The sequence below is a fragment of the Pleurodeles waltl genome, chromosome 9 (assembly GCF_031143425.1).
Source record: "Pleurodeles waltl isolate 20211129_DDA chromosome 9, aPleWal1.hap1.20221129, whole genome shotgun sequence".
NCBI classification, from domain to species: Eukaryota; Metazoa; Chordata; class Amphibia; order Caudata; family Salamandridae; genus Pleurodeles; species Pleurodeles waltl.
This window is the reverse complement of record NC_090448.1, coordinates 348,467,380-348,539,468: the sequence shown is the minus strand read 5'-3', so window position 1 is coordinate 348,539,468 and position 72,089 is coordinate 348,467,380.

The following is a 72,089-nucleotide window of genomic DNA, read 5'->3' as shown; positions in this document are numbered from 1 at the left end:
CATGGTCCAGAGTTCTGTTTTTGGATCATTATTTAAACTCCCTTATACTTCTACAGTCCAGATCAGATTGCTATTTATGTTGTGTAGCCAACTTTTAGCACAGGACAAACAATGGTACTCTGAAAAATTTAATATGGCTAGAAATCTCATCAGTGACCAACTTTTCATCCCAAAACCCCTGGAAGCTTGGCTTTTCAGATGTAATGGAGCTTAAAAGTGCAGCAACTCTCTGGAACCAAAATCTCTATTATTTGCATTTTAAACTTGCTGACAGCAAAGCGCTCCATAAAGAATCCTTTGAACTGGACTGTCAGACTTTCAAGAGCAAAAAGCATGCAGCCCTTGTATCAGGGAGCTATGATACAAGAGGTTTACAAAAATCAGTCTCAGATATGTTCTCTTTGTATTACAAAACCAAGTTTTGTGTCATTTGAATGGGCATTTATTCCTTGCTAGATTTGCTTCTATCTTGGTCAACCCGTCCCCTCAGCAATGAGTGCCGCCTTTGTGGGCAGCTACAATAGTCCTTATCTCATCTGCTGTGCATTTGCTTGGCACTAATGGATGATTGCATACGTCTCCTCTGCCATCTCCTTGTCAAACAAGGGATTTGAACAGTTCAGGCAGCGCTGAATTGTTTTCTGATTGAAACACCGGCTCAAGGAATCGCAGGAGTAATAAAGTTTTTGGACAAAGGACATGAAATTATAAGAATTCTAAATTCACGTACAATCATTTTCGAACTGTGGGGCACAGCACTAAGAATGCAAGAAGAAGGAATGTGACCTATAAGCCAGAGTGTGCAATATTTACATCATGAGAAATACAGTAATACATTCTCTGGTACTTTGACGTGTGTTAGGCCAGTAGACAGGTGTTTAGGGCCCCGAGTCTGCAACCAAACCTGGCCCTTGCAGATTGTTTAATTTGTATTGTCAGAATAGCTGGATACGTTTCAGTCTTTTACCTGTACTATCATGCTATTGTGCCTAGTGGTCTCATTCTAATCACAGCTCAAATTTATTTTATGAATCGTCTGCATCAACTTGAAGATTTTAATGATCTTTTAATGTTCGCTGTGAGAACAGCCAGGTATCTTTTATATTTGCTTGCATATATCGTTATTTGTTATATTTTAGCCTAAAAATTATCTACAAACCGTATTATTTATTGAGGTCTTTTATCCCTTCTATTTGTTGTATCAATTGTGATTATATTGCTATTGCATGGTTCTCACTTTGATGGACTTAATTGTCTAAATAAAGTATTATTAAACTAGAAAAAAACTTGTATTGAATAAACTTTGAAAAATTCTTCTGAAATGTGTGATGCACACTAATATTCCTCTTCAAGATAACAACATAAGTACTGGCAATGCCTTGGAGAGTGTTAAGCTAAGCTCAGTCACTTCAGATGAAGGTTGCAACTACAGCAGTTAATAGAGCTCTTCCCTAAATGCCATTACCTTAGTTATTATGTTTGTTAGAGTACCACAAGGATGATGAAGCAACAGAACGGATAATTCTGGCTGAAAACAGCTTTCAATCTAGTTAAAAATGGATACAAATGCTGGCTCACCTTAATAAACAGGTAAAAAAACAGTTCAATCTTTTACCTTTCAAAATGTTTTGTTTCTGACAAGTGTGACTACAATAGTGTGCTTCTTCATGCTCACTTGATCCTTTCCCAAAGCAAATGATTGAGAGATTCTATCTGACTCACTGTATGATGTCACATTCAGGTGAGCGCTTTCGCACATAAACAAGAGACAGTTGCCAGTGGAATACAGAACTTGTGTATCAGACCTCCTGTGGATGTTGATGAGTTTTGCCTTGAAGACTGTGATTATGACATTCCAGCGGTGAAAGTTGACATTGAGACACAAAGGCATGCGTTCCAACACTCCTTTTAACCCACTAAAATTGGTTGGGATATTTTCATACAAAGTAATTTTTGGATTTGAAAAGATGTGACTAACTTTCAATATTTCTTTGAAAGGGACACCCTGCAGAGCAGGCCAAGATGGCGGACGTGTTCTAGTAATGCTCCTTGACGTCCTCTGCCATCAATAATCATCTTACTGCCAATGTCCGCTAAAACACATCAAGGATTCTTTGGTGTGCCAACCTGACATGCCCTAACATCGGAAGGGAGCTGGAGTGGCTCCTCACATCAAAGAAGTGGGCAGTTCTGCCGCTGTACTGGACAAAATGGTGGCCTCCTGCTTGAATGACTGAGGTCTTGCTTGTGCAGGCCCAGAGCTGCGATACCTGCATGGATGTGATACCAAGCCTTGAGGGGAGGACGTGGGCCCGCATTAGTACGCATGTCAATATTGTTAATAAAGATGCAAAATTGGATATTGTGGCTGTGACAGGAAATAATCATACTAAATTGTTAATACATTGTCTATGTAAAAATAACAGAGGTGTTGTGGTATTTGACAAAATTGAGTTGATTTCCTTAATAACATGTCGCTGGAGAGTACTTCCAACATGGCGCCCAAAAGTTGGCGAAGTGGTGAGACAAGCCACAGACACATTTTTCAGAAAGTTAGATTTGTCTTATGAGATGCTGGAGGGAGTAGTCAGTTTGAAAGTTTTATGTTAAGAGAATAATTTAGCAGCTGCTTGCTTCCCTTACCAGTTAATCTCTTTCCTCGGATGCCACCACTGCCTATGTGCTTCAAAAGAACCTTCAAGTATAAAATATAATTTTGTGTTATCTTGGTTTGTAACCTTGACACCGAGATGCATGGTAGGATTGCTTTGAATTCTTCTTGGCACAGAGTTAAATGTGCGAACCTTCGACATTTGGGTCAAGACATTTAAATTGAAGATTTCAGATTTTTATGAAGCCTTTGTTTGAAATACAAATTGTTTGAACTAAGCTGTCCCAAAGTGAAAGAAGCTGAACAAAACATTCCTAAGGCCCCTAAAACTTAATTTATGTTATAAGTAACTTTGTAAAGGAACTGCAAGTGCATATTTGTTTTGTGAACATTATTTAGTTTAGAGTTTTGTGTCATGAGGTACTGAAGTAAATCATGACATCTGGAGAAAGACTGTGGGCCTGATTACGATCTTAGCAGAGGGGAATACTTCATCCCAAATGTGACGGATATCCCGTCTGCCGTATTACAAGTTCCATAGGATATAATGGACACAGCGGGGGATATCTGTCACATTTGGGACGGAGTAATCCCCTCTGCTAAGGTCGTAATCAGGACCTGTATGAACTTGCAGATGAAGGTAGTTTAATTTGTGATTAGTTTTTGTGAAGGATTGCAAGCCTTAAATCATGGTATTTGGATGGACACTAAATGAACTTAAAGTCATCTGAAGTTTACTTAGAAATGTTCTATGCTTACTCTTAGCAGTTTTATTGTGAGGAAAGGAATAATTTGTTTAATAGATTTTGTGTTAAGAACCTTTCTTTTCTAATCCTTAGAATAGAACACTTATTGACAATTTAAATATATTAATTTCTGTTCACATATTACAAGAATATGTTTATTTAGCAAATTGCTATATTTAATGAATACAATAGAAAAGAGATAGCTGCCAAAATATATGTAAGGTAATTTTCCAAGTGAGAGAATGTTACAATTTACAGTCATATGGATATTAAAATACTGTTCTTTAATTTTAGATTACCAGTGAAGAGAGATTAGAAACTCAGCACTCCAGTTAACGGGTTGTCTTTTTTCTCTTCCCCAAATCGCCTTTTGCCCTGGGACTCCACCGTGCAAGTAGTGAATTCTTTTTGGGTGGTAGATTCTGGCAGGGCAAGTTGGAAAGTACTGCACAGATTGTGGCGTCCCTGCAAGACAGGTATATCTGAATGTGTGACAGTTTGGGAAGCCTATGGAGACTCTCTTGCCTGGATGCCATGAATCCCCAAACCTTTTTATTAGATGACATAGGGCAAGCAATAGTAAAATTGAAGAAGGAGACAGTAAAAGTTTGCAATGAAAGTCAATAGTTTAAACAGCAAGTTATACAAATGTTTCAAAGAATTGACTAAATATGTGCTTTATAAGCACCACTTCCTCATTGGGCTTCAGCAAGTGCAACTCCCAGAATCTCAATCGATCTCAGTTCTGTGTCGGGTCCACAATTTGTGTTGCCTATACAAACTCCTCGTGCAGCCCCAGAGCAGTATTCTGGTGATGCTCAAATGTTAAATATTTTTTATTAATCAATGCAGGTTACGTTTTCTTTATAAATTGTCTGCCTTTCCCACACCAGAATCTAGGACAGCATTTATGCTGTTTTATTTGATGGGAGACACAGCACCTTGATCTATGGTATTGGTGGTGCAAAATAGTGTATTACTGTATAATGTGGATAACTTTAAGGATGAGCTTCATTGTGTATTTGATCTAACATTATCACAAAGTGTAAATTCAGAATTATTAGATTTAAAACAGTGGACGAAGGATTTAGGGCCAGATGTATCAAAGGGTTTTACCCATTCTGTGTCAATTGGAAAATGCTTTGGTACATATGGCGCTTAGTAACATACCTTACCCAATGTAAATGATTAGGTCTAAAACTCTCTTGGCCTACAGAGAAACATGCTGCATTATTTTATTGAGGGTTAAATAATGAATTTAAAGATATGCTACTTGAAGTTCCAGACAGACAAAGAGATTGGGCCAGATTAGTTGAATTAACTCTAAAGATTGATCACAGATCGAGAGAAGAGGTGAAAGGAGAAGGTAGAAGTAGATTTTTTGAGAAGGCTAACAGGGGATAGACCACGACAACCCTCTCCTGAACTCATGCAGATAGCGTCTATTCACCCACCTCTATCCAAGGAAGGGAGAGAATCACTTAGAACAAAGAATCTATGTCTTTACTGTGGTCGAGAGAGACCTTGCAGAGGGTGGTCAGGAAGCGGGTAAGCTGAACGGGAGGATGGAGCATTCAGCATCATTCAACCCTATCAAGGACAGTTTTCTTGGACACAGTGCAACTTGGAACACCTCATATTAATACTGAACTATCCTTGTTGGAATCCAAACATTAAATCTCTGAAGTTCTACCAGTAATTGATTCTGGGGCAATAGAAATGTTTGTGATTGGGCTTGAGTTCACAAACGGGGGTTTACCCAGATTAAGAAAAAAAGACTGGAATTGGTAAGAGAGGTAGATGGGACTCCTTTGACCTCTGGACCTATTTCTCATTGTACTTTGCATTTATAGTTGATTAGTTTATCAAATCCAAGAGAAGAAATTACATTTTACATTTTTGATGCCCTACAGTTTCAAGTAATTTTGGGTGTTCCATGGCTCATTAAACATAATTCTACCACAGAGTGGGCAAGTGGTACAGACCTCCAGAAGTGGGCCAGGCTTCCGCTAAATGTTGTGGTAAGGATGTCCCTCTTCAAAATGATGGTCCCTCACACCTTCCTATAGATCGTGCAGAACGTCCCACTCTTAATTCCCAAAACTTGGTTCACTGGTGTTACAGCCCTGATCCGTTCTTTAATATGAAAGGGCTAGCTCCCTCATATTGGCCTAGACAAGTGCCATCAGTGGGTCTATGATGGTGGGTTGATGGCAGCTGACATTGTCATCTATTACTGGGCGTTCCAGCTCCTGGTTATTAACTAATGGCTGAATAGGGGTTGGAGCTAGCCAGCTTATCAATTTGGAATTTACCCTATTGGGACTAGACAGTGAAAAGTGGCTGATTTCCTCAACATGGTGTGCCACTACCCAAGTATTGCCAAGTACTGGAAACCGAGTGCCAAAGCCCTTATTCGGGTACTGGAAAGTCCAATTGAGTTGTCAACCAAGATGGCTTTACTGGGTCTCCTGGAGGACCTGGGAGGTACCCGAGGGGGCTGAATGATTGTGGGTATGGCAACGATTATAGCTAAGAGTGACACTGCATGCAAATTTAAATCTTCTAGCCCACCTATACTGTTCAAATGGTGATCAGTGATGGACTGATGTGTGAAACAGGAGGAACCTATGTACATCCACAGGTTGTCCCAAGAAATATCAGAAGATATGGGGTTGATGGTAGGGATTCTGTGGCTTGACAGATGTTCCAAGATATACACTCCGAAATGATGAGGTTCTTAAAAGGGTTTATGAGAAAGATGGTGTGGGATGAATGTGATGTTACAATGTTGTGTTGATGTATATGCTCATATTAAAATCAATAAAATGTGGTTATAACTAAGTTATTTCTTTGAAAGAATCAGCCCCAAGTAGGTAGGAGATAAGAGGGTTGATCCAGCAGTCCGGTGTATTACAAGAATGTGAACAAATAACACTGTGGTGAAGCAGTCGCTGGTCACCAAAAATCAAGCAGTGAACTGTAGATTATCTCTGTCGTGTTGAGGCTGCATACAATTCAGAATTTCCATCATGATCATTGTGACATGCAGACACACAGATTAGAGTAAACCCTTTAATGAAACCTCAGCCACACCATTTCTTAGCTAACTGTCACTCATTTAACCATAACAACCTCGCCTGTCATTGTGACATCACTGGTTCCAAGGACATTAAAGGATGTCATAGGAACAACATACAGCAGTTTGCTTTTTCGAGGATGTTGTGTTTCTGTATTTTTCGTGCAGGGTTTAACTCTTTTATATTGTGTACTGAGAACTGAGTCTCCTCTAGAGTGTATGTGAGTGGAGGAGTTGGGACAGAGAAGTCCTCTGCATGGTAATGGACGTGTACCCCAACTCTGAGTTCCCAAGTATACTGTTGTCTGAATCCCTAGTACTGATGAGTGTATGTGTGCCGAGTGTATGTGTGCCTGTGGTGGCACTTTACATGGAGGTAATAGTGCTGGACAATGTGTGTGCTGTGTACATACAAAAGTGCAAGTGTGCCTGTAGTGGTACGTTAGATGGAAGACCCTGAGTTCTATTTGGTAGGCCCAGTCATGCCTGGTGAAGACATGAGGAGGTAGAGGAATTCCCCCAGACAGATTTGTGTAATTCTGCACTCCTGTGTACTGGTTGGGTCACCCTGGTGGAGGACGAGCAAGGCTCTCCTTGTAAATTTCAAAGGGTGCTCTTTGATTCAGTGAGAGATCACAAAGAAGGGGCCTGCACACGTCTTAAGTAGAAGATGGGATTGATAAGGGAAACATAAAGAGTGGGGCTGGGAGCCTGAAATTGATCTTTTGATGCACGTACCACTGAGGCTGATATCCAGATGTGAACTCTAGTCATTCCCATGGCTGTGGCAGATGGTTTCTCAAGGGAAAGAGAGAGAAGTATGTGCTTAAAAAGTAGCATAGCCCAAACTTAAAACATAAAAAGGCCCAGACTCTAAATCACATTTGGTATCTGGACTATAAGAACAGGAGATTGTCATCTACCAAGCAGCCATGCGGGCTGTACGAGGGGGAAAACTCAGCAAGACCTCTGCCTGTGTCCAGGGGACTGGGCACCAAGGCCTGCTAGTCTCCCTGCTGGGTGAGTGGATTTCACCCAGGGAAACCAAGACTACCTGATCTGGAGCCTAGAGCACTTGTGCCTGTCTGCTTGCCAAGACCTGTGTGCCCTGTGAGGAAGAGGACAGCGTTGGAGGGAGCAAGGTCATCTGGGAGCCCTGTCAAGTAGACTCCCGGAGCGAGACTGCTGCACTGATCGGGCCGTTGGCGGTGTTCAGAACTGAGTCGGTGACCCATGTATGCCAGGAGAGCGCTGTCATGAAGATAGCTGTGTAAAAAAATTGCTGTGGGGTAAGGGCGGAAGGCTGTGCAGCACAACTGCAGCGACCCCGTGAGTCAGGAGGTGCCACTGTGGAAAAGACTGCCTTGGGATCAGGGCCAAAGCCTGTGCAACACTGTAGCGGCGACCCTATATGCCCAGAGAGGCAGCTGTAATAAGGACTGTTGTGCAGTAGGGGACGAATCCTTGGGTGGTAGTGGTAGGGAAACCCTGTATTCCTGGAAGGGACGCTGGTAATAACTGTGCCATGTGGATCGGACAGGATCCCATGAACTATGAGGAGCTGTGAGCTGTACGTCCCTAGGAGCAACAATAACTGTAACTGACCCGACCCCGTGGACAAAGTGAGGATACCTTGGGAGCATTGCCACCTCAGCAGGATTTTAATAGGAACACTGGAAACAACCCCCCTTGGGAGCATGGAAACTTAGTGTGCAGGAAGAGTGTGGAAGCATCTCTGCTAGAGCATGACTGCATAGGCTCCCTTCCTGCAGGTAGAACATTTTACAGGCCTGCTGGGCCTGGGGGACTTGCTGATAAAAGAATTGTGGCAATAAGATATTCTTTAATGTATTTGAAGAGTCAAAGCAGACTCTTAAATAAGGCCTGCTAGTGAGCATTCCCTGGATGTGGACACAAATGAGTAGATTGTAACCTTGATCAAATTTTGAGGAATAAGTGAAACGGGGGTTTGCCAATGGAACACTAGAGCCCTGATCTCAAGGGGCAAATGTGTTGTTGTCTGTGAATGCTGTAACCTTCCTTTGAATGAGTAGAGTTCGAAATGAAATACTCCTTTTGGTTATAAAAGTAGTATTTGACTGGACATTGATTTATTGCTGCTGCTGCCTGCTTTTTCAGTTATGAGCTGTGCCCACAAATCCGTATCCACACCTCCGCCATAAGGGAGCCTTAGACAGCTCTCTCATGTTTACCACCGAGAGTCAAGTGCAAAAGGGGTACCTGGCCCAGTTGCTTAGGATCCATAGTACTTTTGGCCCTAGGACTTCAGGAGTGAAAAGCCTCAACCCCCATGATTGGACCCAGTAACATCTGTGTTCCATTGTTAGAGCACTCTGTAAGCTCTACAGTGTGCATCTTCCAAGCATGTTCTATGTTCTGTGTTCCTGGCAGCCAAAACAGTCCCGCTTATGAGTGCAAATCACCTGGGGTATATTTTCTATTCCTGATACATCTAGTCAAAAAGTGTTTTTTGAGTGGATTTTCTTCTCCAGTGGACCCTTCAAGTTGGTTTTTAGTTTGAGAAGCCTTTTTTTTCCAAACAAGAGGAAAGTGCCCCAGAGACTCATACCTGCTGTTCCTTGTCCATCTCCACTTTTCACTTGGATTTCGAGGTGGAAGGATCGCTTTCTTTGTCTCCTGGACATACATTTGGATTTAAGGACCTTGTTTTTGTGAAATTACACTAGCAAGTTAAAAAACTATTGACTACAGGTGTTTGTTTTTGCATGGGCCAGCACCAGTATTTCTTTTATAGTGATGAGTGGCATTGAGTTTAAGTATGGGCCTAGTCGTTATTTATTTAGCATTTCATTGATTTTTCATCCTTTGTAAAGGAAAATTGTTGCACAGCTCAGTACTTGTCGGTTTCTCCATGTTTGTAACATTTTCAATATTATTTTACTATGTGCTCTAGATTTCCAAAGAGCCATCTAGCCAGTAGGGCCAGTACTAGTAGTCATCCGTGCACTAAATAAATATTTCAGTGGTATATGTTTTTAAAACTTAATTTAGGGCAGGGATGGCATTGAATTAGATCTAAAATGTTGGCAATTTATTACATATCATTTGTTGTGTGGTAAATAATATTTAATGGCATAGGAGGATGTGTGTGCTGGTGTTGTGAAATCTTTGTAGAATTTATGTTAGTGTTTTCTTCAGTTCTGCCACCATGCCTTCTTATGACCAGTATGTGTGTTGTGGGAGGGGGTCTGGGGAAGGGTGTTTTTGTGTTTGTCATCATCCACCATTGTCTTTCTTCTCCATGCTGTGTGGCCAGGGGCCATTTTGTGTAGTCTCATCATCCACCATTTGTCTTTGTTCTCTATGCTATGTGACCAGCGGCCATTTTGTGTAGTCTATGTACATAGGCTTGCATGTGTTTTTTGTTCTCCATGCCTCCTTGTTTGCAGTTGTAGTTTGACCATGTCACTGGTGGACATTTTCTGCATCCAGCAAGTGTGTCTTTGTCATAGGCTTTCATGTGTTCTTCTTTGTTCTCCTTGCTCCTTGTTGTTGTTGTTTGACACTGTGGCTGGCAGCCATTTTGTGCATGTAGCCAGTGTTCATTTGCTATAGGCTTGCATGTGCTCTTTCTTTGTTCACCATGGCTTCTTGCTCCTTGTTGTTGTTTGACCATGTGGCTGGTGGCCATTTTCTTCATACAGCCAGTGTTCCTTTGCCATAGGCTTGCATTTCTTCTTTCTTTATTCCCCATGCCTCCATGCTCCTTGTTGTTGTTGTTTGGCCATGTGGCTAGCAGACATTTTGTGCATGCAGCCAGTGATCCTTTGCCATGGGCTTGCACGTGTTCTTTCTTTGTTCCCAATGCCTCCTTGTTCTTTGTTGTTGTTTCACCATGTGACTGGCATGTGTTCTTTATTTGCCATGCCTCCTTGCTTCTTGTTGTTGTTTCACCATGTGGACCACCTTGCCACCATATATTTTTTTAAGGATTATTCCATTTACCTATGCACCTCTGTCTGACTTCGCCAGGTATACCTTTAAAATAAGATAGATAGAGAGCTATATCTGAATGTTGTACTGCCTGATTTGAAATTCAATTTTATGGTGTGTTGGTGTGACTTGACTTTACAAAGCTTGAGCAAATTGGTATTTATTACATAAGTAACCAACCACACTAAGATTCCATTTGTTTGTACTATTTTAACCTGCAACAATGCCACGTTTCACTAACTACATGTTTTTCTTGCTTGGTTGCGTTTAGATGCACAAGAGAAGAGACCTCACATCACCGGCAGTACTGCCAAAGAGAAGGCCTTACCGTTACTTCCGTAGTCCAAACTCTTCCGCTTGTGCATCTTAGTTTCACTGCCAACTTAGAGCCTAAGATGGCTCCAAAGAAAGTTACTCCCAAGAAAGTAGCCAGTGAGAAGAAGCAGCTTTCCACCAGTGGCATGCCAACCACAGTCTTTTTCGGGAGATATGTGCCTGCCACACCGGCCTCCGGGGCGGAACCTGGGAGTAGCAGTCCCTCATCAACAGCACCACCCCAACCTAAGCCAAAGAGCATGTTTGTGAGGCAAGCCATTGCAATCGTGATGACAACCATGAGCAGTGACTTTGAATCGAATTTCTCCCTTTCGCAAAATAGTACCCAGTCATTTCAGGAAACTGAGCAAAGTGGATAGCAGCTGCGGCCAGCAATAGTAGATCTTCCCAAAGTTGGAGCAGAACAAGAGATTGAACTTCCTGCCAAGCAAGAACCTCCACTTTTAAAATCAATGGCTCCCATGTCTCTAGAAATGAAAAGAAGGGTATTACTCCACCATCTTCTCCAAGCACCACTTCTGATGAAGATGAAAGGGACATGGAGTGTACCCCAGCACAGTCTGGGAGACGCCAGAAGAGGCAAGTGAAAAGAAAAGTTCCAGAAGCCTTAGAATCATGGAAGAGGATGATGATGATGATAAGGATGATGACGATAAGCCAGTCATTTGACAGCTGGCACAGAGGAGTCTGACATTACTATCCTACCTGCTTTGAGGGATGTGGCACAGGCAGCACTGCCAACTCCCATATTTGTAAGGCCCCAGCAGAGATCTGCACCAACCCGTACCTCAGAAGTATGCTCTGCTGCGAGGCAATCAACACATCCACCTGCCTCCAGTTCTTCTTCAGGCATTGGCTGTGGCCCAATAAGAAAGTACTTCTCCCCAGTTTGGGACTTTTTTTTACAGTTAGCAAACAGAAGAAAAATATTGGGATGTTCTCCATTTGCCATGCGAGTGTTCATTGAGGTAAGCCTGGTTCACATTATGGTACTGAAGGCCAGACAGCCCCTATGAAAAAACATCATGCAAACCAGTGGGAGGAGCACCCTAAAATAAATGCTCACTGTGGTTGTGAAGGTGATGAGAGCCAGAAACATCAGCTACAACTGGTCAAGTCACGGTGGAAGGTGAGGAAGAAGAGGATGGTATACTCACGCAAAGCAGCCCTGTCACCAGCATTGTGCCAGAATCACAATCACACAGTAAGAGTCAGATGGAGACATCACGGGATACGGTGACTGCACCACAACGCACATTGAGTCTACTACCACCTACATCTCAAAAGTCACCTGTGTCAGTGGCCCCCAAAAATAGAAAATCCAGGCTACTGTTACCGGCATGTTTAGGCAGGATGGGCCCTACGACCGCAACCACACAATGGCACGTTTGTAGATTGGGAAGCTGGCAAAATATTAGCGCTGAACCTTCTCCCTTTTTCTTTTGTTGAAGGAGTGGGATTCTTAGAAGTTGTGGCAACCATCTACCTGCAATAGAAGGTTCCAAGTTAGACCTATGCAAAATGACACTATCTCATCCAAAAAGTACATCTGTGCCACCCTACTTGATCCACGCTGCAAAAAATGTCTTTCCTCTTTCATTCTTTTTTCTGAAATAGTTGTTTCACTTACAAGAGGTGGATTGTTGACCAAGCCAGAGAACTGGAAGAAGAATGGCTGGAACTTAATGTCCCTCTCTGCAATTCTGGGGTTCCGCCTTCAACTTCCAGAGAGGACAGTCTTGTCTCACAGCAGCCAACACCAACAACAAGAACACCGGCATCAATAGCATCAGAAGAATAGGACCCAACCTCTGCATTGGCTTGGTTTCAAGTGGCAGTTCTTAAGTCCAGTGCAGAGGTCAAGGCAAAGAGGTCAAGCAAGTGGCAGCACCACTTCAGGGGACATTTCAGGGGTATCTGGATGACCCAAAAGAGGTGTATGTGGATCAAAATCTATTTGTATATTGGTTTGGGAAGTTCTGCCAAGGGCCAGAGCTCACAGTCTGGCAATAAAGTAAATGGCTTTCCCTGTAGCCAGCATGTCTGCTGAATGTGTTTTCAGTTCAGCTGGTGCATTTGTTACAGTAAGAATGACCAGGATCAAGTGTGTTGCTGTCCAACTTCTGGGTGAACCACCAGAGTTTGAGGACGAACTCTACTCCCTGGACTGAGTATGTAAGTGCCACATTTTAATTATTTCTCATTGAAATTCTTTCTTTCTCTCTTTCCCAAAAAATTGCTAGTGGAACATTATGTTTGTGTCAGATTTATGCAGCACACCATTTTCTAGTGACATATTATTATATGGCCGGATTGGAGTTGCACCCGTGTGTATTGAAGAAGCCCCCACATTCCCTTCAAGAAATTGGAGACGATGCCTGCTTCCTTCACATGCTATTGCCTATCCTTTTTCTTCACATCAGCTAGCAGGGCTGCTTCAGAAGATCATTGATTAAAAGACTGCCAATGCCAAATCCGAATTGTTGCTACTGTTTGTTCTTCAACAGCAGTGCACTTGACTACACAGGTCTACCTCGCTCGGTTTGGGACTGGGACGGATGATGGCGAAGACTCTGAGGCCTAGTACTCACTCAGCTCTGTGGACTGGAGAGAGGTGCAAGGATTTGGGAAATGTTGCTGAGTGCATGTTTGCTGCATTGCTGGCTCAAATGTGAAACTCCTCTTTATGTTCTTGCTCTGCCTCAGAGTCTTCTTGGTACACTTCTGACTCCTCACAGAGCTTACCTTGCTTCCTTTTGTCTTTCTCATTTTCCTATATTACAATTCATGTTTTCTTTCAGTATATAGGCCTTCTTCTAGTCCTCTCCTGCACGAACAAAACTTGGTGAAAGCTCAAGGCTCTAGCTTACCTACTGGACAGGTTCAGCCAAACACTCAAGAATGACAGACATTGAGAGAAGAATGGAGATGCTCCACCCAATTTGGCAAGACAGTATAATTTTCCTTTAAACAATAATAATTTTTAGAACGGGTGGGTTAATTTCAATCCTCCATAATATGTATTTTGCAAACCTAAAAGAGATAACTTTTAGAAATATACTATCTTGTGTCTCTCTGGGGCAGAAGGACTGTTTGCAATGCATTTAACTGAACTGTGTCATACTTATCCCTTCACTGTTTCTTTCCACAACAGATTGATGACGGTGTGCTGCTCGGCGCTTCAATGAATATTGTCATGGTTTCTTTTGTGCAGTGTTTCTCTTTATCACACCTTTCTCCAAATCCCCTTCCCGATCCATTTATTGAGCGCCCTAACCCTTTTCCCCCAGGGTGTGTGATTTATTGAGGTGTGACTTAATTTTACACCATAAATGTATCACACATTTGCCCAAGCAGATGTGGTGGAAGCGACAGCAACTCACTGCATGACATTCTATTACCTGAGCAATATTCCACACCGGCCTCATCAACATCATCATTAAGGCCTGTTGTGTTGTGTGTTACGTAAATGCTTAACCTGGTCCAACCACTCTTGACTCTGAGCCAACTTCTTCTGACTCCATGACTTCAATTTTTTATTATCATAGCAGGTCTTCTTTGTTGTGTGTCAAATACTGTCATTGTTGTAGTCTGGTCTCAGTATTCTTAACGTTATGCTATAATATGACTGACTAAAACTCTGCTTTCTTTCAATCTAGTTGACAGTGATGGATAACCATTTGATTAATCTTGCAGTTGGAGTTTGCCTAGGTGGGAATGGCACCTTCTTTCTTCCCTGTTAGTACGCTAGCCTGCTACTACTATTACCTACCACCCCCTTAAGATGCCACCTTGGGAAAAAACCTAACCTAATAAGCTCACTCACTTCATCTATTCAGCTAAGAGACGAATTTTGTATTGAAGTTAGTTAACTTGTTTAGTTAGAAATTAACTCCTACTGAAGAATATATCAACGTGTATCTATGTTTTTGTTGCCAAAATAGGAAATAGCAATGATCCCCCTAATGGTCAATATAGCTCCAGAGGGTAGTAGTTCAAGGGTATAAGTAAATGACTTACACTTTTTTTTAGCAGATTTAGAAAACAGACTACACTAAAAGACAGCAGTGCAAACTAAAACACCAAAATAAACATTTGAGGCATAAATCCAGTAAAATAAACTATCCCCTTTTTATTTTTAACAAATACAACAACCCACCCTTTCCACTCACAACAGGTCCACCCCTCTCCACAAACAAATAGCACCCACCAAAACAAAAAATTTAAAAAAGGGCTTAGAAGAGGACATTGTCCATATGGGCCTGGAACTGGTCCAGGCTCTGCTCTATGCTCCCTAGCTGGCTTTCAATGCGGTTGAGGTGCTGCAGGGCACAAATCTAGAATATCCTGCCTGAAGGGAAGGGGGTGCAAGCAGTGGCAGGCTGGGACCCTGACAGCTGGCGGAAGCACTGGCGATGTAGTGGCTGGAGGCTGGCGCTGGTGTGCTACTGAGCTTGGTCCTGGGTCCGAGGCAGCTATTTCACCCTCTTCAAAGGACCCTGCACAAGAAGCCAACTCGACCAGCCATCAATAAAGACTCAAGTCTCCTGTAGGCAGCGGACAAGTACTGCAATAATAAACTCCAAGGAAAAGACTCTGCAGCTGCTGGACCCTGGAAACCCGACACCAGAAGTGACCCAACGTCCACAACGTTCCCAACGTCCACAGCCTGGGGTGAAGCCAACCAATGGGGCCAGCGCGGGTTCCCAGCTGCCCCAGAGACTGAGTCCAGTGTGATCTCACCCATCTTGAACTCTCCGGAGACACCTGCAGCCTCTGCACGCAGGCCCCATCTCCCACAGGCAGTGGAGAGAGAAAATCCAACATCTCCAGCAAACACTGCGCCCATGACGCCTGACCCAAGCTGAGGTGGGCCACTGGTGCCAATTACGTCCCCCAGCTCCTAAGAGCTCAAGTCCACCCTGGGTCCACCACTGCCGGACTCCCCACGATGCCTGCAGCCTCAACACGCCTGACCTTCTGACTGCAAGTGCTCCCAGATGAGAAAACTCAATGCCCAAACACACCCCTGCATCTATCACCTCTGGGCACAGGAGAAGGGGACCAAAGGTGCACCCATGTCCCAAAGCACCCCAAGTATACTACTTACCTGCTTGTTGTCCCTGATTGGCTTCCTAGCCAGAGCCTGCAGCCTGTTTGTCATGAGGTCCAACTCCAATAGAGAACCAATGGGCACCGGACTCCTTGCTGCACCTCAGCACCCGACCACCCCAGTGCCGCCCGGTGTGACCTGTTGAAGTGGTTCTAATCAGTGTCCAGTACTTACCTTTGGTCCCTGAGCTCAGCCCTGTAAGTCGTTGTTAACCATGTGTTTGACGAACATTGCTTTTCCTCCATAGGATAACATTGAGAGAACTCTGAAAATTGCACTGTGTGGATTTCTGAAACTGCAAAGTATTGTTTTTTGTATAAATCTATTGTTTATTGATTTTAATACATCAATATAAAGACATGCCAAAACAAAGGCAATGACAAAGAAAAACATATATCATTCAATACAGTTGAACAATGCTGCCAAGGTGAGATTGCTGTGGTGAGAGAGCATAGCATCGTCAGGGGGTTATCGCATAAGTATAGGAGTATGTGTCCGGGGAGAAATGAGTGTGTTTAATCAGGAGCATATTAAAAGCTGTATGGCCTCGTACTCAACTGTAGGCACCTTCAGGAGGGGCGCCCTGTGTTACTATTCTCAGGCAGTGTGTGCAAAAGTGTACAGAGGATTTAACTCTCACACAGTTGGTATCATGCTAGCAGCCGGGGCACTTGGGATAGCAGGGCAAGGACTCATGTGTGCGTGACCAGCCGACTCACTATAATATATAGTGGATATAGAGTAATTGGGCGTGTGTGCTCAGGGAGGGCGCATGTCATTTTTGGCTTCCAATTTTACAACAAACATGTCCCGCGTTGCACAGTTCCCTCCGGTCAAGCCTTTAGATTGCAATTGTCGCAACGTCTGTGCTTCCGCTTGAGACCACTGCAACAAGTCTCAAAGCCATTTAGCATGGGCTGGGGTGTGTGGCGCCTTCCAATGTCTGGCTATCAGGTGCTTAAATGTGACAAAGGCAATGTCAATAATTCTGTGAGTTTGCTTGTCGCCCTTAGTACATTGGTGCAGTCCTAATAAACAGGACTCCGGGTTGAGCACTAGGGCATGATCGGTTATATAGGACGTACATTCAATTATTTGTTGCCAATCTGCGCTCAGTGGTGGGCAATCCCATACCATGTGATTAAAATTTACTACTGGAGCTGTACATTGGGGACATGTAGGATCACTCATGGGAAATATGCGCTTAATTCTCAGCGGGGAGCGGTAGGATTGATGCATATATTTGAATCGGGTGTAACGCAGCCTAGGGTTGCGTGAAACATGTTTAACTGTGGAGAGCGCTGCAGCCCAAGCCTTCTGTGACAAGGGTGTGGTGAGTACACTCTCCCATTGAACACGAGCTGGCTCTAAGCTCAGACAAGCTGCAGGTAACAGAGCACTGTAAAGCTGAGATATCACTCATTTGGTTTCAGTCATGGAGAGCATCAGTGTGAGTAGCTGGGAGGATTGTGGTTCCGTGTCCCCCATGTTCCATGTATTCTGTATGAGGTGTCTGATAGCGCAGTATGTCAAAAAAGCACCTGTGTGTAAGTCCAAATTGTCCTTCAGCTCATCAAACGTCAGTATTATGTTTGCAGAGAAGAAGTCCCCTGCCCTTTTCAGATTGGCTGTCCTCCACGGAACCATACTGTGATGTTCTAGCACAACGCGGGCTGTAGGTAAGTGGGATATTATGGTCAGCAGTGAGTAAGGTATGTAGGGCTGATTACAGTGTACGTATATCTGCCAGCATGCTTTAGCAGCATCCATTAGGATGTTTCCATTAATGTGGGGCCATTTCTTATCAGTTAACCAAGTATATATCAGTATCTGCACCAGGGAGTTGTGTACAACACTTTGTTCAGCTGTGCGACAGCTTGTAACCAATGGAGCAGCCATTGTAACTGCGCGGCTGCATAATAGAGTTCAAAATTGGGCATACTCAGGCCTCTACCATCCTGTGTGCACTGCGTTGTGGCTAGCGCCACGCATCATCTGTCCTTCCCCCATAGGAGATCAGTTAATAAGCTCTGTAATGTTTCAATAAATGAACGAGGGAGTACTATGGGCAGTGCCGTGAAATAGTATAATAATCTAGGTAGGATCAGCATTTTGGCTATGGCTACTCTTCCCATTGGTGACAACCATAGCGAGCCCCAGAACATGACCGAGCCCCGTATAGAGCGGGTGGCACGATCAATGTTGCCCTCCTTGAGGTCTTTAATAGAGTGATATATTTGTATCACTAAGTATTTAAAGGTGGTGTGACACCACTGTAGGTTATAGTCCGGCAAGATAGATTGTCTATCAATTGGGATGGGTGATAAAGGGAATATGGAAATTGCAGCAAAGGAATCCAACAAGGACATAACTGTCGGGACTGAGTCTGCATGATCCCGCAAATATATTAAGGCATCACCCGCATATAAGGAGACAACATGGAACGTTTGTAGCTCCAATATTCCCCATTAAAGCGCACTCTGCTGCAACAGGGCTGCCAGGGGCTCCATCGCTATTGCGAACAGCAAGGGAGAGAGCGGGCACCCCTGTCTAGTGCACCGATGTATAGTAAATCTATCTGTTATAATTTGAGCAATCGGGTTAGAGTATAGAGTAGTGATCCAGGATATGTACCCTGAGCCGAAGCCCATCTTGTGCAAAATTGTGGTGAGGAAGCTCCAGTTTAGGGTATCGAATGCTTTTTCGATATCTAGTGATATGGCCACACCGTGTTAGTTCATCTTTGCGGAGCCATGGATAAGACGAAGCAGTCTATGATATTCAGGAAGGTGTTCCGTCCAGGAATGAAGCCAGATTGGTCCTCATGTATCAGGTGAGGAAATAATGGGGCAAGTCTGTTAGCCAGTATTTTCCCCAGAATTTTGCAATCTATGTTAAGTACGGAGAGAGGGTGATAAGAGCGCACATTCAGAGGATCGCGGCCAGCCTTGGGCAAGACTACTTTAAGAGCCTTGCACATCAACTCCGGTAGGCGGCCCAGTGTGTGTGCCTCCCTGAACATATCAAGCAGGGGCTGTAGAAGGTGGTTTGCATTTGCTGCATAATATTAAATTGGCAGGCCGTCTGTTCACGGGGCTTTGTTACGGGCCATGCTAATGGGTTTGTCCAGGGCATGTGCCTGCCCTCGTTGTATACGTTGTACAGGTAGCGTACCTTTGAAGGCAGACAATTGCCCCTGTGTGGCTCCTGTGGTAGCTGCATATAACGATTGGTAATAAGTGTACAAGGCAGTGTTTATGGCCACCTGTGTATTAACCATTGTGCCTGAGTCTAGCCTGAGCACTGTGGCGTGTACCACAGCAGCCATGGCAGTAGGCAGCCAGATCTATCTCCCTCTGCATACTGTCTTGTCATATAGTGTCTGTAATCATATGCGCCCAATCGAGTATCTGCTTCCCTGTATGCAGTCCGTATATCACAAAGACCCGTAGGATCATCTTTCCCACTGGCTACTTCCACCTCTTTGTCACGCAGTTTAACCTCCAATGCAGACACCTCGCAGAGCAATACTTGTCTGACTCCCATGGAGGGAGCCATGCAGTGTCCACGTACCACTACCTTATGTGCATCCCATTCAATGGCACAGTGAGGCATTGAGTTATTATTCTGTGCAAAGTACGTGGAGTTGAATTTGGCTAGTTCCAAGCGGAAGGGAAGGTCCACCAGCATCTCCACACGCAAGTGGCAAGTAGGTATTTTCGAAATCGTCCGGCCCCAGCAGAAAGTCACCCTTAAGGGACAGTGATCAGACAGGGTGCGAGCCAGATAAGCAGAGCTGTGTACCATCTGAATCATGGGTGCCGGAGCCAGCAAAAAATCTAGTGTGAAGGTCGTGGACCGGGGAGTAGAAGGAATATTCACGTCTCATTGGGTATCCCTGTCTCCATAAGTCGTACAATCCACTTTCGGACCTCCAGACTGTGAGCTCTTGAGTGGTATATCTACTAAGCGCGTTCAGTAGCGGGGGAAGGAACGAACCAGCATAACATCAGGTACACAGTTGAAGTCCCCTACCCATAGACTGTCCCCACCAGGAGTCAGTGTTTTTAGGAAGCTCCCCTGACTGATATTGAGCACGTATAGTCCTACAAGTGCCAGGGCAGCACCATCTAGATGGCCTGCAATTACGACGTACTGACCATTAGAATCTACTTGAGTGTGGTCCGCCACATACGGTTCTCCAGATTCCACCCATATTTTCACACCCCGTGCAAAGGAGGAAGTCATGTTACCAAATATTTGCCCCTTCCAGCTGGAGCGCAGCTTCTTGAGGGTGGATTATGATGTGTGTGTTTCCTGCAGCATGGCCATATGTACCTGGTGGAGTTTCAGATATGTGTGAATGGGATGCCTTTTACGTGGTGTTGCCATCCCCCGCACATTCCATGTCAACATATTATAATGTGACGTGATCGGTTGTGCTGGTGTAGCCATGAGTGTAAAATAGTCCAATGGGGCCCTGATCCTGCCGGCCCCCTCCCCTGCTCGATTCTAACAGTAATAGAGTGCACTCCACATGATGCGTCACCCCTCAGCGTGTGCACACCGTTTATCCCCTCTTTTAATTCACGTACAATGTATGGCTGCAGTAACAGAGTAAAAGCAATAATGTGAAATAAGTATAGATGACAGCCGAACAATGGCCCCAATAAGAACTTCAAATACAACTTTATACTATAACATTGTGGCCTGGAAGCAGGCATAAGGGTCAACTGGACAATATGGAACTGCAAAGTATTTATGCTTACAAATCTACTCACCTAATTACAAAGTTCTTGTGTTTGAAACATATGCAAAAATAATTGTTATTTTTCTAAATTGGTCTCGGATTTATTATTTGAGTGTGTCTCAATTATTGCCTTTGTGAGTACAACAAATGCTTAGCACTACCGTCTGATAAGCCTGACTGTTGGCCCACACTACCACAAATAGAGCATTAGTCCTATCTACTTTTGCCTCTGCAATATCAATTGGGGATCCACTAGACTCTCTGCACCATGTATTTAATTTTAGTGCACTGAATAGAGAGCCAGCTTCCTACACCAGGGCTTCAGGTACTTTGCTACTGGCTGCAGCTATGGCAACTGTAGTTAAAAATTATCTATCTTTAATTCCAGTGGTCCTGCTCTTTCCCCAAGTGCATTTCACTTAGTTCCTACCCTGACTCCAAAGTTGCAGATGAATAAATAAGATATATCACACATGCCATGTATAAAATGCTGATATATTATTGACCCTATCTGCTGTAGGTAGATGGTGGGGAAAACGATGCACTGCACTACAGCAAAAGGAACAGGCTATATAGATTATATTTGGCATGTTCGTCACAGAGTATCCCTTACACCAAACTTGATATCAAATCGGGCAGTTACTAGTCCACTATACTCACTGGCCTCGCCTACCACCACAAATTCTTTCCAACTAATTAATTTGCTAATCAGTAAGGAAAGCAAACTTGACTTACTCTACTGCAAAGTGAGGCAGAGGGATTAGGTGGGTAGACAGAGATTTTGCTATAGAATAGAGGGATGTGAGCGATCATCGATTCATCATGTGCCTGAGCTTTGGCTTTTCCAGTCACTTCACAGATGAAAGTTTAAAGAGAATAATCTGAACAGGTGTAAAATAAATCTGTTACGGGAAACGAAAGTAGATTTTGGAAACAATTCACATAGCCATAAAAATGTGGCACATACCAAGAATGGATTTTTCAATTCGTTTGGTAGGCTGGGAGGAAAGAATGAAGGAGTGAAGTACAAAGAGGTGACTGAGTGAGCAAAGGGAAAAGAGCACACCTTGTGTGTTTGGTTTGCAATGCATTGAAAAGTTTTGCACTTCTTCAGTCATGGGTGATGAAATGCCATGGGCAGGAGGGGGTTGATGAATGATGATGATGATGAGTGGGATAAATATCTGCCTCGTTTAACAAATACAGTGAGTCAAGGGATTAAAACACAAATTAAAATACCCCATACTTTAAACCTTAGCTTTGATAACCATAAAATATAAAGTAAGCGAAGTAGGTGAACAGCATTCCCCTCTAAAGACATCCCTTTTTTACTCATCCAAGCAATTAGTCAATCATACTTTCATTCTACCCACCATATTATTCATACATAACCACCATAATTTAAACTTTACTTTCTCTCATCCAGTCTTTCAACAAAATTCACAATCCATTATCCATCAATTCAGTATTCACTATCCTGCCGTTCTTTCTGTCATCCTTTCACCCATCCATCCATTTAACCAAAACTCACCCACGCATCCTTTCACTCACCCATGCATCCTTTCCTTTCACTCATTTCACCCATCTTTTCTTTTATCCTTCTGTTGTTTCCTGTTTCCATGAAAGCCATAACTTTTAGCACACATTATGTATGTTTGTGCTGAGTTGCAGATAAACGAGGCCATAAGTAACCCAACCACCACTGTAGCTGTAACGCAGGGGGTTCACGATCACGACGACCCCCTTGTAGCTAATGAATAATAGTAATTATCAATAAGCAAGCAATGTGACATACCACCTCCTGTCCCTGCCACCGCTTCTCCCCTGCTGCATCTGGTTCTGCAGCAGAACTTGACCTGGCTCCACTGGTGGTCGGTGGCTAGGAATAAACATTATACAGTTTTTAGATGCGAGGTACACCTCCCCTTAATCTTTTTAATAAAAAAAATGCAACTGCAACTCCCCCAGTGCAGCTGACGCTCCAGCAGGTGGTAACCGCTACCAGGCCTGCCAGCTGCCGCCAGCATGGAGGGGAGGTGGTGCTGCACGTAAAAGAACAATGCTGCTACGTCCTCCTCACTAAAGATGGGCCAAGGCTGCGCCCCTTGGCGGCGCCACCACCCACAAGGTAGGTGGCTGCTGCTGTCTGTCCAGGGGGATCTGGCGCTGCTGCTTCCCTGTTCGCCGGTGCCTCCCTGCTCTGCCATGATGCTGGGTGGTGGGCCGAAAAAGAAAAAAAAGGAGAAGGAAGGACAAATAAACAGAAATACAAAAAGCACAAAAGAAATAAAAACCATATAAATGGTCGGGCACAAAAAGACACACTAATACAATAATAAAAATGAGGGGTAGATTAATTAGAAGGGTGGAGGATTGAAAAGATTAATGAGGGATAAAAAAAAGCCCAGGACCATAAACAGAGTGAAAACAAGATGGCCGCATCCATGCAAACCGTGTAGTACGTTTGTGCGTGATTTTGAACGCAAGAACGTACTTCACGCTGTGTGTGGCGTAAAGCGCGATGCGAATGGGCACAATGGGGAATTCTGCCCGCTAGCAGAACTTTTTTTTTTTTGCTACTTGGCGGAGTTCCAAGTAGTGCAACTCCTTGCACTCTACCCACACGCACAAAATACCAGTTTAGTGTTACATTATGGGAAGTAGAGAACTTTAGTTTGCATGTTTTAAGCCACATCTTCAGTAAATTGGCTACTCCCAGTTATGCATCTTAGGCCACACCCCTTTTAGAGACCCTCACCTTTTTCATCTCACTTAAAGTTCTGCCATTGAGCGATGGTAGCCTTTTGTTTAGGGCTGCCACTTGACTAATCTTTTATTAGCCTGTATTTTTAAGTCAAGGCCAGTTGAAAATTTGGAAAAAAGTAGTAAAATATGGTATGTTTTCCTTTTGAAACCTAAAACATCAAACATATAAATCAGTTCAAAAGTGTTTGAGGACTGTCTAAATCATTTCTGTATGATTATTAGAGCAATCAGGGGAATAATTACCATGTTACAAAATTATCCTGGCAATTTTACATTGATTTGGTTTCATCTACCAGCTGTTGACTGTTCCAAAGTAGTAAAACATAAATAGGTGGCTAGCATTTTTTTTGTGTTTTAGAAAGCTTAAACCCCTATTTTTATTGGGCGTGACAGCCATGCAAATTGTAGTGGAGACCCTGTAGGGTACGAAACAATTGCTATTTAAGACACACATGACATTTCTAACATTTTTTGACGCTGGTTTTGTGCAGACCCTGTTGCTCTTTTTAGAACTACCTGGCATATCTGACAAGCTTTTGTGGGTGACTGAGTAGGTGCGTCCAATTTCTCATGGCACACATACACCTTTTCTTACTCTGTAACAACTAAATTTATTTGTGCTAGCGAAATCTTTTGTGTTTAAAAAAAAATCTTAAAGGGGGCTTAGAGCCCACCCATTCCTTACATTGACTTACTATTGGCTGGCTCCCACGTGCCTCCTACTCCACATTACTGTATAGTGTAAAGTGACAGTTTTTTTTATTTTTTCCTAAAAGTGAACAGCAATGGCTGGGAGTATAGTGGAAATGGAAAGGAATGGAATTAATTACAAGGTCTGTGTAATGACAGAGAAAAAGCCGCACGTTTTCTTGGCCTTAACTTCAGCAGTTGAGGACTATTATATTTAGCAAAAATCAATTGAGTGATTGGACATTTCATATATGTGGATATCATTTGAATTTTGCAGCTATGAAAGGCAGGGAGGATATGTAGATCACCTTATGTATGATTGTAAGAGATTGAAACATAGTTCATCTGCATACAGCTAACCAGTGAAGATGATGGAGAATCGTGGAAATATGCTCCCAGTTTTTCTGTCAATTAATTGGTCTGTCAGCTGCATTTTGAATGTGTTGGAGATGAGTTATTAACCCTTTTTGTTGTACCTCAGTAGACACACTTACTGAAACCAAATATGGATTGAATTCTTGGATTGACCACGGAATAAGACATTTCAATTTAATAAATTGTGAGATGCTATGCAGTCTTCAGATGGACAGAGCAGGAGCTCATAACTGTGGCTACTTGGAAATCTAATGGAAGATCTTTGGCTATGAAAATATCTACATTTAAAACTGTTTTAGAAGGTACTAGATAAATACCATTGGAGAGAGGCCACTGAGTGTGTTTCCAGGTTGAGGAAGTGCTGTCTGTCAGCATGTAGTACTTCACCTCCTCCCTATGTGGGATTTATCTTCAGATGGTTTGTTGGTATACACCACCAAACTGTGGCAAGGGATGAAATGATCTCAGTAGCCTAAAATAGAGTCCTTTAAGTGTCAGCACTTCAAGAGAAAAAAGATGGGTGAAGTGAAAGTGTTTGATTATTCAGGATTAATATTACTCTGCCCCTCAGTAGTCAAATGCAATTATGACACTTTAAATCAATGTACTCATGTTGTCCCAATTACTTATACTGGCAATTACATTTGGCAAAATATGTAAGAATGGGTTTTGTATGAAAAATATGTTACCTATCTTGTAGGCCCTTTTGGGGTGGGGGTCTCAGCTGTCTTTTGACAGACCTATTGTCTTATCCAGCTGTGTTGCCCCCATATCTCACTCCCCTGCCTCCCTTTAATTTCCCCCATACCCTTTCTCTGTAGACTTGCATAACTTGCAACTATCTGTGTTTACAGAAACAAAGCCCCCACACACCAGTCTCAGAGCAGGGGTGCATCTGTTGAAATCCTCTTCTGTCCTTTCCCTGTGCTATAAGCTTGAGAGAGTGGTCGCAGGATTTGTCCTTTTTTAGGTGCACTCTAGCTTTCCCTAATGGTTTTGCTAGTATTCCGATTTGTGCCCTCAACGCCTCAATAACTCTGCAGTTTGGCTGACCTTCTAATCCTCTGTGCTTTGCTGTTGTTCTTTGAAATCCTTTTGTGAGCATTTGCTGAGTATGGCAGTCCCCTGGTGCATATTTAGTGCCTCCGTCCATCAATGTACAGTAATAATTTCCTTTATTGCATGCACACTATATTTATTATCTGCCTGCACACTACATTTATTATCGTGTTGCAGAATTTCTCTAGATACATCTGCAGTCTTGTGCTGTTTGGCATCAGGCAGCCAATGTAATGCTTTCCTGGGATATTAAGTTTTACTCTTTTGCAGATGTGTTCATAATGGACCAAGTGTCTTTGATGCTTCTGTTGACGGTATAATATTGACCACAGCAGAAGGGTTGAGGATGATGGGGCCTTAATCATGTTTTTATCCTTTGTTGCTGTGGTATAAGTGCATTGTTTATTTCCTTCTTACCAATAGTAGCTGATGTTTAGTTTCAACTGCTATATGCTACAGTAACAGTCTGTGTTGCACTTCTATTTTCGATCTCCAGGTGCTGAATTCATGACTTTCCTACAGTCTGTTCACTTTTTCTGGTCTTCAGTTTGCTTACAATGCTCATTGTTTGAAGAGCCACATAAATAAATAGATTTGTTTTATATTCTTCTTTTTAAGTTAAGTTAATTGCTAAAAGCAAGACTGTTTTCTATCTGCAATGTCTTATATAATCATATTTTTGGCTAGTACAGTGTCACAATAGATCATTGTTACATCGGGTTAATATTTATAATCTTGTGATGGCTGTAAAGGTGTAAAGGAGTTTATTTTACTGTGACGGTAGAAATGTCCATTTGTCCTTTTGTTGTTGCAATTCATATTGTGTTGGTTTCTTTCTAATTTCAGTGGCGTTGCCATATATTGTTTTATCATTTGGCATACTTTAGTACCTTAATAGATGTTGAGTCCCCAGGTCCGTACAACACCTTTGTCTGGTGTATTGTGCCTAGACGTTAATGTTGTCAGCCCACACTTGGCTATGGGTACGCTATGCTAATTCTATAATGGTTGGTGTGGGTTTTTAATTGGAATTTCCAACAGTTATGCTTCATCCCCTATCTAGAACTGCTTTTCGTAGGTATTATATTGACGAGGCTGTGGCTTCCTTTGTGTGCAGAAAGTGGGCTGAGCCGTTGGTGAATGAGAAGGCAGACTAGGTGGCAGATGTCTGATCTATTCTACTGCTGGCATCATCAATTGAGAGCCAGCCTAGTCAGCAGTGATGGCTGCAGATATCGGAGCATCAACTCTGCTGATGGAGACAAGAGCAATGATTTTCTATATGTGAAGCACGAACCCCTTCACTGGAAGCCCTTCTGCAAATGGAAGACTGTTAACACTCTGGTCTGGTCTCATGTACCTGCAGAGATACCCATCAAGGAACTTTCTACCAAGTCCCGAACCTCCCCAAGTTCCCCCACTGAGGTCACTGTCAAAGATGTTGTACTGTAAATACAATCGCTGTCTACTCTAATCAAACAATTTGTTGACCTCTTTTAGAGGTGAAATATGTCCACATGCAGTTTCACAAAAGTCGGATTATTTTTAATGGCATAAATAGCACTCAGTGATCGGCACTCTTCCAGCAGTCCATCTCCAGTTTACATCATTGACACACTCTAATATTGAATTACCATATCCGTGATTTAATGCCACTAGAACTGATGATAAAAGCCCAACGGCATACCCGACAGCTAATGATAGGTGTATAATTATCTTTAATAAACCCAGTTGTGACACGCTGCTCCTCTTTTCTGGACACTGCAGACACAGGCTCCCAGCCTGCCCTGCAGCCAATCCTGATGCTGCTCATACCAGCGTTACGATTGGCTGGAGCGCCCAGCCAGAGCACTACCAGGCAGACTGAGAGCCTGTGCCTGCTCTCTCCAGCGTGGCAACACAGCCCGAGATGGCCGACCAAACACACATGTATACTAAGGGGAGTGCACAGTGCACTCCCCTCGTCCCCGTTATCCCCAATGCCCCACCCGTTTAACAACAAAACTATAATAAACACAGTTTATTATAATTTCATTGTTAATGGCTTGCAGCTGCTGCTGCTCGGGGGGGGGGCGCGACGGTTCTCCGCCATAACGGAGGAGCCGCTGCTGAATAAACCCACTCTCATAATAAGAATACATTATAATACATCTTCTTTTGTACCAGTTAATGACAATTCTGTCTGAAAATATAAAAAGCATGGAAATAAATTAAAAGCGTTTAGGTAAATAAAGCAAAATTAATAAGAATCAAATAAGTGAAGAACATGATCCCATTCACTCATGACCTTTACTCACCTGTGCCTCACTCTCACTTTTCTCACTCTACAAAAAGTCACCAGTTATGTCTGTGGCTTTAACCATACTTAGTGTGCTCTAAATTCCCCTTTATTTTATACCACTACGTGCCCCTTTACTTCCTGAATCTTCTTTGGACATGAGAATTGTGATTGTTCTTTCCTATCCAGCCTTGGTTTCATCACACACCCCTGGTCTCTACAGTGCTACTTCTTATCATCATACTTTGTTTTACATTTTTGCTACTGCCATGGAATCTTACCATTCAACTCCTGATCTCCATTGGATCTACCCTCCATCCTCCCATTAAACCTTAGAGAAGAATTTTTTACCTTGCCACCCTTCCTTTCAAATACTCAAAAGGCAGTATGACAGTACAGATTTGAAACAGTTCAATGAGCTCCAAGCGTTTTGTGTTGAGCATACTTCACGTTCCCTCTTTGCATTAAAGCCATTTGTATATAAGCCTCGAGCATTTGATTTTATATAAGTCTTCAGCATTTGATATATTCTCTCTCCTAATCTGTTTGTATGTGGAGAATACAGTGCTATTTTAGGATGCTCTACTGCCATACTTTTTAAACATTCATATCTTCAGAAAAACAGTTGTACCCCACTATTTGTTTTACAAATGCCCGTTTTTCCTGCCCACATGAACTTCTCCTCTGACTCCTTGATTTGATCCTCACCATCTTCACTCCTTAAGTGCAATCTCAAGAAGTCTGCATCTCTTTGACATACTATACCTAGAAATAACATTCTAATAACCCCTCAATCCACATAGAAATCTTTACTGTAGCCTCAAACAAAACTTTTAGATTGGAACATTTACACCAGTAGTTTGACTTTACCACAAAAGGTAGACCGCATAAAAATAACTGGAATTGCCGAATCTCCCAGCTGTAATCAACTACCCCTTTCTCTGTCACTGAATAGTTCACCTAACATTTAACATCAAAGTCGTATTGATATTCCTAAATCCATTCAAACCCAACCACTTTCTTCATCAATCTTAGCAGAGGACTAAGGGACAAGATTTGGAGGCGAGAGGAACCCCTTTTAAACAAGTTGGTTGTTATAGATTTTTTATCACTGGGTCGGTTTGTTCTTTGTCTACAGTGTATTAAGAATTTTTTTGAGAGACTTTGTAGACTAGAAATACTTGCAGCTCCTGTGAGAAAGTAGCCTCTTTCTAGCCTTGTTACCCCCACTTTTGGCCTGTTTGTGAGTGTATGTCAGGGTGTTTGTCACTGTCTCACTGGGATCCTGATAACCAGGCCTCAGTGCTCAGAGTGAAAACACTATGTTTTCAGTATGTGTGTTATGTGTCACTGGGATCCTGCTGGTCAGGACCCCAGTGCTCATAGGGTTGTGGCCTATATGTATGTGTCACTGGGACCCTGTCACACAGGGCCCCAGTGCTCATAGGTGTGCATGTATATGTTCCCTGTGTGGTGCCTAACTGTCTCACTGAGGCTCTGCTAACCAGAACCTCAGTGGTTATGCTCTCTCATTACTTTCAAATTGTCACTAACAGGCTAGTGACCAATTTTACCAATTCACATTGGCTTACTGGAACACCCTTATAATTCCCTAGTATATGGTCCTGAGGTACCCAGGGTATTGGGGTTCCAGGAGATCCCTATGGGCTGCAGCATTTCTTTTGCCACCCATAGGGAGCTCTGACAATTCTTACACAGGCCTGCCACTGCAGCCTGAGTGAAATAACGTCCACGTTATTTCACAGCCATTTTACACTGCACTTAAGTAACTTATAAGTCACCTATATGTCTAACCTTTACCTGGTAAAGGTTAGGTGCAAAGTTACTTAGTGTGAGGGCACCCTGGCACTAGCCATGGTGCCCCCACATTGTTCAGAGCCAATTCCCTGAACTTTGTGAGTGCGGGGACACCATTACACGCGTGCACTACATATAGGTCACTACCTATATGTAGCTTCACAATGGAAACTCCGAATATGGCCATGTAACATGTCTATGATCATGGAATTGCCCCCTCTATGCCATCCTGGCATAGTTGGCACAATCCCATGATCACAGTGGTCTGTAGCACAGACCCTGGTACTGCCAAACTGCCCTTCCTGGGGTTTCACTGCAGCTGCTGCTGCTGCTGCTGCCAACCCCTCAGACAGGCATCTGCCCTCCTGGGGTCCAGCCAGGCCTGGCCCAGGATGGCAGAACAAAGAACTTCCTCTGAGAGAGGGTGTGACACCCTCTCCCTTTGGAAAATGGTGTGAAGGCAGGGGAGGAGTAGCCTCCCCCAGCCTCTGGAAATGCTTTGTTGGGCACAGAGGTGCCCAATTCTGCATAAGCCAGTCTACACCGGTTCAGGGGACCCCTTAGCCCTGCTCTGGCGCGAAACTGGACAAAGGAAAGGGGAGTGACCACTCCCCTGACCTGCACCTCCCCTGGGAGGTGTCCAGAGCTCCTCCAGTGTGCTCCAGACCTCTGCCATCTTGGAAACAGAGGTGCTGCTGGCACACTGGACTGCTCTGAGTGGCCAGTGCCACCAGGTGACGTCAGAGACTCCTGCTGATAGGCTCCTTCAGGTGTTAGTAGCCTATCCTCTCTCCTAGGTAGCCAAACCCTCTTTTCTGGCTATTTAGGGTCTCTGTCTCTGGGGAAACTGCAGATAACGAATGCAAGAGCTCATCCGAGTTCCTCTGCATCTCTCTCTTCACCTTCTGATAAGGAATCGACTGCTGACCGCGCTGGAAGCCTGCAAACCTGCAACATAGTAGCAAAGACGACTACTGCAACTCTGTAACGCTGATCCTGCCGCCTTCTCGACTGTTTTCCTGCTTGTGCATGCTGTGGGGGTAGTCTGCCTCCTCTCTGCACCAGAAGCTCCGAAGAAATCTCCCGTGGGTCGACGGAATCTTCCCCCTGCAACCGCAGGCACCAAAAAGCTGCATTACCGGTCCCTTGGGTCTCCTCTCAGCACGACGAGCGAGGTCCCTCGAATCCAGCGACTCTGTCCAAGTGACCCCCACAGTCCAGTGACTCTTCAGCCCAAGTTTGGTGGAGGTAAGTCCTTGTCTCACCTCGCTGGGCTGCATTGCTGGGAACCGCGACTTTGCAGCTACTCCGGCCCCTGTGCACTTCCGGCGGAAATCCTTTGTGCACAGCCAAGCCTGGGTCCACGGCACTCTAACCTGCATTGCACGACTTTCTAAGTTGGTCTCCGGCGACGTGGGACTCCTTTGTGCAACTTCGGCGAGCACCGTTTCACGCATCCTCGTAGTGCCTGTTTCTGGCACTTCTCCGGGTGCTACCTGCTTCAGTGAGGGCTCTTTGTCTTGCTCGACGTCCCCTCTCTCTTCAGGTCCAATTTGCGACCTCCTGGTCCCTCCTGGGCCCCAGCAGCGTCCAAAAACGCCAAACGCACGATTTGCGCCTAGCAAGGCTTGTTGGCGTCCTTCCGGCGGGAAAACACTTCTGCACGACTCTCCAAGGGGAGAGGGATCCGTCCACCAAAGGGAAAGTCTCTAGCCCTTTTCGTTCCTGCAGAAACCTCAGCTTCTTCTGTCCAGTCGAAGCTTCTTTGCACCCGCAGCTGGCATTTCCTGGGCATCTGCCCATCTCCGACTTGCTTGTGACTTTTGGACTTGGTCCCCTTGTTCCACAGGTACCCTAGATTGGAAATCCACAGTTGTTGCATTGCTGGTTTGTGTCTTTCCTGCATTATTCCTCTAACACGACTATTTTGTCCTTAGGGGAACTTTAGTGCACTTTGCACTCACTTTTCAGGGTCTTGGGGAGGGTTATTTTTCTAACTCTCACTATTTTCTAATAGTCCCAGCGACCCTCTACAAGGTCACATAGGTTTGGGGTCCATTCGTGGTTCGCATTCCACTTTTGGAGTATATGGTGTGTGTTGCCCCTATCCCTATGTTTCCCCATTGCATCCTATTGTAACTATACATTGTTTGCACTGTTTTCTAAGACTATACTGCATATTTTTGCTATTGTGTATATATATCTTGTGTATATTTCCTATCCTCTCACTGAGGGTACACTCTAAGATACTTTGGCATATTGTCATAAAAATAAAGTACCTTTATTTTTAGTATAACTGTGTATTGTGTTTTCTTATGATATTGTGCATATGACACTGAGTGGTACTGTAGTAGCTTCACACGTCTCCTAGTTCAGCCTAAGCTGCTCTGCTAAGCTACCATTATCTATCAGCCTAAGCTGCTAGACACCCTATACACTAATAAGGGATAACTGGGCCTGGTGCAAGGTGCAAGTACCCCTTGGTACTCACTACAAGCCAGTCCAGCCTCCTACAGCTCCAGAATCCTTAAATGGAATTAGCAAAGCTGAGTTAAAAGGTTTTTTGTATTAACATTCTAGAGAAAGAACTGTTCAGTAGAGAATGTGGTAGGTCTAACGTCATATACAATCAATTACTGTTAACTCGTGAAGGCCTCCAACCCAACCTGGAACATGTATATAAGGGCCATATGTACGACCACATTTTCCCATAGACACAGAATGGGCAAAACTGCTTGGTACATCTGGCCCTAAGTCTCAACACAGATTTGCCTTACCTAGGTTTAGGTGCAACACTGTTCAATGACTCGTTTTATTTCCTAGAGTAAATGACTGGTCTATCTCAGTTACAAAACACTGCTGGTTATGGTAATGGTAATGGGAATATTATGTTTTATGTAAATCTAACTCCTGGCGAGGCTGTCACCTGTAATCTGCTGTATGAACTAAAGGGTAGAAACTTGTCTGGATCTGCTAGATTCCTGTGTCATTTGGCAACCTTGATTACAATGCTGGTGACGAGTTTGAATAAGCTGTGCGTGCAAGGAAAGAAAATATAGAAATTGCAAATAGAAAATAAATAAAAGATAAAATAATATGTTGCACCAGTGGCCCTAACCAGCAGGCAATATAACAGGAAAAATAAACATGCTCCCAAATACATGGTAATCTTGGCTTAACATGATGAGAACTTAACAGTGAGGAAGGCATGGTCAATAAACCAAGACAAAGGGTCTGAGGATGTGGCTGGCTTGATGTAACCCATCAATATCCAGTGATTATGTGGCACACATGACCTTATGGTAAAGTGAAATGCTGCTCTTCAAGCTTGATGATGAACAAAGATGTGAATTTATTGCGGTGCAAGGAGAAGCTGTGGGGAGCACATAAGTTTTTCGAAAGCACATTCGGAAAACAGTGCTGCTTTTCATTGTGTCCACCAGTGAAAAGAAAAGGACTTGGCATGGTTTGTGGCAGATTTGCACTAAATGTGGTTAAAAAGTAGTGCTTAACATTAGCGACCTGCCGCTACGACCTGCCCCTTCATTCAGAACTGACTGAAGCACATGTTGTCATTGCTAACCTGTCAGCCTTCAATACAGCAGGCCAATGACCTGGCCCTGAAGTTTATAAAGAAGTGATACTGTGCTTGTTATAGGGGCATACTTTATGTTGTGTGGAACATTTTTATGAGAAGCTGTTCAGTACTGGCCTTTGAATTTTCTAGGTGCGCTTAGGATGCTTGAGACTTGCTATTATGGGCTTCCTCGAGTCCTAAGATACTTAACGCCAGTCTCCTGAAGTTGCAAGCAGAAACTATGCAGTACAAGTCTTGCTTTCAAAGCATTTGTAGAAGTAGAGGCTCAAGACTGGCAACTGAGACAGAGCAAATAGATTCTTGGAGTACAGTGTGGATGTCAAATCATGTCTGGGGCATGTCTTGGAGCCAGTGCTACCTGTAGGATTAAGTGGTGTCCAGTCAAGTGTAGTAGAGTGGAATAGCATAGATTGCAGTGGTGTAGCATGGAATAGTGTAGAGTGGTGTACAGCGAAGTGGCATAGAGTGGAATAGCGCAGAGAGGAGTGTGTAGAGTAGAGTAGAGTTGAGTGGTGTAGAGTTGAGTGGTGTTAACTAGAGTGGTGTACAGTGGAGTTGCATAGAGTGCAGTAGTGTAGAGTGGAATAGCATAGAATGCTACAGTGGTATAGAGTAGAATGGCATATAGTTGAGTGGCTTGAAGTGCTGTACAGTAGAGTGACATATAGAGGATTAGCATAGACTGGAGTTGCATAAAGTGGAGTGTAGAGTGGCACAGAATGGAGTGGCGTAGAGTTTAATAGAGTACAGTGGAGCGGCATAAATTGGTGTGCCGTATAGTGGAGTGGCATAGAGGGGAGTGATGTAGATTGGAATGGCATAGAGTGGAGTGGGATAGAGTGGAATAGGGTATCCTGGAGTGGCATACAGTGGAGTAGTGCAGAGTGGAATAGTGTAGAGTGGAACGGCATAGAGTAGAGTGACATAAAGTGGAGTGGCGTAGAGTGGAATGGCCTATAGTGGAATAGTGTAATATAATTTATACTGTTTGCGCTGGATTTTGCGTCATTTTTTTTCTTCACGCAAATCTAGCGCAGACTTAACTCCATATTTATATTTTGATGCTAGACCCATCTAGCATCAAAAATATGGAGTCAGCGTCATTTTAAGAATGCGTGAAACCGCCTTGCGTCAATGAGATGCAAGGTAGGCGTTCCCGTCCAAAAAATTACTCAAACACCTTAGCGCCATATTTATCCAACAGGGCAAAAATGACGCACGTGTGGGAGGCACACCTGAAAAATGACGCTAAACCCAATTTGCGTCAAAATGTAATGCTTGGGTCAGGGTAGGAGTTAAAATGAGGCTAACACACCACTACTTAAGGAAAACACACACAAGCAACATCATAGCGTAACAGGACAATATGGAGGTGCTACTGATGCAGCTTGCATGATGACGCAGAGCACAGCACCAACAGCAGCATCCACCACCACCTCAACGTGGCCCCCAAGGGCAATGCAGAAGGCAGGAGAGGGCCTTCAGGAACAGGACAACCCTCCATGGCCTCAGGGAACAGGACATCATCCGGAGGTATAGACTCAACTGGGAAGCCATACAGCAGCTGCTGGGCCAAATTGAGCCACAAATAACAGCTAGCCTGCAGACACCACACAATATACCACCGGCGACTAAGCTGCTAGCTGTCATGCATATGTTGGCAAGTGGCTCCTTCACAACAACGGGTGACCTGGTCGCTGGGGTATCACAGCCCCCATTCTCCGCCTTCCTGCCCAAGGTCTTAGATGCCATCATCTCCCTCACACCCTGCCACATCTGCTTCCCCAACACCCAGCAGAAGCAGCAGGAGATAAAAACAAGGATTTTATCAAATCCATGGCTTCCTGCATGTGCTTGGTGCAATTGACTGCACCCATATCCGGATTGTACCACCTGCGGCAACAGAATCTATTCTGGAACAGAAAGCACACGCACTCCATCAATGTGCAGGCCTATTTGATTTCCAGGGATTGTTCACCAACATCTTGGCCAAGTATTCTGTGAGTGTACATGATTCCTTCATATTCCGCCACAGCACGCTCAATCAGCACTTCTAGGATAGACAATATGGCAATTGCCTTCTTGTTGGTAAGTCCATAAACCTATCAATATATACACACAGCACATCAACCCTGTAGGACACACAAAACATACACCAATACATTGACACGTGGGCAGGATGACACTGAGGTGTGACACAGGTATTTATGTAGTACAACCTGACACAATGGGATACACACCTATGGACAAATGACGGCTGCCATAAACATTGCTGCCACTCTAGAGCTACAAGGGATCAATGTCAATGCACACAGTGACAATTACATGGACTGCACTGGAAGTACAACTTGGAAGAAGAACCATTTACAATTACATTAGGCCACATAGTTGATCCGACACCCTCCCAGCAGTATGTAGCTTGGAAGGGGTGTGCAATGTGTGTTGCTGCAGGTCTAACACCATGTGACACACACCATGATGATGTTGACTCACATATATGTGGCACAGAAATACTGAGACAGTCCCAAAATCATACATCACTCCTGGGGTGCCGTTGCCAGGTCGCAATAAGGAAGTGGACTGTGCTATGAACACATATTGATGTGCCACTAAGGCAAACTGCACACTGTTGCGCACACTGAAAGAGCCAATTGTCCATCAAAATAACATATGTACAGGGAGATGGCCCTTCCTGCACAGATACATCCACCTCCACAAGGCAGTTAGCCAGGTTACCTGGAGCAAGTTTGGTAGTGTAGGTGCACGGTTGCACATGAGCCACTGGCCGTGGGAACAACAAAGGTTTGCCTAGAACCAAGTCACACATGGGACAATTGTGCATTGCCAATACAGAACACCTCAGTGCTGCCAACTTTTGGAGATGTGTTGTGCATTGTCACCAAGCCAAATCAAAGGGCCTCACTGTTGCATTTCATCTACAATGACATATGTCTCATTGGATGGGATGTCCAGGCCATGTAGTGCAACCATGTTACCACCACATCGGAATCTATTGTGTGTGTGGAAGTATCATGTCCCCTCCAGTGAAAGCACACTAAAACATGTAGGACACTACACAACACATGGTACCTACATACTGATCAGCAGTTTGGAAACAAAATTATAGATCCTAGGTCAAATACACAAACACAAGTTGTCAAGTCAAACAACCCACTGCAGAAAAAACCTCACAGAAGCCCAGGATCTCACACAATACCACACACATATGAGTCACAGACGACACAAGATATCAACTGCCATGCTACATGACATTCCTGTTGCAAGCACTAACAAAATACTCACTCCTATTATCTTTTGCAGAGGATCAGGGTTAAGGGATCCAGCCATGGATCATGACCCCATTCCCCAACCCAAGCCCATTAGCAGTGCATGCCTATAATGAGGCACATCGGAGGACACACACCATTGTAGAAAGTACCTTTGGCATCCTGAAGTCCAGATTCAGGTGCCTGGACATTACAGGAGGCAGCCTCCTATATGCCCCACACATTGTTTGCAAAATCATACTCACATGTGCTGTCCTGCACATTTGTGTGAGGAGGAACATCCCCCTATATGAACCAGAGCAAGAACTGCCAGAGGAGGAGGAGGAGGAGGAGGATGGTGCCAGGGAAAATGACAGGGAACAGCAAAACACAGCTGCCTGAATGCACCGCACACAGCAAATTGCTCAAAATTGTTTCAACCAATAGTCACTCCACACACCTTGTTAGGATATGTAATTAAACACTGTAAAGAAATGCCTTCTTTGGAATGGTTACCCCCTAACTATTTGCCTTTTGTTGATGCCAGTTATGACTGAAAGTGTGCTGGGACCCTGCTAATCAGGCCCCAGCACCAGTGTTCTTCCCCCAAACTGTACCTTTGTTCCCCAAATTGTCACAGCCCTGGCACCCAGATAAGTCCCTTGTAAATGGTACCCCTGGTAACAAGGGCCCTGTGACCAGGGAAGGTCTCTAAGGGCTCCAGCATGTATTATGCCACCCTGGGGACCCCTCACTCAGCACATGCACACTGCCTCACAGCTTGTGTGTGCTGGTGGGGAGAAAAAGACTACGTTGACATGGCACTCCCCTCAGAGTACCATGCCCACAACCCACTGCCTGTGGCATAAGTAAGTCACCCCCTAGCAGGCCTTACAGCCCTAAAGTAGGGTGCACTATACCACAGGTGAGGGCATAGTTGTATGAGCACTATGCCCCTACAGTGTGTAAGCCAAACCTTAGAAATTGTAAGTGCAGGGTAGCCATAAAGAGTATATGGTCTGGGAGTCTATCAAATACGAACTCCACAGTTCCATAATGGCTACACTGAAATCTGGGAAGTTTGGTATCAAACTTCTCAGTACAATAAATGCCCACTGATGCCATTATGGAAATTACTGTAAAATACACCCAGAGGGCATCTTAGAGATGCGCCTGAATACCAGTCCGACTCCTAGTGCTAGGCTGACCAGTTTCTGCCAGCCTGCCACAACCAGACGAGTTTCTGGCCACATGGGGTGAATGCCTTTGTCAGTCTGTGGCCAGGAACAAAGCCTGCACTGGGTGGAGGTGCTTCTCACCTCCCCTGCTGGAACTGTAACACCTGGCGGTGAGCCTCAAAGGCTTCTGCCTGTTGTTACAGCACCGCAGGACATCCCAGCTAGTGGAGACACTTTTTGCAGTAATTCCGGAGGAGATACTGAGAAAAACAAGGAGGAGTAACCTACCAGTCAGGACAGCCCCTAAGGTGCCCAGAGCTGAGGTGACTCCTGCCTTTAGAAATCCTCCATCTTGAGTTTGGAGGATTCCCCCAATAGGAATAGGGATGTGCCCCCCTCCCCTCAGGGAGGAGGCACAAAGAGGGTGTAGCCACCCTCAAGGACAGTAGCCATTGGCTACTGCCCCCCCAGACCTAAACACACCCCTAAATTGAGTATTTAGGGGTGGCCCTGAACCCCGGAAATCAGATTCCTGCAACCTGAAGAAAGAAGAAGGACTGCTGACCTGAAAGCTCCCCAGAGATGACGGAAACGCTAACTGACTTGACCCCAGCCCTACCGGCCTGTCTCCAAAATCAAAGAACCTGCACAGCGACGCATCCAACGGGACCAGCGACGTCTGAGGACTCAGAGGACTGCCCTGCACCTAAAGGACCAAGGGCCAGATGTAGGTATATTCTAATTTGTGACTTGCAAATTGCGAGTCAGAGCGACTCGCAATTTGCGAGTCTCAAATTGGAATGTAGGATGATGTTCCTGACACCATCTGCGACTTGCAAGGGGGTCCCAAAGGCCCACCTCTTTAATATTGCGAGTGGCGGCATTCACAGGGATGGTGGCCTGCTGCGGACAGCAGACCACCATGTCTGTGACTGCTTTTTAATAAAGCAGGGTTTTTTTTGTGTAATGCAGCCCGTTTTCCTTAAAGGAAAACAAGATGCATTACAAAAATGAAAAATGAAACGTTTTCGTTTTATTTTTTTAGAGCAGGCAAAATCTTTGCAGTTCCATTCACAAAGGGGAAGGGGTCCCATGGGGGCCCCTTCCCTTTTGCGAATGGGTTACCACCCATTTCAAATGGGTGCAAACTGCGATTGCTTTGTGACTGCGTTCGCAGTCACAAAGCAATCTGGCATTGCACTGCGACTCGCAATTAGGAATGGGACTTGCCTTCCTAATTGTGACTCGCAAACCCGTTGTGCGATTCGGTAACCAGGTTACCGAATCGCAAAACGGGTTTTGTGCATTGCAAAGTGCAGTGTGCACGTTGCAAACAGCAAAATTCGCTGTTTGCGACGTGCAAACTTTTTCCTACATCTGGCCCCTAGAAACTCCCGAGAACAGCGGCACTGTTCAGACCGCATTGTGCAGAAACTGCAACAACTTTGAAACAACTTTTAAAGAGACTCTCACTTCCCGCCAGAAGTGTGAGTCTTCACACTCTGCACCCAACGCCACCGGCTCGAGTCCAGGACAACAAACACCGCAGATAGGACTCCCAGGCGACTCCAATGATGTGGAAACCCTGAGTCGACCCCTCTGCAGCCTCACAGCGATGCCTGCAGAGAGGATTCCAGAGGCTCCCACTGACCGGTAACAAAGGAACCCGACGCCTGGACCCAGCACTGCACCCGCAGCCCCCAGGACTGAGAGAACCCACCTGTTTCCTGCCTGCATTGCGTGAGTGACCCCCGGGTCCCTCCATTGCTTTCTATTGCAAACCCGATGCCTACTTTGTCTACTGCACCCGGCCGCCCCCGTGCCGCTGAGGGTGTGTTTTGTGGGCTTGTGTGTGTCCCCCAGAGTGCTGTACAAACCCCCCCCCCTGGTCTGGTCCCTGGGGACGCAGGTACTCACCTGTAAGCAGACTAGGACCGGAGCACCCCTGTTCTTCATAGACACCTATGTGTTTTGGGCCCTCCTTTGACCTCTGCACCTGACCGGCCCTGTGTTATTGGTGCTGTGGCTTTTGGGTTGCCTTGAACCCCCAACGGTTGGCCTATGCCCATGAGATTGACTGTGTAAGTGCTTTACTTACCTGAGAAACCTAACCAAACTTACCTCCCCCAGGAACTGTTGATTTTTCACTGTGTCCACTTTTAAAATAGCTTATTGCCATTTTAACCAAAACTGTGTGTGCTACTGTTTTGAATCAAAGTTCTATACTTACCTGTGTGAGGTACCTTGCATTTTATGTACTTACCTCAAATCTTGGATCTTGTGGTTCTAAAATATATTTTTCTATATAAAACCTATTGGCCTGGAGTTAAGTCTTTGAGTGTGTGTTCCTCATTTATTGCCTGTGTGTGTACAACAAATGCTTAACACTACCCTCTGCTAAGCCTACTGCTCGACCACATTACCACAAAATAGAGCATTAATATTATCTAATTTTGCCACTGTCAACCTCTAAGTAGAACCCATGGACTCTGTGCACTCTATCTCTCACTTTGAGATAGTATATACAGAGCCAACTTCCTACAAACACCTTACTTGATTACATAGTCCTGCTCTGGTTTCTTCTTTCTCCATCACATGTTCTTTAGGAATGTGAATATTACCTCAGGGAGCATGTTACAAAGACAAATCTGACTACTTCTGATGCAACATCACATGTGATGCATATGATTGTAAAGCAAACTTCACACACATATAAAAATTACTCATCTTTTGAATTTCACATATGAAGGACAAAATCAATGGACCACAGCATATGACACACATCCACGTTGCCGACATGGTCTACTGTAGTACATGACACACAACTATGACATCTCCAATCATAAGGTAAATAAGCGCCCCATACATGAGGCAGTGGATGTGAAATATCAGTGGAAACAGGAATGTATGAACAGACCCCTGACATTAGTAAGTGTGACATTTGCTATCTCTGCAAGAAGCTTGTGTGACAAGGGGGGCATCATTTCTGAAAATGGTTAGCATGAGCGTCCCAGGTATGACAAGCAATGTTCACAACACATGCCCTGCGCAGTCCATCCCTGGAAATAATTTCTGCCACTGCCATGTGTTAAGTCTCTGCCCTCCCATCTCTAGGGGGTGCAATAAATGGACTGTCTGTACCCTGGGAAATCATCATTAACACTCACCCAGAGTCCCTTTCTGACTCCTGTTTGCTTCCCTTTTCCAGATGGCATGCTATAGAAGAACTACATTAGTTTGCATGGACTTCAGGTCCCATAATGTACTGCCTGGTAGTCGATAAGACCTGTAATCTTCTGTCCATTGCTTCCTATGGGAAAAGTCCAGTTGTCCCTTTATACTGGATTCTCTCTTCCAGGATTTGTGAGAGACTAAAGCTGCACACACCTGTGACCTCTCTTGTGCAGCCCAGCCTTGTGACTCTGCGCTGGCCTTGCTGCTGCCTGGAACTGCTTAGAAGCTGCCATTCCCTGAAGCTCCTCGTTGTGCATTAGAGCACGATTCCTTTGTGTTCCAGACCTCTTGTTGGATTGTCTTACAGTCCTGATTATGCCTGAACCTGCTCTCTATTTACCCAGTCCTGTTCCTGCTTGTTCCAGAGCCTGCTCCCTGTTTCTCAGCCTTGTTCATGTTTGTTTCTGCCAGAGCCTACTTTCTGTTTCCCAGACCTGTTCCAGCCTTTGCGTCAACCTGAGCCTGTTCCCTGTGCCTGACTTTGCCTCCTAGATGGTTCCCTCACTTTCTGTTTCCTCTTGAGTTATCATGTCTGGTAAGTGCCCTATCAGTCCTCACCTGTCTAGAAGTCTTTTCCTTTGTATTTGGGCTGGCACCTGGTTTCCAGGAGGCAAATCCAGCCCCCATCCTTTGTCTAGTGCTGCATGCAGTCATTAATGCCTAACAGTGACAGTGTGCTATGGCTGTATTCCAGGAATTGCCACTGTGTCTCCAGCCGGACCCACAAGGGCTAGTCACGTGTATGTAAGTACAATCCTTGTTTGTGCCCTAAGGGTCCAGACACAGAATCACTTTTGCTGCCTCCTTTCTAAGGGGCTTGGGTGGAGACTATCTGTAAGATTAATCTGCACAGAGGCATTGACGTTCCCTGTCGCTGTGGAAAGTTCTGAGCCCTACACTGTGTACAATCTTAGTGATGAGCCTGCGTGCTTGTCCATTACTGACCCGTTCCATATTTGTTCACACTAAGGTTGCTCTGCCTTCACATTTCTGGTTTCTCTGCCTTACCATAGCTGGCCTTTCCCCTTGTATGCCTTTAGCTGCTCTTCTGGTTTGGTACACTACTTCCTTGCAAGATACTCTGTGAACTCAAGGGGTGGCCATAACAGACTCCTGACTAGACCCACACGAAACCGTAACACCATGGAGCCCAATCCTGACACAGGGTACACATGCCCACACACTTGAACTGGCCACTTCTGTGGAATGCACATCTGAAAATATGTGAACACATGTAGACAGGACAGCAGGTCCACCACAGCAACATAAGTAACATAGGTAATTCTTATGAGTCAAACTGAAGTGTACCTAACATTTTATGGGTGGGATTTGGGCAGTGTCTCAAACACTGTACGTACCAAACATGTACACACAGCCGACATATGGGTAGTTCACACACAAGTCACCATGAAGTCGTAACCAACAATGAATGATGTATGAGGGGTAACATATCCGACATAGCACTCATCAGCCATCCTCAATCATCCCTGAGTTTTGTTTGTCGTGTGAAATATAATGTCCCCAAAGTCAAACAACTACACACATCAAATTGGTCAACACATATTACAAACACATATCATCACTGTTGTAGATCACTGATTGCCATCAGATGTAGATACCCATTTGTAACACATTCATACATGAGCACTACGTCCAATGTATTGCATGCTGTTCTTTCAGACCTCAACGACAGAGTGAACTTCCACACTCCCACCCGCAACCTCTGATCAGCCGACCTCGCCCTAGCCACAGTCCCCCGCATCCAACGCACCACCACAGGAGGCAGGTCCATCTCCTACCTCGCCCCAAAAACCTGGAAGTCCCTCCCCACCAACCTCCGCAAAACCAAAGACCTCCTGCTCTTCAGAAAGAACCTCATGACATGGTTGTTCGAACAGTGACCCTCCATGCCTCCCCCTTGACCCCCCCACCCCCAAGCGCCTTGAGACCCTCACGGGTGAGTAGCGCGCTCTATAAATGTTTTTGATTGATTGATTGATTGATATTTGTGTTACAGATCATTCACACACAAAACACACAGTTGCATGCTCTACCACATGTAGCCAACCACTTTACCACAAACTGCAGGCCTTACCATCCTATCTTCATCTTGATACAGGGTGCATGCATGTTAAATAATTGAAAATCACGCAATCACAGTTTGAGTCAAAAATGTTGACGCAAATGCATTAAAAAATCATGCAAATGCTAACTAACCATACATGAGGCCTTAGCCTTAATTCCACCTGCGCACCACACGCATGCGGATAGCCATTGAAATTGAAGTTTACAGGTAATGCATGGTATTTTGCCAAAAATGTAAGACATGCTTCGAAAATATTCACGCAAACATCGTATGTGTCCAAAAAATGCACGCATGACGGAAAATGGGCCGCAAAGGGGACAGGAAGTGATGTAATAGGAAATCCTGTTAACAGGCATGGTACAGTGGGTGTACTTTCACTTTCACTTTACAGTCTGCTTTTTCTTGACTGTGTGGCTGTGTCTCGGTGTTGTTGGTGTCTGGATTGCGTTTCTTGTGTCTTGTGGTGTCTCTCTTGTGTCTTTTGTGTATTCTGTTTGTTTATTGTACCTGTGTTTGTGCTTTTGTGTAGTTTAGTGTCTATTGGATTGTATTTGTACTGTCGGGTGTCTGCTTGGGGGTTAGATTAGTTGGGTTAGTTGGGGTTCTTAGGTGTGGGCTGTAAGTTTCCTTTTTTTTAAACATTTATTTTCCTTCCTTTTTACACCCTTTCTGTTTTGCTGTGTTGAGCAAGGACATGTCGGGAAGGGCGAGGCTGACCCACATGAGGGAGGAGGAGCTTGGGGGCTTTGTGTGGCTGGTGTGCCTCTTTCTGCCATTGATGCTGGAGATGGGTGGGCGTGTGATACAGGGGTATCACACAGAGGCAAGGCGGCTGCGGTGGGGAAAGGTACTCTACTACCTCAAACGAGTATTCTGCACATGCAGGAATGAGCACCAGCTGAAGCATCGCTGGGCTGGCCTGGTGGCCAGAGAGTAGGATCTACTGGACCACCTGGGTGTGGTGATCGGTGGCCCTGTTGGTGAGTGTCACATTGACAAATATGTACAGTAGAATGCTCCTGAGTGACAGTAGCTGATGTCATGACGTGCTGCATGCAATGTTTGTGGCCATGTTGAATGCAAGCAGAACAAACTGTTAGTTTCCCAGTACTGAGATGTAGTCCACATGTCTATACATGTTAACAATGCAGTCCTGAGGTTTGTTGATGCATCTTCCGCTATCACTTAGGGCCACAAGTACCAAGCTATTTTTAACTGTCACAAATGGCCTAGTTTTCAGATTTGGTGTGTTTACATCAAGAAAAAATGTTTATTCCAATGCACCTCCCCAATTTTGCCAGTCTGCACTCACATTGCCAAATCACAAAACAGGGTTTGCTAGTGGCATTTAGGAAGGGGCGTTCCCTTCCTATTAGCGAGTCGCAGTCCGCTGATTGATTGTTTGGTGACCATGAATGCTGGCATTAAACAATTGCAGTTACCACCAGTTTCAAGTTGGTGCTAACCCATTTGCAAAAAGGGGGGGGTCCCCATGGGATCCATTCCCCTTTGTGAATGCATGCCCAAAAATTGTTTCAGAGCAGGCAGAGGTCCCACGGACCACTGGCTGCTTAAAAAAATATATTAAAGTCATAATATTGTTTTTTTATAGATCAACTCTGTTTATTGATTTAAGAGGTAAGAACACATTACACAGCTCTATGCCTACAACCTTCACGGCCGGCAGCAAATAACATCATCTATCCGTGGCCCCAAAAACGGGTTCCAGGCGAGAGAATTGATATATCTTGGACTCAGCGCAACATTGCCTCTCTCTCACCTCAAATAGTAGTAACAAGAACAGGTATCACATAATAGGAAACCAGCAAGAAAGAAAAAGAGAATATAGAACAGAGAAAAACAAAATAGAGCAACCTCACTCCTCCCATCAACACTCATCCAGATTCCTCCCCTTCGCCCTCCCGGTCTCCCGCCCCACGATCCACCAGGGCTGTATCTCATCGCCCAACCCCCCTCCCTGACCGCCTCCACCCCAATCAGGTATCGCTAAGCAACCGCAGCACTCGTAAGTATGCAGGACACATAAGTTTGTTGAATTCCGCAGATAGAATCTGAATAAACAGCCTCCACAGGACAGCAGTTTCGTCTGCCCTCTGATTGTCTGACAAGGTTAGTTTCTCCATCGCTAAGATATACCAGAGCTTATGAAGCCACGAGGTATAGCTCGGAACCGTATCTGTGCCCCAGAGACCAAGAAGCACCTGATGTGCCGCATTGAGGGCAAGAGCGATCTGTCGACCTCTCAAAGACCGGAGGGGAAGGTGAGAGGATTTGGGCAACCCCAAGATAGTATATGTCGGGAGCCTCGGAATCTCTGTGCGGAATACCCTGTCTATGTCGTCCAAAATGCTGTTCCAATATCTTTGCAGTTTTGGGCAGTTCCATAATAAGTGAATGAGGGTGCCGTATTACCACACCCTCTCCAGCAGAGTTCAGATTTGGCGGAGTCCCACCCCCGCACCCTCACAGGGGTGTAGTACCAGGAAGTAGCTATCTTGTAGGCCGCTTCAGCCCCCGGTGTATTGTGAGCTGTGTGGTGTACCCTAAAATATATGTCCTCCCACTCCTCCTCTGTCAACTCTCTCCCAATCTTCCTCTCCCATCGTTTCTGCCCCTTCGTCTTGGAGAGTGTGTGGCCTTAAGGAGGTGCGCGTAGATTTCGGATATCAACCTCTTATCATCCTTCTTCCCTACCAGCCATTTCTCAAATGATGTAAGTGTTCTAGCCACTAGGGGTTTAAGTGTTGGCTGCAGTACCCAGTGATGGACCTGGCAATACGGCAATCTGTCTGCTTCCGTTAGGTCATAGGTCTCCCTCAGCTGGTCAAAGGGGATAATACCATCAACGTCGAATAGACTCCCTACTCTTTTACACCCTTTCGTCTTCAAGCGCTGAAAGCCCTCTGAGTGTAGGCCAGGGACAAACTCAGGGTTTGCACATATCGGCGTCATGGGGGAAGGGAAAGTCGTCAAGCCGCATCTAGTCGCCACCGCATCCCACACCCCAAGAGTCGCACCAGTGATGGGGGATGAGTAAAGTCCTGTCACTCTGTGCCTATGTCGCAGCCAGGGTTCCTTCCAGATATGGGACCCGGCAACCGCCTGATCCATGAAGCACCAGTGTTTCTCCGTCAACTGACGACTCCACTCCAGTAAAAAGCGCAACTGAGCCGCCTCGTAATACTTTAACAGACACGGAGCCCCTAGTCCTCCCTCAAGCTTTGCACAATATAAGATGTTGCGCGGGATCCGCGCGGGTTTCCAGCCCCAAATAAACTTCAGAATCGCCTTTTGAAGCGTAGCTATGGTATTAGGCGGCGGACTCAGAGGAAGCGTCTGAAACAGATAGAGAATGCGCGGCAAAATGGTCATCTTAATTGCTGCGATCCTACCAAACCAGGATAATTTGTGCTTCCCCCATAGCTCTAAGTCTTTTAGTACCTCTCTGGAAAGGGTAGCATAATTCAAACGAGACGTCTTTGTGGTCGTCTTCACTAAGACTATGCCCAGGTATGGGATGTGTGACGATGCCCATAAGAAAGGGAATCTAGAACCCAATTCCTCCTCGTGGTCCGGGGAGACTGACAGGTTCAGGATCTGTGATTTCTGCATTTTCACTTTGAACTCCGAGACTGTACCAAATAAATGCAATGCGTCTGCAAGTGCTGGAAGTGAGGTCACAGGCTCTGCCAACGCAAGGATCACATCATCAGCGTAGAGACTGATCAGGTGATAGCCTCCCCCAAATTTGATAGTCAAAACGGGGAGCACCCTGTCTTCCATTCCAGCATTTGTGACCCCAAGGCATCATGGTAAATGCAGTCATTAGCACAAATTTGAATATAGTTTTGAAAGTTTTTCACCATAAGTTGGTGCGGCAAGTGCCGGATCTTCTGACACGTGTTTCTGGCTATTTGGCTGTCATCAGCAAAGAGCAACGTGTAGCTGGCGGGGTTGCTTGAAATGCCGCCTTGAAAGTATTCACAGGTTTAAGTACCACTCAAGAAGGCGCACAGGTGCTTCACCTGAGCTCGTCAGCTCAGAGGCTCACGGGAGCCTTAATTACAACAGTCAAAACGGGGAGCACCCTGTCTTCCATTCCAGCATTTGTGACCCCAAGGCATCATGGTAAATGCAGTCATTAGCACAAATTTGAATATAGTTTTGAAAGTTTTTCACCATAAGTTGGTGCGGCAAGTGCCGTATCTTCGGACACGTGTATCTGGCTATTTGGCCGTCATCAGCGAAGAGCAACGTGTAGCTGGCGGGGTTGCTTGAAATGCCTCCTTGAAAGTATTCACAGGTTTAAGTACCACTCAAGAAGGCGCACAGGTGCTTCACCCGAGCTCGTCAGCTCAGAGGCTCACAGGAGCCTTAATTACAACAGGCAAAACGGGGAGCACCCTGTCTTCCATTCCAGCATTTGTGACCCCAAGGCATCATGGTAAATGCAGTCATTAGCACAAATTTGAATATAGTTTTGAAAGTTTTTCACCATAAGTTGGTGCGGCAAGTGCTGTATCTTCGGACACGTGTTTCTGGCTATTTGGCCGTCATCAGCAAAGAGCAACGTGTAGCTGGCGGGGTTGCTTGAAATGCCGCCTTGAAAGAATTCACAGGTTTAAGTACCACTCAAGAAGGCACACAGGTGCTTCACCCGAGCTCGTCAGCTCAGAGGCTCACAGAGCCTTAATTACAACAGTCAAAACGGGGAGCACCCTGTCTTCCATTCCAGCATTTGTGACCCCAAGGCATCATGGTAAATGCAGTCATTAGCACAAATTTGAATATAGTTTTGAAAGTTTTTCACCATAAGTTGGTGCGGCAAGTGCTGTATCTTCGGACATGTGTTTCTGGCTATTTGGCCGTCATCAGCGAAGAGCAACGTGTAGCTGGCGGGGTTGCTTGAAATGCCGCCTTGAAAGTATTCACAGGTTTAAGTACCACTCAAGAAAGCGCACAGGTGCTTCACCCGAGCTCGTCTGCTCAGAGGCTCACGGGAGCCTTAATTACAACAGTCAAAACGGGGAGCACCCTGTCTTCCATTCCAGCATTTGTGACCCCAAGGCATCATGGTAAATGCAGTCATTAGCACAAATTTTAATATAGTTTTGAAAGTTTTTCACCATAAGTTGGTGCGGCAAGTGCCGTATCTTCAGACACGTGTTTCTGGCTATTTGGCCGTCATCAGCGAAGAGCAACGTGTAGCTGGCGGGGTTGCTTGAAATGCCGCCTTGAAAGTATTCACAGGTTTAAGTACCACTCAAGAAGGCGCACAGGTGCTTCACCCGAGCTCGTCAGCTCAGAGACTCACGGGAGCCTTAATTACAACAGTCAAAACGGGGAAAATCCTGTCTTCCAAATTTGATGCCTGTAACTCGCGGGTCAGCTCGAAGTCTTTGAGCCAGAGGCTCCATATAGAGAGCAAACAGAAGGGGGGAGACCGGGCACCACTGCCTCGTTCCTCTTCTTATCGGAAACGGCAGAAAAACCATTCCATTAACACGGACCGCCGCACTAGGCTCATGATAGACACATCTGATCCAAGTCATGAGTGTCGGCCCAACCCCAAAGCACTCCAGCACCCGGAAAAGATAGGGCCAGTGCACCCTACCAAACGCTTTCTCCGCGTCAATAGTGAGAAGGAGAGCTCCCCTATGGAACCTATGTGTTTTATCTATCAGGCGTAGAATCCGTTTCGTACTATCCCCACATTGCCGCTGGGGTATAAAACCCACCTGGTCTGGGTCAATTAGCCCGGGCATATAGGGGTTGAGGCGCTGCTCTAATATGCCTGTGAACAGCTGGGCATCTATGTTTAAGAGCGAAATTGGGCGATATGATCCACAGTCCTCCGGGGGCTTCCCGGGTTTATGAATAACCGTAATAATGGTTCAAGCATACTGGGGACAAGGGTCTTGGTCTCTGTAAAAGAGTTAAACAGCAGGGCGAGCACAGGTTCCAGCTCCGGACAGAAGGTTTTATAGAAAAGCAGAGTGAAGCCATCTGGGCCAGGCGATCTCCCCACCCTTAGAAGCGAGATGGCTGAAATTACCTCCTCCAACCGAATAGGCTGGTCAAAGAGATCTGCATCCTGCTTCCTGAGTGGCGTAACTTCACAATCAGACAGATAGGAGGAGGGGTCAAGAGCAAGGTCGTGTCCTCCACATACAACACCCTGTAAAACTCGGAAAAGGCCTCCGCGATCTGCGTATCAGTGTGCGCTTCACCCTGAGAGGGGGAACGCACCATCTTTATGGCAGAGGCATGCCTCTGAGCCCTTAGCTTCTGAGCCAGGAGTTTCCCACATCTATCGCCCCCTGTATAATATTTGTGTTTCAATCGCGCTAGCGCATATTCCGCTCTGCCCCAATCCAACCTCTTCAACCGCATGCGCACCTTCTCTAACTCTCTCCAGACTCTGTGAGCTCCTGTGTGCTTATGAGAGCGCTCCAGGGCAGCCACTTGCTTCTCCAGATCCTCCCTCCTGTCCCTGCGAGCCTAATATTGGTTTTTGAAATGCTTTCTGTTTACCCTTGATTAAATAAGTCTGCATTTTTAAAATAAATATACATCTCTATTTGAAAGCAGTCACAGACATGGTGGTCTGGTGAGCCCAGCAGGCCAGCATCCCTGGGAGTGCTGCCATTCCCCAGGGGTTTGCAAAATGAGACCTACCTCATTAAAATTCATGAGGTAAGTCATTTGCTATCCCATTTGTGATTTGCAAACAGTGTCATTGACAGTGTTGTACCTCAGATCATCCTACTAGCAAATTGCGAGTTGCTAAGTCTCACAATGGGTGACTCACAAAACCTGATCTTCGTACATGTGGCCCTTAGTCACACATTTCAGATGCAATGAGAACACCTGTGCCCATGCATTCTGTCAATGATCAGGTAAGACACTGTCAGCATACCACATTTCACTGTATCAGGACAGCAAAGTGGGCAATCCATGTTTAGTGCTACATTGCCATCTTTACACACACATGATCCCTGCCATTATGTTGGCAAATGGGGCATACACGGCTTAGGGGACACTCCAATGAGGCATTTGTTACCTACATACAACTATGCCACATCTGTTATGGACCACTGAATGCATGATAATTGTAGACTGAAAATTGAGCCACATGTCCATCACACAGTACCTCAGTGTCCCTTGATGCACAATCCACAATACCTTAGTCACTAGTATTGCAGTGCACCAGAGAAGTGCCTTTGAAATTGTCACCCAAATACAAATCATGAAATGGAGTACCATCTGAAATGGATTAGACACAAATGTTTGTAGTCGGCTTTAGCACCACATGATTGTTAGGCCCAGTGCATGTGTGCAGATGTGTGTCTATCACTCACTGGAGTGTCAGTGTCAATGTGAGTTTGCAGTGGTATGTCTGTTGAAGTGTCTACATGCAGGATCACCAGCTCACTCATATGAAATGTTACACACTGTGATATGTTGTCCACACGTTTGTACAGTGATCTGCCATTGAGCATATATTTCCTTTCCATGTCTTACAGGTGGACCTGCCCCCTATACCATCGGCGAAGTGGCTCGATTTCAGGACCCAGATGTATTAAGTAAGTGTGATAATGTCTGTCCTGTGTATTGATTGTAGCTGTTGTGTGAGTGACTCTTGTGTGTTGCACTCGTTACAAGATCATGATGAGCTGGCACGTGATCTGATATATTACTTGACTGGATGTTGACATAGTGTTCCGTGCAAGGGTTAGACATTCACAGGCAGAGAGTCATATCTTTGGGGTCTTGTGCTGGGCAATAGGCAGCAGTGTGTGAACAAGGTGATTAGTAGCCACATGTAGGCCCACAGGTGACTTGGAAGTGCTCTAGTGTCAGTATATTGTCACTGGGTCCTAGCCTCATTCTCACAAGACAGTGATGCATCAGTTTTCCACACAAAATTGTGCTTCCCTGTATTGTAATGTACATGTAGGACTGTATGGGTAACTGTCCTCCAACATCTAGCCCCATAAGTGGTACTCCATTTACTTGACACTTCTGTGGTATGCATTAGGCGTGCACGCAGGTCAAGGCCAGACGTGTGCTTGCATTAATGTGGGTGTTTTGGGTGTTTGGGGAATTGTGTTGGCAGATCAGGTGTTGATGTTTATCCACAACTGGACACATGAATATAGATGTGAATGACCTATGGATACCTTATTCCTAGGTGGCAACCCTTCTTGCATGTGTTCCACCACTAAATCCATGTACAAGTGGACATGCCTTCATGGTTGTCCTCGACAGTTGTGATGATGTATTGCATGCCCATCTCCCCTGAGGCACAGGGGTAGGGGAACAACATATATGTACGTAGATGTGATGGTCACAGTGCAGATCTCATTCAAGCATGCATGTGTCCCAAACAACACTGACCCCTTATGATTTGTAACTACATACCATCCTGCCAATTACATCTACAAATCACTGGTCTTGGGTGCCTTGAAGTTGACTCAGATGATAAAGATTAGTCAGCCTGGCCCATGTGAAGTAGTTACTGCCTTTGCATTGTGACACATGCCACAACATCAATGCACAGATCACTTTATTTTGGTCCAACTCTTGTTCTGCTTTGCTGTGTTGTAAACAACATGATGGGTAGGCAGCGTTGCCATTACATTTATCAGGGACATTATATCATCTGGACTGTGATTTGGACTGCATGTGCAAATTAAGTATTAGATTATCATCTGTACATGCATTTCACAATGATGACACTGATGGTTGCCTGTCTCATTTTCACAGCTGCCAACATGGATCTAGCAGAGATCAGGGCTTCCAGAAGCAGGCAGTGAGATACAGACACATCTTGGATGTCGAGCCTGGGTACCGAAGGATGGCAAGACGCCTTCAAAGAGAGAAAGAATGGCGGGCTTTCAGCCAAGGGGGACCGGCATTGGCCACAAAAGTTGTAGCCACCACCACAACTGCACCCAGTCCACAGCAGCCACCGTCACTTAAGCCCCACCTGCTGCACTGTCAACCTCGGCACCACCAACCAAAACACCAGCTGCACCTTCAGCTTCTGCAACACAGACCACCACACCTGCTGCACCTTCAGCTTCTGCAACACAGACCACCACACCTGCTGCACCTTCAATGTCTGCAACAAAGACCACCACACCTGCTACAATGGACATGGCTGTAATTGCTGAGCTCCAGAGGGACATGAGGAAAGTGTTGAAAAATCTTGACACAATACAGAAGGATGTGGGCAAAAATACCCGTAGGCTCAAGGCAATTAAAAAGACACTGAGGAGGGCAAACCTGTGAACCCTTGCCTCCCCTCACCCCTAATTCAGTCCCCTCCCTCCTCATTCCTCATTCCGTTTTGTAGTGGGTTCAAGGGGTTTAGTGATAGGTTAGAGTAGGGCAGTAGTTTAGATAGGATAAGTAGGGTGGGGGGTTTCATATTATTACATGTCAGTTTGTGGGTGGGTGTCGGTTAATGTTGGAGATTTTGTGTATTAAAAAAAATATATATACATATATATATATATATATATATATATACACATATATATTTGTTTAGTATTAGGTAGTATATGTTTAGGTTAGTATAGGTTGTCCTACATGTGTCTCGTCATATAAGAGGTGTGGGGGACAAATGTTTAGAGTGTGTTGTTAAATGTGGTAAGTAAGCTTAGCATAGGTTAGTTAGGGCCAGTTGTGGGTAATGTATAGTTAGGATAGATTAGGTTAGTATAGGTGTGTTACATAGTTTTAAGTTCTGTTTCGTACATAGTTATTAAAGATTTAGGTACTCCCTTACTGCATGTGTCATATGCTTGGGAATCGGGGTCTTTGCATGGATGTACAGTGCCAATTGTCTATTGGCCTGTGTATTCTGTACTGCATCCATATCCCTCTCTTGACATGTTAATTCCCACTTCCAACTGAGCTGTAACATTGGCAGCTACAACAAATCTAAATCTCAATGCATCTGCCATCCATTGTACCCACCACTCAACTGTGACTATGGTTCCTATGTATTGGGCAGGTTGGTGTGCTTTTTAAGCTGTAATAGTTTTGATCCTGTGTCTTGATGTTGGGCACTGTGGGACGTCTGCCTGCAGCCTGAAGTTATTTAGCGCTTCATTTGCATCCTCTTTTGACGCAAAAGCAGTGCAAAATTACAAAATACAATGATATTTTGTAAGTTTGTGCTGCTTTTGCGTCAAAATGATGCTAATGCAGTGCAAAATAAGTATAAATCAGGGCCATTGTGCATAGATATCTGCCCACAATATTTCTGCACTCGGGTATTGACACTCTGTGACCATAGACATGTTACATGCATCACAAATCTCCAGCAAAGTAGATGTGTCACATTACACAGAGACAAAGTGGGTGTGTAGGTGCTGTTTATTTAAAAGTGCTGTAGTGCAATATTTACATAGTCAAGGTCTGTGACCCCATTAGTTTAAAGCATTATATTGTGACGTAACACAAGTGTAATGTTGAGGGACATGTCATTGGACATGCTGAGATAAATGTTGTTCAGCGCAGAGGAACATGAATTTCCAATGGAGTAGTGAGAGACAATTGCAGTCCATTGTGGAAAGGTTAACAGTATGTCGGTGAAGAGTGCATGTCACCAACTGTAGCAACACTGGCATGTTGTCAAGCAGACGACAAAGAAAAATCAGTGCACATGTGGCATGGGCTGGTGCTACCGGGTACTCCTACGGGTGAAGATGATCTGTTCCACATCTTCGTCCTCTGATGTGTGTGTCGTCTCTTCTACCCTTGATGGTGGTGCTGGTGAGTTTGAGGGTGCAACACACACGTCAGTGGTTGGATAAGTGGACACCAAATTCCCAGCAGCTGCCATCTGTGGAACTATATGTTGCAGCACTGCAGTAAGGAGGAGCTGCTGGTTACTGAGTATGCGCTCTCCTGTCCTGCGATACCAGTGACAATTTCCTCCGGGATGACGGCTGCAACAGTCTCCTCCATCTCGTCCACGTCCTCTTGCGGTGCTGTACTCCCACCTCCGGTCTGCAGTGCTGCCTTCCTGTTCCTTGCCATTTTTTCCTTTGTCCTGCACTTGCAGTCATGCAAGTGTTTCTTGCACTCAGTGACAGTTCTCCTTACCTCTGCCATACTGTTAATCTTGTTCACAATCTGTTGCCAAATTGCCTTTCTCCTCCCAATTGGCAATTTAGAGGTGATGAAGAGTTGATGCTGGTGCTCCGTCACATCTCTCACCAGAATTTCATGCTCCTCTGCACTGAAGCAACACTTCCTCTTCTTCTTGTCTCTCCCCTGGGTCTTGTCTTTGTCCTCCTGACTGGTTCCTGGTTGTCTGGGGTTTCCCTGGGGTCCCTCCTGGCTTCTGGGATCTATTTTGAGGTGCCTTAACACTGTTTGCACCATTTGCGTCGCTTTTTTACGCTATTGCGTGGAAAAATGGCGCATATCCATTTTGCGACATTTTTCCATGTCGCAAACCGGATTAGAGTCATTTTTCCTGCATTAAAGTAATTTTGCCTTACAACACGGCGCAATGGTTAGCGTCAGGAAAAATTACTATAACCTGTTCTTAGCGGCACCCAGCGTCAAAGTATAAATTTGATGCAGAGGTGGAGTTAAGAAATTACGCTAGCCAGCGCTAAAATTTTTGAGGCAAAACTGCATTACCGCAGTTTTGTCAAAACGTATAAATCTGGCCCCAAGAATAATAAATTTACCCTATTAAAAAGAAAATCAAATTTAAGTTTAAATAGCTAAAAGTAAAAGGTTTGAAAAATATGTATTACAATGCCATTTCATCAGCCAAACAGCAGTCCTTAAAAAAATTATCTCACCCATAAATGGCAAACAAACTGTTTGTGCAACTATTTGTTCCTGTTTTCAAATACATAATGCTGCTAGTTGGGTAATTACGCTGACCTGTGCGGAGTATCCACCTTTGATTTTATTAAAATGAAATCATCCAGTATTATCTACTAGGTTCGCCTCGTTAATTTCTGTTAAGTAGCCACCTGGGAGCTGCCTACTATTTATTCTTGCCATTGTGAAATTGCACGCGCTACAAGTTTCTTTTTCTCTAATTATCTCACGCTGAGCCTTTTCAACAAGCTTTTTCTCGCTGCAACAAAAATGCTGGATTTTTTTCTGTCACTGCTCTTGAAATTATGCAGCCTCCCTTTCCGGTCAGCAGAAGGAATAGTCTGCGATCCCAGATCTCGAAGAGTACTTTTAAAGAAGTGTGTGCTGTGCATGCGAAACCTAAACAGGCATGTGACCATGTTTGCGATGACGACAAACACATGCTTTGTTTTGGAGTGATTGTTCTGTATTAATTTTAAAAAAAGTACCTAGCTAGAGAGTAGCCAGTAACCAATGACCAAAAAGCTGGAAGATGTACTTGTTCCAAGCTCTATGTGACGGCAAAAGCAGAGCAGAAGAACCGGAAGTGAAAGCAGGTAACGAGCTGGCCAGTAAGAAGCAAGTAAATTCAAGCGACGTTGGACTAATCCAAAGGTAAGTTCAGGCAAGTAAGGTACAGGGTCTAAGCCCCTTTTAAGATTTGTTTTTTTATTAACAAAAGACTTTGCAAGCATAGCGTGCAAGTGGGCCCTCAGGAGAAACCAAACCACATGATTTTTCCATGATAATGCCTGGAAATCTGGATGTGATGTAGTTTTTCAGACATTCTACTCGAATGTTTTGTGAATAGCCTAAAATCGTAAATCTTCACCAATGGATAGGCATTTGGGTATAGGTGTAGATTTACTACTATTGATTTATTGCCAATCAATAGCACGTTCCTGGTGTCAAATGAGTTGTCAATTCGTAATATGGTTCTAAATCAGTTGCTATTTGAAGGGCGTAATTGGTAACTATTTTGTTCAATAACATTCACTTCCTCCCAATGAGTCACGGTTCTTACAAGGGAAGTACTCTTGTCTGTTACATAATAGCGCGAGTTAATTGTAATTATCGGATGAATGGCATGTTATTTTCCAAACACTGGCTTGGTGAGCCACAGCAATGGGCAATTCACCAACATCCCGATCTTTCGGACAGACCGGTTTACAGAAAAAAACATGCACCATGTACAACTGTATTGTGCAGTCTCAACTTACATTTAAAAATACCAAATGTAATCCGTGACTATTCGACTTCAGACTTCTCTTTAATTCAGTTAACTTGAACGCGCCCTGGGCCATGAAGGCCATATCGATTCTGGGTATCTGTACATTGTCATTGAATTTGACAATAACACCTACACCCACATTTTTCTTGGCTGACTGGATGTGATAGGCAGGAAAAAATCCTAGTGGGAAATCTTAAAGCAAAGGTGTGTTTTTAAACATGCTTGCTTTTGAATATCCAGTGGTGCTTGTCCCCTAATACACCTATTAATTATGTAGACACTAGATGGGAGGTAAGGGGCGCAGGAACTGATAGGCAGACACAGCATGCTGAGGAGGAAGCAGGATGGAGACTGAAATGCTAGTATCAACTCTATGATGAGCAATGTGGGAAAGCTCCCAGCGACTGCCAGTATTTGATGGGTAACCTGGCTGTGACAAGAAGGAAAAGGAGACGCCTGACTGTGGCTTTGGTTGGTAAAGCGCAAAAAAGGCACAGTGACGAGCGATGGCAGGGCGATGGGGCTGGTGACCAAAGAAGAGGGCTTACATAGAGAAGGAGCAGTGAGGGGCAAGAATGGGCCTGCTGTCAGGCTATAAAAAGTTGTAGGCGTCGCATCGCACACAAAACAGCTTCTCAATGGGTAATTCACAGACACACCTGGATACGTGCAGACACTTATGTAACATAACATCTTGATAGCACAGCTCCAGGGATACTGACAAGACCTAGCAACAGTGTACACATTACCCAAGCTGCATTGCACACCATTCTTCCTATTGGTGGCAGCTGCCAACATATGCATAAGCATTCTGGTCTTTGCTAGCATGGGGTGAATGCGGCCTGCGCACCTGCTCTCCAGCTCCTTCCTCGACGTTGCTTGGAGTCCTATGACATCTGTTCTTGTCTCTTGAACCCACATTGCTCTGCTATTCCTTCATCACTCAATGCTGGAGATATGTGGCATGCATCTTGTGGTGGCACGAGCTTGTGTCCCCTACATTGTGGTTCTTAGAAGTTGGTTGCGGTGGAGGCCTCTCCCGATCTTTGCTCTTGGGCGTGTTTGCCATTCCAAAATTGTTCTAGCATGGAGCTTCTGTTTTTAGGGACGAGCCTGTGACAGCATTCTCTAGCGCATGCGTATCGCTTGTGAGACGCTGTTGGAGTTAGGAAAGAGACTGGAGCCCACCTGCCATTTGTTGGCTTGCATGCCACTCTGCTTTACAGCCTCATAATTCGTCCATTTCAACCCTGGCATCATTCCTGTTCCTCTCTGTGGTGCAGGGATCAAGCACTGATTTATTTAACTTAATTAGTGCCCGTCCGCTGCTTTCAAGGTGATTGAGGGACCGTTTCTCCCCCCTCCCGCTGCCTGCTGCTCCCTCATTAGTGTTTTTTCTTCTTTGGAATGCCTTCTTTTTCTTTTTTTTTAATTATATGTTCACGTGATTGAAGGTGTCACGTTCAGTTTAGTGACCCCTTAAGAGAGCTTTCTGAGAAGTGTGCCACGTGAGATTCCAAACAGCAGCAGTATGTGGAGCTCTTTAGAACTTCCTCTCAGGATAAGTTGCCCATTCGATTTACTTAAACCTATTGCCTCTTGGGTGTGTGTTGACACGACGAGTTACTTTGCGAGCTATCTTAGATTCGACTGTATTGACTAAAGTTCATTTTTATGTTAATTCCTTGTGATCCCGGAGAATGACTTAGTTTATGAGAGTTCCGCATCGCTTCTATATGCGCTAAACTTAGAAAAAAGTGCGCATAGCCATCTATTTGTGTCGTGGTAGTTGAATATGTTCCCAAAGCAACTTTTTCAAATTTCTATACTTTTTTTCTTTGCACAGAATATGCCAGGGGACATTACAGGTTTCTCGTGGTCAATCAGTTGAACACGTGTCAGGAGTTATGTAAGAATCATAAATAGAAAACATTCTCCCAAGTGTTGAACCTGCACAAAGCTAGGATGACTTCCATATGTCTAAGGAATTGATGTTTGAGTATAAAATGGCAGTTTTGGGCTTTGAATCGCTAGAAGCGAAGGGGGTCACAAGGATATATCAATGCAGCTCAATACACTGATGACGTTCTCCCAGGTTTAAGCAGGACAGGTTTACATGGGATGGGCAAAATGGATGGCTTTTGTCAGGAACTATTTACAAACAAGCTTTCAAAATCACCCACGACACGCAGTTTGTATAAGGATCGCTTCGGCACGCGCTCTATCCCACTGAGCTACCTTTTCGTCAGTGATCGTGCCGGGAGACAGTTTTATTTCAACATACGTAGCGTATGCAAAAAATATGCATTTGTAGTTGTCACATTTGTTGTTCGCCGAGCCCTATTTTTGACTTCACTTTTTTTTCTACATTTGTAGCTTATCAGCACAATGCATTGATTGTGCTCGTATCAGACTGAAAAATGAACTGCTGTGCAAAGTAAAAAAATAACCATTTATTAGACATCTGGCTTGCAGAAACGTTGCTTTTTCATGATTCTGCAGTGCTTTGTTTCACTTCACTTTTATTGAAGCGAGATTTGAGTACCCTCTTTAATAAAGAGTTTCTTACTACGTTATCGTTGTTTCGAAGCACTGTAAACACGTTTTGTAAGCTCAGTCTAACGCCTTTCATTTTCACAAACTCAAAAGGAGGAAAGGCTGAGCTGACTCTGCCAGGATTTTAACGTGTGAGCTGCAGGAGACAGCTGATGCCATTGGCAAGCATTTAAATCAGTGAACTACTTCGTAACCTATCGGAATTTAGCTCTTCAGTGGAATAACATTGTGATTGGCCTCCTCATTACAGCTGGTATTTGTTTACCTCCGGCTGCTGTCATAAAAGAACGAGTTACTTACCTTCGGTAACGACTTTTCTGGTGGATACATTAGCTACCTGTGGATTCCTCACCTGATGAATACTCCCATGGCGCCAGCATTTGACGGAAATCTTCTTACTAGTCTCTGCACGTCGACGAGGACGTCACTCTAGCCCACGCGACGCCGTCTGACGTCATACAGGCAATAAGAAGTCCTCGCCGACGTGCCGATGACAGTACCAACATTTTTTACGTGCATGAGAATAATAATAATAACCCAATGCAATGAAAGAGCAAAGCAACATCTCTTAATATTGTAAATCACACAACATTGCAATAAAATAGCTGTAGATTTAATATAACCTTTTTTTTTTTTTTTTTTTTTTTTTTTTTAAACAAATAAATATATTTATACATACGAATCATGTATATACCCAATATATATATAGATTTATATATAAATATACACATATATACAAATATCATACATGCAAAATGTATTGCAACTTTGAAGACCAAAAGGAGCACACTCAAGGATTGCTTGGAGAGACCAAAAAGGCAACGGGGAGGCGGGTGGGACCGTGAGGAATCCACAGGTAGCTAATGTATCCACCAGAAAAGTCGTTACCGAAGGTAAGTAACTCGTTCTTCTGATGGATACAACTACCTGTGGATTCCTCACCTGATGAATAGAGTCCCAAAGCAGTACCACGCCCGGCGGTGGGTGCCTAAATGGTCAAACCAAGAAATCCTGCAGCACTGACCGTGCAAAATGACCGTCCCTTCTGACCTCAGAGTCCAAACAGTAATGTTTCACAAAAGTGTGAAGGGACGACCAAGTTGCGGCCTTGCAGATGTCAACCACAGGAACACCCCTGGCCAAGGCCGAAGAGGCCGACTTAGCTCTGGTGGAGTGAGCTCTAATGCCCTCAGGCGGATCCTTCTTTGCCAAAGAGTAACAGATTTTAATGCAAAGAACAACCCACCTGGAGAGTGTTCTCTTGTGGACTGCCTTTCCTCTCCTCTTGCCCACGTATCCGACAAACAGCTGATCCTCCAGCCTGATATCCTTCATTCTGTCGATATAGAAGCTCAACGCCCTTTTTGGGTCCAGGCGATGTAGTCTTTCTTCCTCCTTTGAAGGATGAGGCGGAGGATAAAACGTGGACAAAGTGATTGTCTGAGCCAAATGGAAGGGTGAAACAACCTTCGGAAGGAAAGCAGCCTTGGTCCTCAACACCACCTTATCCCCATAAAACGTTATATAAGGAGGTTTAACCGATAAGGCCTGCAACTCACTCACTCTCCTTGCAGATGTTATAGCTACCAGGAATACTGTTTTAATAACCAAATACCTTAAGGGGCAAGAATGCATAGGCTCAAAAGGGGACCCCATAAGGAAAGTCAGGACCAAGGACAAATCCCATTGAGGCATAACGAATGGTTTTGGAGGATATTGATTCAGAAGACCTTTCAAGAATCTGAGAACAATAGGGGATTTAAATAACGATGGTTGGTCTGGAAGACAAATGAAGGCTGACAAGGCCGACAAATAACCCTTAATGGTAGCTACTGCACAACCTTTCTGCGCTAGAGACAGTGCAAAAGACAAAACATGTGACAGATGAGCATGTAAGGGATCAATCTGTCTCTCTCCACACCACATAACAAATTTAGACCACCTATTAGCGTAGATAGATTTAGTGGAGTGTCGCCTGGCCGCTAAGATAACATCCACTACATCAGGTGGGAGAGAGAAGGAACTCAGGTTGCCCCGTTCAATCTCCAAGCATGTAGGTGCAGACTCTGGAGGTTGGGGTGTAAAACCTGCCCCTGCGACTGCGAGAGGAGGTCTGCCCTGAGAGGGAGACGGAGCGGAGGGCACAGTGAGAGTTGGAGAAGGTCGGAGTACCATACCCTCCTTGGCCAATCCGGAGTTATTAAGATGACTTGGGCCCGGTCTTGGCGAATTTTCCTCAACACTCGAGGAATCAAGGGTATGGGGGGAAACGCGTAAAGCAACTGGTCGCACCAGGTTATCTGAAACGCGTCCCCCAACGCTCCCTGCATCGGATACTGGAGGCTGCAGAATAACGGGCAATGCGCGTTCTCCCGAGTGGCAAACAGATCTATCCGAGGAAACCCCCACATCTGGAAGATTAAACAGACTTGATCTGGATGGAGACGCCACTCGTGGTCTGCCGAGAATTGGCGACTGAGACTGTCCGCACGTACATTCAAGACCCCGGCCAGATGATTTGCCACCAAGCAAATCTGATGGTCCTTTGCCCAGGACCATAGCCGAAGAGCTTCTCTGCAGAGAAGGTACGACCCTACTCCTCCCTGTTTGTTTATGTACCACATCGTGGTAGTATTGTCCGTCAGGACCTGTACCGACTGACCACGAAGGGATGGGAGGAAGGCCTTGAGAGCCAAACGTACAGCCCGTAACTCCAACAGATTGATATGAAACACCTGTTCCTCTGGAGACCAAAGCCCTTTGATCTCCAGATCCCCCAGATGAGCTCCCCATCCTAGGGTGGAGGCATCCGTTATTACCGTGGCCACTGGTGGCGACTGCGCGAACGGCTTCCCCTGTGAAAGATTGTTGCCCGCAATCCACCACTTCAATTCCACAGCAGCATCTCTGGAGATCTTGACAGTACCTTCTAAATCTCCCTTGTGTTGAGACCACTGCCTTCGGAGGCACCACTGAAGAGCCCTCATGTGCCAGCGAGCATGCGTGACCAACAGAATGCAGGAGGCGAACAGACCGAGCAGACGAAGGACCTTGAGGACTGGAACTACCGCTCCATTTCGAAACATTGGAACCAATTCCTGAATATCTTGAATCCGCTGAGGCGGAGGAAAGGCTCGACTCAATGTTGTATCCAGTACTGCCCCTATGAACAGGAGGCGCTGAGAGGGCTCCAGGTGAGATTTGGGCACGTTCACCGAAAAGCCCAGGTCGAACAACAACTGGGTTGTTGACTGCAGATGATGCGACACAAGCTCCGGGGACTTGGCTTTGATCAACCAGTCGTCCAAGTAAGGGAATACTGCTATCCCCTTCCTTCTGAGCTCCGCCGCAACCACTGACATCACCTTTGTGAAGACTCGAGGTGCTGAAGTAAGACCAAACGGGAGGACCGCAAACTGATAGTGCTGCGACCCTACCACAAACCGGAGATACTTCCTGTGCGACTTGAGTATCGGGATATGAAAGTAAGCATCCTGCAAGTCGACAGACACCATCCAATCTTCCTTGTTCAACGCCAAAAGCACCTGTGCTAGGGTCAGCATCTTGAACTTTTCCTGTTTGAGGAACCAATTCAAGATCCTCAGATCCAGGATTGGTCTCAACTGACCATCCTTTTTGGGAATCAGGAAGTATCTTGAGTAACAACCTCGACCCTTTTCCTGCTCTGGGACCAACTCTACCGCGCCCTTTGAAAGGAGGACTTGAACCTCCTGTTCTAGCAACAGGAGGTGTTCTTCTGAACAATAAGATGGGCGGGGCGGGATGAGGTGCGGGAACTCCCGAAAGGGAAGGGCGTAGCCTTTTCCCACAATGCCGAGAACCCAAGTGTCCGTTGTGATAGACTTCCACTTGTGGAGAAAACGCTGTAATCTGCCCCCTACAGGAGAGGAGTGAGTGGGAAACGGTGGAAGCCTAAGGCTGCTTCCCCTGCTGCACCCCTCCAGAGGACGAGGAAGAGGCAGAGTGCTGTTGAGAGGCTCCTCTGGTACGGACCCCACCCCTCCCCCTCCCTCTAAATGACCTATAGGGGAGGGAAGAGGCGGGTTGCTGGAACCTCCCCCGAAAGGAAGAGGAATAAGAGCCACGCCCAAATCCCCGAAACCTCCTGAAAATTCTAGAAGAGGCAGAGGAAGAAGGAGCTTGCAGTCCTAACGATTTGGCTGTGGCTCTGCTCTCCTTAAATCGTTCCAAGGCTGAATCTGCCTTGGCTCCAAACAGTCTGTCCCCATCAAACGGGAGGTCCAGCAGGGTCGACTGCACATCCGCAGAGAACCCTGAGTTTCGGAGCCAGGCCTGTCTTCTTGCCACCACAGCCGTGCCCATCGCCCTGGCCACCGAGTCGGTCGTGTCCAGCCCAGACTGGATAATCTGGGTCGCGGCAGCCTGGGCGTCCGAGACCACATCCAAAAGACCCTGGGGAAGCTCCGTGAATGAAGACGAAATATCATCCATCAGCGCATGGATGTACCTCCCCAGAATGCACGTGGCGTTGGTGGCCTTCAACGCCAAACTGCATGACGAAAATATTTTCTTGGACTGCGCATCCAGTTTCTTGGAGTCTCTGTCTCCAGGCACCGTCGGGAAGGAACCAGGCGCTGACTTTGAGGAACAGGAGGCTTGCACCACCAAGCTCTCCGGCGTAGGGTGTCTAGAGAGAAAGCCAGGGTCAGATGGTGCAGCTCGATACCTCCTGGCCACAGCCCTATGAACAGCCGAGGAAGACACCGGCTTCTTCCACACCTCCAACACCGGATCCAGCAAAGCCTCATTAAATGGCAAGAGAGGCTCAGCTGCAGCAGAGGCCGGATGCAATACCTCTGTCAGCAAATTCTGCTTTGCCTCTGCCACCGGCAAAGGCAGGTCCAAAAAGCTTGCTGCCTTCCTCACCACAGCATGAAAGGAAGCAGCCTCCTCCGTATATTCCCCTGGAGATGAAAGGTCCCACTCAGGGGAAGTGTCCAGCCCACTGGCTGTATCCAGACCATGCAGTCCGTCTCCAGAGTCCTCAATCTCTCCCTCCTCTAGGACTCGCTGGTACTCTTGCTCTTCTAAAAGACGGAGAGCACGCCTCCTCGAATGAAGTCTCTCCTCGATACGCGGAGTCGACATGGCCTCCGCCGACGTCGAAGAACGGCGCCGATCTCCAGAAGCATCTGACGCCGCGTCCGGCGCCACAGGCAGCTTCGGCGCCGAGGCAGGAGCCGGAGGACGAGGTCTTGGAGCCGATGGACCAACCGGAGTCACAGGGCAAAATCCTGACTTCGACGGAGGGGCAACCTCCGGGGCCGAAACATCCGAAGCCACCGGAGCGGCCACCGACGCCGGCACCGGCGCCGAGCCCACATTCCCAAAAGGGAGAAAGGGCATAAAGGGTGCCGGCCGAAGAGGCGCAGGATCACCCAACGAAAAGGCCAAGGGCCCCGAAGGACCAGCCGGAGCAGCTCCTGGAGCCATCTGCTGAAAGATGGTATACATCGCATTAAGAAACGCGGTACTATCGGCTCCAGGAGTGGGAAAAGCCGGATACTGGGGTGCCTGGATCGAGGGCGACCCCGACGCCGGCCTCGACGTCTGCGACGCCGGAGAAAACACAAGAGGCTGCACCACCTCAATCACTGACGCCTGACCAGGTGAAGTCGGTGACGCCGGAGAGGGCAACGGCGTCGATGGATGCGGCGTGACCGTGGGGCTGACCTCCCAAGTCCTCCGACGCCGAGCCGAAGGTGACCTCGAACGAGACTCCTTGCTGGAGTGACGTCGTGAGTCTCTACGGCGCCGGGAGTCTCGATGACGCCGGTGAGACCTTGGCGAAGAAGACTTCTTATGATGTTTCTCCTTCTTCTTTGACTTTGCCATAAATAACTTGGCCTCGCGCTCTTTGAGGGCCTTCGGATTCATGTGCTGACATGAATCGCAAGTCGAGACGTCGTGGTCGGAGCTCAAACACCATAGACAGTCGGAGTGAGGATCTGTAACTGACATCTTGCCCCCACACTCCCGACAGGGCTTGAAACCCGACTTCCTCTGAGACATTGTTACCGCAGAGAAGACTACGCAGCAGACAATACACTGTAACCACGAAGGTAACAGTAACTCCCTCGAAGATAACCGTTTCGAATGCACGGAAAAAAGGGAACTGTCATCGGCACGTCGGCGAGGACTTCTTATTGCCTGTATGACGTCAGACGGCGTCGCGTGGGCTAGAGTGACGTCCTCGTCGACGTGCAGAGACTAGTAAGAAGATTTCCGTCAAATGCTGGCGCCATGGGAGTATTCATCAGGTGAGGAATCCACAGGTAGTTGTATCCATCAGAACTGCAGCATCATGGCTGCCGCCCACATCCGCACGTTATTGCGTCCCACCCTCATTCCATCGTCTGGTAAACATCCCACCCAGATTCCTAGCTGTGGTTCATGGCAGGTCCGTGTATTGCTCCTCTTCATCTACCACTTACTGAAGTGTATTTGGCGTTTTCATGTAGGTTTAATGCCACTATGACGATCAATCAACTGTAACATGTACTCTCATTGGGGTAAAATGTTTAAATCCTGCGTGTTGCATTTCAGTGGCATAAATACCCACTGATAGTGTGGAAGACAAAATAGAATCTCTCTAATTAGAAACTCTGGCTAGCAATTGATAATTGAAAGCACCCAAGAACACCTCATCATTCAGTTTGCAAGCAAATATTAACTATACTAAGTCCCACATAGGTACATCTAATATAATAAATTGAGTCTAATAAACATCCAGACAATTTCTTTAATATATCTTAAATATCTGGGGAACGTTGTTAAAAGGCTACTTACACAAATGTTTATCTTGAAAGGACTAGGTAGAAGATGCTGTCACATTTTTATTGTAGCAGGAGTATTTTGAATATGAGGTGCTGAACAGACAATGGGCTGTGGATAAGGGATTTGGTTGGTGTTATTCACTTCAATTGTGTTTCAGCAGTGAGAAAAAAAACGTTTTTCTGGAGTTGCTGCCTTCCTCTTTCAGTCCATGTTTACTTCTATTTTTAAAATAAAACATCGGGGAAGCCTGTTCACAACAGTGGACAAGTTTGAAATCCATGCACAACATAAACCTGAATGGTAATTGTGAATAAAGAGGATTGTTTTACCTCCTGATTCTGAGCTACAATATAGACAACTAAAGCGTCACTCACATTACCGCATAATTCAATGCCACATAATTACACTGTACTCATTGCTGCATAAATACCCCCATATAAATGTACTCAATGTCACATAACAAACAACATAAATACAATCCACTCTATGCCTTATAATTCCAATCAACATAATTTCACTGAACGCCACACTGTTTCCATATCACACAGTTCCATTCCATACCACATAATTTGACACCAGACCACACAATGCCACTCAAAAATTCCGCTATACACCACATATATCCAGTCCACAACAAAGAATTCCACATCATGCCACAAAATTAACACCACACTACCTTATTCCACTCCAGTACATGCCACTCCATGACATGCAATACCACTACAAATAATTACATTCCATGTCACACACTCTCACGCCACATAATTTCAGTACACTCAATACCACATAATTACTATCCACATATTTCCACTGCACACCATGCCTCTTAATTCCACTACACAACTCCCAACACCACACAATTCCCCACCAAAAAATTCAAATTCAACCCACATAATTACCCTGTACACCACATTCATCCACTCTATAACATATGGCTAAGACATTGAAATTGACTGTTATTAGCTCTCGGATAGCCGCATAGGTGAGACCTATTGGCTTTGCCAATGCTTCCTGCAGTCCGTCGTTTGTTAGATCTCGACAGCGTACATGCGCTGTTTGCTGCAAGGGGTATTCTTTACAGTAAAGGGCTTGGAGCCTACCTTTACTTATCATTGGTTCGCTCCATCTTCACTCTTGAATGCAGAATTTTAATTGGGCATCATAGGTCATCGCGTCAGTACTATTCCTTCAGTGGAGGATGAACAAAGTGCAATTAATTATTCATCTTGATAAGTGACCATCCGCTGCTCACGGTATGATTAAGGTACTATTTATTTTTTTCCCTCTAGCACTCCCCCTTATTCTACTTTCTCATGTAGCACGAACTTCTCTCAAAGGTATTAGATGCTTAACATGAGCTCCAGTTAGGTTACATTCATATTTTTTATTTTATTTTGGCACGGAGACACATTAATCAATGTTACTATCATATTTTTTTTTCTTGTTTAAGCGTGGGGTGATTAGGTGATTTGCTCAGAATCATGCAATGTTTTGCACCTTTAACTTATTGAGCCACCCGGCCGGTACTCTGTCATGGAATACTCAGTGCTTCTCCTGTAGTTGCTTCCTCTTGTTGTTGCTTGTTCTCTTTAGATCAGTAATCTCCAAGTAGCTTGTGAGCTACTCGTAGCTCTCCAGCTAATTATAAGTGGCTCTCTTATGTGCAGTACAGCCTACTAAATTAAAGGTTTTTGCATGGATGAATTAACATATGTTTACCAAAATTGAAAAGTGTGTATTCAAGATGAAATTGTGTGTATTTTTTTTAAAGCTCATAAGATGCCTTCTGCATTAAGTGAAACTTGCCTTTTATATTTATTGTCAACTACCAAGCAAATTCCTTCATAATTACACGTTTTCAGGGTCTGTTTTTTATTTGGGGCACAACCCCTGTTTAGTCTTCGTTGAACTTATTAACATTAGCAATGTATACCTTCCTTTCCATCCAGATTGAACATTACTACGGTAGCACAGGAATGCATTTGTGTTCTTGTTGTGCCTCCTTACTTTCACATAATGCAGGCTTATATGTCTTGTTTAAAGAGTTTCATAGTTCCTCGTCAACTTGAATTGTTTTACAGTCCCATCTCACAGTTAGTTCCGGGACTAACCCAAAGAGTGTTTTCTGTTTTTTTCACTAAAAGCTGGTTTTAGTTTTGTCATAATGAACTCAGTCAGCTCCTACAAACACGAAGTCCGTACAGAATACACCTGAGACTGACAGCACATTATGAGCCCAGCGCTTCCACTCACCTCTGCACCAAACACCTTCTTCAGTTCATGGCGCCATGAAGCACGACACTGTTCAGCCCTGTTAGAAATATTTGACCCAGAAACAGTTAAATACGCATACTGCCCTGTGCTCCTGGAAACTGAAGCATTTGCTGTTCCCACATACTTTATATCCGTTAACTCATATTTACATGCTCTCCCATACTTCATTCTTTTGACCTACCCCTATAGAAAATAACCGTATGTGCCTTGCCCGACTCCTGAACAGTATTATTGCCCTCTCTCTGCTTTATAATATGTGCCAATACCCATACTTCGTTATACATGATACCCTGAGTTATCTACATCATTTTACTGTTCACTATACATGATAATTGCCTTTTGGGCAGAATCTCTTTTGCAGCGATGTACACTACACAATTATGCATTGTTAGTCCTAGCTGCACAATGAATGTTATTCTTGGTGCACAAACTGAATGATGCTACATTTCAGCTGTGCTAATAAACGCAGACTGTAATTCTAAAGACACCAAGCTCGATCTTCTTATCTGTTCTAAAAGTTATCACTTTTTAATTGTAATAAGGTAACCCAATGCCATCCTTTGGGAGGGGTAGACCTTGCAATAGTAAAAAACAAATGCAGGAAATTGAAAGTTTAAAAGTACATGTCCAACCTTTTAGATATGCTGCACCCTGCCCTCTGTGCTAATTAGGGCCTACTCTAGGGGTGACGTTTATGTATTAAAAGGAAGGGTTAGTTAGGCCTGGCAAACTGTTTTTTTGGTCAGGTCAAAATGGCAGTTTAAAAATGCACACACAGGCTGCAATGGCAAGCCTGAGACAGGTTTAACAAGCATTTGTAATGCAATGGGTCTCGCGTTTGCTCGAGTTAGAGCTATTAGCGTTGTAAACTACTAACTTGACTTTTCTTGCCACACAAACTGAAAATAAAAAGTAAAACAGTTTCACATAAGCAAGTCAATTCAAAGCGCTGCCATGAGCGTGACGAAGACACACAAAAGGAAAAAGAAGTTCGCTTGCAGTCAAAGTTATCGGCAAACGTGCAATTATCCATATAACAGGGTCGGTCCACAAGGAGGTAACAAAACCGCCCTAAGGAGGGGAAAAAAGTAAAGCAGTTACCAAAAAAAAGAAAGGATTTTTATAAAGCAAGACCACGAACGAGTGATAGTGAAGGGCGTTCGGTGGGTGTGGTTAAAAGCCCAGATACATACCAACATGTCGGAAAAGCAGCGCTTGCGCGCTGGTATGCTCAACCTAAAAAGGCTACTTAAGTGGGTGGCTGAAGTATTGATGATGAAACCAGAGGGAACAGGTAATTATTCAGAGTTTATTTAGAGAGAGAGTGGAAACATAGAAAACCCCAGCCACCGACTCTGTCTCCAACTGCCAACTGTCCTAGTCTCCTTCCGTTCCTAGAACACCCCCAATGTTCCAGAACTAGTGGGAAAACAGCACACCACCGCCCTCACTGCACCCATTAACAATACACATTTCTTATCTACGCACCTTACATGTTACAACAATTATAAACATAGTCATAGTCTAACACAGTTTTACAAACAATAAAATAAACCATAGAGAAGATACAAATTACAAGATATTTTTTCTCTCTGAAGACTATTGTCTGACATAATCTTTCATAAAGACCGGACTCTTTCTCACTCTCTGAGACCTAGTTCCTTCTCCCTGAGCCTTGCGATGTTCCGTATGATCATCACATCGTGTTTTATCACACACACCACACTCATCACGTCCTTGCATAACTCTTGCCACTCTATTTAAATTCCCTATTCTATGGTCACTCAACTTTACTGCATTCTTAAAAACTTTAAACACCTTAAAAGGTTGACTGAATTTGGAGTCATCCCCTTTCCTAGGTAATTTTATTTTCACCCAATCTCCCACAATCTCCCACACTTACTACAGTTTCTTTCACTGATTTTCTTAAATCATACAACTCCTTCCTCCGCAACATTTTCTCTCTCTCTTTCTCTCTCCAATTTCCAGTCCCATCAACCTGACCATCCACCATCTTTTGTTTCTCAGATACCCACAGCGGCAGAATCTCAGTGTTGGGCCTTCTTCCTCTAAATAATTGCAAAGAAGAAACAACAGGAGAAGAATGTGGAGTAAAGCAAAACTCTCTCACCTTTTTTCTTATTGCTACCTCCCAAGTACTCCCCAAAGATAGAGCTTGTTGCACACTTTCTTTCAAAACTTTGACAAACCTTTCAACCACACCATTGCTCTCTGGATGATAAAAACCTGCTTACTTATGTCTCACTCCTCTCTCACGAAAGAACTCTTCTACCTCCCTTGAAGTGAATTGCACACCATTGTCTGAAAGCATTGAGCTTGGGAACCCCTCCTTTTCAAATAAATGTTCTAAAAATTCAATAACTACTTTAGACTCCACAGAATTTAGAATTTTAACCTCTGGCCAACGCGAAAGCATATCTAGGCACACTAACACATAACGATCAAACAAATTAATTCTTACTGGTCCTAAGATATCAATAGCAATGTCCGACCAAGGACTGTTTGCTTGTTCTCTCAACACCATTGGTTGTGTCCTGCATTTCAATCCTTTATCACAAGTCGAGCATTCAATGCAATCTCTTACCATACGCTCTATCTGTACATCCATAGCCGGCCACCAGTATCCTTCTCTCACCCTCTCCTTAGTCTTGGCTATGCCTATGTGACTTGCATGAGGGTGTTTTACTAAAACTTCTCTTATGTTAGTCGGAGGAACAAGTTTTATGCCTCTCATAAGCAAGCCATCCACAACTGACAATTCATCTTTGACCTGCCAAAAACCTTTCAATGTATCATCACATTTATTTTCCTCACACCATCCATTATTCACCCGGGACATCACCTTTACCTTTTTTAACACCACATCATTCCCTAATCCATCCCTCCACATTTCTTCAGAAACAATCCCTTCTGATATTTTGCACACACTGACTTCCTCATCCTCTTCCACACCTTCTTCCTCCTCCATGACACCTTCACTGCTTTCAACATTCACTATCCTTGATAGACAATCGGCTAACATGTTATCAACACCAGGTATATAAAACACCTCAAAGTCAAACTTCTGCAGCGCCACCACCCATTTCTATGTCCTATGAGACACTAAATCTATCCCTTTCTTGCAAAACACTTCTTTAAGTGGCCTATGATCAGTTTTGATTTGAAATTTCTTTCCCCACAGAAACTTCCTCATTTCACGCACTGACCAATATACAGCCAGTGCCTATTTCTCCATAACAGAGTAATTACATTCTGCACCCCTCAATGCACAAGACACAAACAAAATGGTACATTCAACACCATCCTTTCTCTGCATAAGTACCGCACCTAAACCCTTAGAACTGGCATCAGTCAATAACCAAGATTCATCTGACGTGTCAAAACTGCCCAGATTTGCAGCTGAGGTCAAATACTGTTTAAACAAACCAAACTGCTTCTCACAATTTTTTTGTACATTTAAACTCCTTTCCTTTCTGCAATAACTCCCTTACACCTGACGTCTTCTGAGTCAAGTTAGGAATACACTTGCCATAAAACTCACCCATCCCTAAAAGCTTCATCACTTCCTCCTTGTTTTTAGGACTTTCAAGTTTACAGATTGCTTTAACCAAATCAGCCTTAGGTTTGATCCCTTCACCACTCACGACCTGAACCAAATATTCAATTTCCTGCCCGTCAAACTTGCACTTCTCTGCCTTCAATGTTAACCCAACAGCTTGCAACTCTGACAAAACTTTCCTCAACCGAACATCATGCTGTACCACATCAGAACCAAAGATCAACACATCATCCTGGTACACTTTAACACCTTCAAGCCTGTTAAGAATATGTTCCATTACTCTTTGGAACACTGCAGCTGTCGAAATTAACCCAAATGGCATTCTCACAAATTTAAACGTTCCAAAAGGTGTCACAAAAGCTGTCAAATCTTGACAATCCGGATGCAAGGTAATTTGATGGTACACAGACGCTAAATCCAGGGATGAAAAGTGTTTCGCACCATCAAGAGAACACAATAATTCGCAAATATTAGGAAGTGGATAATGATCCACAATCACAACCTTGTTGAGTTCCCTTAAATCTGCACACAGCCTTGCATTCCCATTAGTCTTCCGTGCCATAACCACCAGAGACAACCATTCTGTAGCCTCCACTTCCTGTATAATTCCTTCATCTATCAATCTGTCTAATTCCATCCTCATGTCTCTTTGCACCAATAATGGTACATTCCTGACTTTGGCTATTTTAAGTGTGGCATTAGATTTCAATTTAATGAAATGACAATAGTCCTTGAGACAACCAATCCTTTTG